The sequence below is a fragment of the Mixophyes fleayi genome, chromosome 5, assembly GCF_038048845.1.
Source record: "Mixophyes fleayi isolate aMixFle1 chromosome 5, aMixFle1.hap1, whole genome shotgun sequence".
Taxonomy (NCBI): domain Eukaryota; kingdom Metazoa; phylum Chordata; class Amphibia; order Anura; family Limnodynastidae; genus Mixophyes; species Mixophyes fleayi.
This window is the reverse complement of record NC_134406.1, coordinates 129,766,519-129,838,607: the sequence shown is the minus strand read 5'-3', so window position 1 is coordinate 129,838,607 and position 72,089 is coordinate 129,766,519. Positions and strand designations below refer to the sequence as shown.

General features: G+C 41.1%; 1 protein-coding gene across 4 annotated transcripts; it reads left to right on the top strand.

Annotated features, from left to right (window-relative positions):
- The first annotated feature begins 19,973 nt into the window (after positions 1-19,973).
- IRX4 (iroquois homeobox 4) lies at positions 19,974-51,726 on the top strand. 4 transcript variants are annotated; one of them, XM_075212828.1, is made up of 6 exons: positions 19,974-20,186; positions 23,700-23,765; positions 24,279-24,530; positions 25,155-25,261; positions 49,199-49,521; positions 50,074-51,726. In XM_075212828.1, the coding sequence occupies exons 2-6, from the start codon at positions 23,721-23,723 to the stop codon at positions 50,817-50,819; spliced, it is 1,473 nt and encodes a 490-aa protein (XP_075068929.1). In that variant the 5' UTR covers positions 19,974-20,186; positions 23,700-23,720; the 3' UTR covers positions 50,820-51,726. The 4 variants fall into 4 exon arrangements, with proteins under 4 accessions (XP_075068929.1, XP_075068928.1, XP_075068926.1 ...); XM_075212827.1 differs by having other exon boundaries at positions 23,616-23,765; XM_075212825.1 differs by lacking the exon at positions 19,974-20,186 and adding an exon at positions 22,355-22,411 and having other exon boundaries at positions 23,616-23,765; positions 50,077-51,726.
- The last annotated feature ends 20,363 nt before the right edge of the window (positions 51,727-72,089 follow it).

The window sequence follows — 72,089 nt, the reverse complement described above, 5'->3', positions numbered from 1 at the left end:
ATATATATGAGCTGTCTATTGGAAATCACACTCATGGTGTGTAACTCCCATTGAAACAGCCTGCGCTACCATTAGATGAAAATCGGCAGTATCCATAAGGACTGGTGTTACCCTTAATGTCAAGCCTATAGTTGTACATAGAGATATTGCCTACTATTTAGCATTGCAATATTAGTCTGGATTAAGAGACACAATCGCGGAGAGTCCCGCTGATCGGCTCCCTATTTCCGGGTCTGTGACGTCATGCGTCACATGCCCGACGTATGTTTCACCAATTAGGCTTAGTCATGGGGGAAAAAAAAAAAAATTCTGATTTGTTTATGTCATGTTTACATGATACTAAATTGTTGTTGCTTCATCTTTCGCAAACAGGCCACAAGGTTGCAAAGGACAAGTTACAGCCATGTCAGACTAAGGTTAAATACTTGGGACACTGTTTTTTTTTTTTTTCCATGACTAAGCCTAATTGGTGAAACGTACGTCGGGCACGTGACGCATATCCCTGCATAATCAAATGTGCCTGTTGGTGCACTGCACAATGCAACCTGTTACACTATATAGTTCTGTTGTTGCTAGTTTTTAGGGAAGTTATCTCTCACAATATTAGATAGTCCATTGGGGATTATAACACAGCCATAATTTTGGCAATACCGCTGCATGAAGGGATTTATCCGAGAGGAATCCCTGCAATATAACTTAGTGAGAACCTTTTGGAACTCTCAATATTGGTCACGCACATTGCAATATCAATGCATGCAGAGATATATTTGAGAGAAAACATACCGATACTACTTTGGTGGATCACAGCCCTATTAAGCTATCTAGCAACAATGGTTTAATAAATTAGATTGATTCTACCAATACAATAAAGGTTTAACACATTGTGGCATGTGTACCAGCTTGAGACACAGATTCAATTGTTTGGTTATTTACATCTAGAGTGGGATCGTATGTGAAGTAATCACCCTTATATATTGGTATTGCATTGTATGCTATGTCCCTCTGATGATGTATCAATCCAAAGGAACCGCCCGCTACCATTACTATCGAATTAAAATATTAACATAATATATTTGGTATTTCCTCTTACTTATACATTATGAGAGTTTTAAAAATAATGGAAGCATTTCACACATAAAGACACGCTCGGATCTCAATTTATGTGGAAATCATATCATCTTATGTTAGTCATAGAGATAATTGCCTAGGCTTTTTCTGGAGAGACACTTTATATCAGGTCTTGATGGTCTTATGAATTGTCAAAATAGAAATATATAATTAGAGGTCCAGACCTAAACTAGAAATACCAACTATAGTACAACACCAGTCTTTCATTTGAAAACATTAATCGGCCACCCCCCTTTTTTTGGGTCATCTTTTAATTCTCTTTACACATATTTTCAATTCTATTCACTTGTATATTTTAATTCACCGATCCAGGTGAGATTTAGCTATTTGTCTATGTCAATTTTTTTAAGTACATATCAATAAAGTTGATTTTATACTGACATATTTCTTTCGGACAGGAGTGCCTCACACACTACTTTGTTCAGTTGATATTTATTATCACCTGTATCTGTTATTCTCTAGATATTTGAATGTAACGCAGACCTTGTCCAAGGACAGTGCATTGCTACATGTTTTATAGGAACTACACCATCCTTGTCCGCTTTCCCATTTGGAACTGTTATTGTGCGGACAGGAAAAACACCAACCGAATCGCTACATTCAGGATTAATTGCTGAAATCACTGTTTTGGTACAATGAATGTTGCCCCTCTTATTGCTTTCTTCACTATTCTCACCAATTTCAGCCACTGCCCCTGCTAGTGGGACCGCTCCCCTTTCTTGTCTGTGCTGTACTTCTAGCATGTCAATAGCATGGGCAATGGCTGAAATAACAGTGGGTTCATCATCTTCCTCAGAAACATTACCTTTATACCGACTTAAAACAGGATATAAACTGTTTGTTTCATTTTTAACATTTTTGGAATCGACTGTACTTATACCCCCAACCGCATAAGGCGGCAGGGGCGCACTTGCGCTCACTTCTCCTCACTTCGCAATGCTTCCTTCCTGTGTGCACGCGCACTTCGCAATGCTTCCTTCCGGTGTGCCGCGCTGTCTTGCCACATGTTCCCTTCCTGTTGCCACAACTTTAGGCAGTTATCGTTTTCAATTCTCGTTTTTGTTGATTTAATCAAACATACTTTATCTTTAACATTATTTAACACCTCTGAATCGAAACTACCATCCTTGGGAAAGGGTCTCACACAATCCTTGGTCATCTTGACCCATTTGTCACATTATGCCGTTACGCACGCACCATATTTCTTAAACATAATATACCTCGCCGAACCAATTGGTCCTTCCATAGGCAGCACATCATTGACCATCTCACTGGTTTGCATTTGCTGAGCACCCATGTGGAAACAGACTTATCCCAACTCTTTGCAACACACGACTACCACTAGAGAGTTTTCGTGGATGAATTACACAAGTTGCGTCCACTCACTTCTTCTCGACTAAGTACAACTGAACAACAAAACGCGTTTGTTCGTGTACCCAACGAGGAAAACCTAACACAGAAACTGGGAGCACAAAAGTATCAACTTCGCAATACCCTGCCTTTCCAGCACACCTGCTGAGTACTTAACAACTGGAAGCACTAGCCAGCACTTGCCAGCATATTTCCTCCAGCTACTCTCCCAAGTCACAATCAGGGTCTCATGCTGTACTGTGCGGTCCGATAGCACCGCTTAGAGATACTAACTCTCAATAAATTTTGCGATTACTATTGGGCGTGCTACGAAAACCTCTTGATTTCACTGCCAGTGTACCTGCCGTGTATACCTTGTCATCAGCTATCCTACATGTCTCGTCAAACAGCAACCAATGCTCTCTTATTTCCACAATAAATCACCTTTTCACAAAATTCACATACACCTTTTATTTTCTGTGCAGAAAAATAATTTCCAAGCAATTGTAATAACTTTTACAGAGGCTTTAACAATTGCTCATACTATAACAGGACTATCTATCAAAACAACTGGTTAAACACGTGGCAACAATACCGGAAATACACATACGCAATGCAGGAAGTACACATACGCTATGCAAAACAAATCAAATTAAAGTGCACAGTGACAGTAAAAGAAACAGTTTTTTCTTCTTGTCCCTAGATTCAAATCAGTGATCCTTGGATTACACAAGAACGGACATTCGGTTTCACAACACAAAATGATAAACAGGCTTCGAACACAGTGTGTTCTTACCCGTATATGACGAGTCTCTTCACCCTTTGTTGAGGAACCGAAATCTGTAGGCTTTGCGAATCTTCCAGTAGCGTGATCTCTGCTGACAAGCCCCAAAATTGTTATGTACGTTTAGTTGCTATCCAATGACGATTGTCCACTTCACGTTGTGTGGTTCCAAAGCACAATGCAATTTAATAGCAAAAAGCAGCAGAGTAACAATTCAATAAAATAAGTACAGCCGATTACATACGCAGGCAACCTGCATCCAGCTTACAGCCAATTAGCCCTGAAGTCTGTGGTTGAGAAGAGAACTATTGGACCCAGAGCTCCTGCTTATATACAGTTTAGTGATAGTGAAAACAATACAGATGTGTTGGCATGTATCCATAGGTTCAGGCTTAAGGGCAGTCCAGTGTAATGCAGGTCATTGGCCAGTTCAAACGATGCCCTCCTAGGGTGGGGGTCAGCTCTACGAAAGATGCATACTAATCTTCCTGCTGAAAGCTGGTTCAAACTGGTCTATTTACATTACACACAAAATACCATTCTCATCATTTATTCCCTATAATCCATATCTTTCATATGCAAAGTGCGATCCTTAAGGCGATTGAACCGGACGTCTGAGGATAAATAAGGGATTAGAATGATACTAGACATGATATGTTTCCTGTATCCTGAACATCAGATCTCACTAAAGTGCATATAACATTATAATATTTAACTATAAACTCTGCTACATTTCATTGCAAATAACTATGTGTTGGAACTATAATTAATATGAACTAATTACAATTGTATGTGTTAGTGTAAATGTGTGTATAAGTGTTCATACGTGCTATGGTTAATTGCACTCCTCCACACCGTAGTGTGCTATTCGCATAATTTCAGACATAGACAATCAGATTGATAGATATTAATTTGAAATGACCATATCCAATTATTTGACTTCGACATATCTCAAGACATTTGAACCAGGTGACAGGACACAATAAGGACACAGAAAAATTTCATATTGTCTCAACAATAAAACTTACAGCAGTCATTTTTCATATGCAAATGAAGAGAAACATTACATGTTATTTGGATCTTTGTGTCATACTTCAATGCAGAAATCACAGCTAAGAAGCTCGGAATATGGTAAAACACACAATGTTTATTGCAGTAGGGTACAAACTGGATGGTATGGATATAGGACAAGGATTTCAGGGAGATGCAGAAAGCAAATACCAGGAACACGACTGATGCAGGTGAACATGTAGTATGAAGAAATCCCAGGGAACAGGTGAACCAGGAGCACAGCAGGGTATAGCCCATCATATACAACAACACCAATGACCAGCAAGGTATACTGGGAGTGGCAGGTATAAAAAGAGAGACAATCAGGCGTTGGTGATTAATTGGTGCAGCAAGGCAATCCCTAGTAGTAAGAAGAAACAGGCACAATAGCAGCACCTCTGGTGGATAAAAGACACTGCGGGAGAAACATTCAATGAACATAAATATAAAGTCCAATAAATCCCAGAAGCAGGAGCTGTTAGATGAAGCAGAATCCTGACGATGCTGCAGAGGAGGCAAAACAGATCCTGACAGTACTCCCCCCCCCCCTTACAGGGCAGATTTCAGGTGTCCGATTACCAAAAGTGGTTGAAACACTCTGAGTCATAGTCCACTGTAAGGGGCTCGGCATACAAGTCCTCGTCCAAGGGCGGAAAGGAGATGGAGATCATACCAGAGGGAAGTTGAGTTACTGCAGACCTTCCTCTCTTCTTTCTCCTTTTCTTCTTGCGAGAACTACTCGGAGCGGGAGCCTGAACCAATTTGGTGGAGCACAGTGGTATCTCTTGGCCGGATGTGATAGGAGTATTGGCGAAAGTCCAATAGGATGGGATGATCCATCTCAGTAAATGGGTTTATCCATTCCAAAGCTTTCCCCCTAAATTGCGATATTAGAAACAGTACCTGTCTCTTAGGGTCATTAGCGAGGCTAGATACGGAAGGAATATGTGAAGCATGAAACCTCAGAAAGGCAATAAGTTGGGAAAGGTGCCCCTCAAAGAACGGTGACGGCTCAGACTTGGCACCCCCAGCAAGAGACAGCTTGGACTTGGCACCCACGGCAAGAGGCGGCTCGGACTTGGCACCCTCACATAAGGCAGTTCGTACTTGGCACCAGCAGCACGAGGCAGCTCGGACTTGGCACACTTGAAGGATGACCCGGACTGGGCACACTTGGCAGGAGGCCCGGAATGGACAGCACTGTGAGAAGCCTCAGAGCGGACAGCACTGTGAGAAGCCTCAGAGCGGACAACACTAAGTGCCAACTCAGGCTGAACAGAATTAAGTGGCAACTCGGGCTGAACAGAATTAAGTGGCAACTTGGGCTAAACGGAATTAAGTGGAAACTTGGGCTGAACCGAATTAAGTGGCAACTCGGGCTAAACCAATTTAAGTGGCATCTCAGGCTGAACCGTATTAGGTGGCAACTCGGCTAAACCGTCAGCAATGTGTCTGGAGCAGACTGGAGGGACAGGTCCCTTTCTGAAGCAGGCACCTCGGAACCGGATGGCACCTCAGAACTGCATACCATACTGCATACTTATTGCACTAAGGTACAAACCGGATGGTGTAGATATAGGACAAGGATTACAGAGAGATGTGGAAAGACAATACCAGGAATACAGCTAAAGCAGGTGAACGGGTAGTATGAAAAAATGCCAGGGAACAGGTGAACCAGGAGCACAGCAGGGTACAGCACAGTACATACAACAACAACATAGACCAGCAAGGTATACTGGAAGTGGCAGGTATATATAGAGAGACAATCCGGTGCTGGTGATTAATTAGTGCAGCAAGGCAACACCTAGCACTAAGAAGAAACAGGCACAATAGCAGCACCTAGCAGCATATTTGAACACAAATATAAAGTCCAATATATCCCAGAGGCAGGGGCTGCAAGATTAAACATCCTGTCAATGCTGCAGAGGAAGTGAAGCAGATCCTGACACTTTGTTGGCCATTATGGTGAGAAGTTAAGCTACGAATCCCTAGCTGGAATAGGTGTTTTGAAAAGGAGGCCATACATGCCCATTTACCATCACACAGGCCTTTTGGAACTGACATCGCATTGGAAGGGGATTGTGGGCACCTTAAGCATGCTTAAAGTGTCCTGTAAAGCTAAAAGATTTGTTCACTTCTGGTAATTAAATTCATATTGAGAAGTGTTCCAGCGAATTTATGCTCTCCCAGCAGACAGAAAACTGATGTACTGTATATACACGAGTATAAGCCGAGTTTTTCAGCACATTTTTTGTGCTGAAAAAGCTCCCCTCGAATTATACTCGAGTCCCACTAACCTGTTCTCCGGTCTCTGGTCTCTCCCGCTCATCTGCGGGCGCCTACAGCCTCTGTGGGTGGTCCGATGACTGCGCGCTTCTTCAATGACTGCCCGCTTCGATCCGAAATAAATGAGAGCGTACAGGGATGAAAACACAGGAGTGGAGTTGTTAATCTCCTGGGAGTGACATTAGCATGTCACTGTCAGCCACCATTTTATTGTAGCCCTATGTGTATTCATTGCACATGGAAAAAAAACGTTAAATGAAAAGGAGCCTGTCAGTCACAGCTAAAAACCGGGACATTTCCATCTAGCTCCGCTGGTCAGAGACACATGTGAGTACCCTGACTTGTCCACGGCAATTATTTGCATCAGTTTGCTAAAGAATGTTATTTATATCTGTGTTCACCTTGTAGGCTTGATACCAAGTGCAAAGGATTTAGTGTAACCATTCGTGTACAATTTATTAGGATATGGGTATATATTATGTACTTATATAATTTTATTGATGTTTTACTACAATTAATTTTGATACATTTATTTACAACCTCACGTTTGTATTATTGGGAGCCCAGTGTTGCTGATATCCAGAGCTGTTTTTTGTGTTATTAACAGCTAAATTCTGGGTGTAGGAACCAGGAAGGAGGAACCCAAGAAGAGTGAGTGTAAGCTGTGTGGCTATATGGTACTAGCTGTTTATGTATTTATCTAATGCATAGAATCCACCCCCCAATATTTTTATTTTTGAAATTTACCAGTAGCTGCTGCATTTCCCACCCTAGGCTTATATTCGAGTCAATAAGTTTTCCCAGTTTTTTGTGGTAAAATTAGGTGCCTCCGCTTATATTCGGGTCGGCTTATACTCGAGTATATACGGCAACTATTTTACAAGTAACTATTACACAATATATTTGTGTGTGATTTTTGTTAATTGCTTTGCATCTTGCATCGTGGATTTATTTAATTATTAAATAACATGTGTCAGGATTTGGCCTGGTAATAATAACGCTACACAGCTGATGTCTTTTGGTTTTTGATAACTCTTTGTAGTAAATGATTAAGTTATGAAAAAATTAGTTGAGATAAAACAGGGAGAACCAATTACTACCACACAAGTCACACAGGCTTATATGAGAGCTTATATGAGAGCTGTATTGTGCTAAACTGGTGGTATCTTGAGGGATGTATTTTTAATTACTTTGAATTAGGGGTGTGTGATCCCTGTGAGAGTAAATACATACTAATTCACCAGAGACTGAGCTCAACGCTTAAAACATTATAAGATATACAGTGAAAATAGTTTCTCCCCCCACCCTACTTTTGTTTTACTTTATCTTTTTTTATTTGGCATCATACTACGGCAGATGACTGCTGCACATAAATACATGTAGCCCTCTTGTAGAGGGATCAGAGCCAAGAGGGAGATTTGTGCCAGGGAGGGCACAGTCTGGCCTCAGAGACTGGCCTTGCAATGGAACTTTTCAAGCTCACTGCAGATTCAAATAGTTCAACTATGGACACTGCTATGGACATCTAATAACAAATGGCTCTTAAATATTTGAGGCAAGCAGACATTACAACCAAAATAAGCAAAATGTGGCAGAATGCCAAGCAGCAGGCAGAAAAATAAGCTGCAGAATGAGAGTCAGAAAGTAGATACTAGATACAGCTTGCCAAACTCTAATACCAGTCAAAAGCCAGAAAGGCTGGTGTCAGCATACCCCATCTAGAGATTTACCCTGTTCTGGAGAAACATGGGGATTTGAATGCTTTTATTGGGGATTTGAAAATACCTGCAGATAGTATGGACTACCTCAAGATCAGTCGGCACATTACTTAACATCTGCACTGTGAGGTAAAGCCTTGGAGGATTTTCAGACCTTCCCCCCCTGAAATGGACAAAGATTAAGAGGTTACCAGACCAACACGGCTCACAGACAAAAGTTCAGGAATTAAAGCACATTGCCTATCACCAGCTTTTATGGTTTGAAAGAATTAAAGATCCAGGAACAGTTCCTCACTTTGTTCCCAGAAGATGTGAAAGAATGAGTAACATAACATAATCAAAGGCTTCCTGAGTAAGAGTGTCAGCTCTTGAACAAACCTCAGTGGTGGCATGATTGATTGAAAAGACAAAATGTAGTATGTGAGACAGATAGAGTTTTAATCCCTTTTGAACAGACTTGGTGGTTGTTTTTTAATTAACCCTTTCACACACACGCGCACACGCACACACACAGAGACATCATGTAGGCTGAGGTGAGTACTGGTTCATGGCACACAGTAAGACTAGTCTATGAAGTTTGAAAAATTAAACCATCCATTCAGGCTCCTTTTTGATACATCAAAATAGATCAACTTATTTTCCATTTGCTTAGGTTTTCCAGAAATTCTTGAAAGTACTGTGTTTACAAAATATTAAGCTTTTCCCTCTCATTCATTTAGGATAGGTGGAGCCACAGAGCTAGCAAGATTTCGTTTTGCTTCAGATATTATTAAAAGAATATTGAGGTGGAAAGCTATAATTTTTAGCATTTATGTTAGGCCTTATCTTGTCATTTAATATTTTCTTTTGCAGATCTGTCCATGCTGGCTGGCTGCATGGTTCATTAGACACACATATGCTTTGGGCCACAAGTAAAACACTATAACAGCCTTATGGGGAACAGCTAGGAATTAGTACGCAAGTTTTTAACATTTATTGGTGGGGAGTAAAAGGGTTGAAACTGGATTATATCAAACTATCTGGTCTAGCAAGGCTCATTTCCTACATCCTAAAATAGTTTTGATCCATGATGATGTTAAAGATTTAGGAAATCCTATCAACTGGATTAAGGCAGGCGCCAGACAATACGAGGAGAGTATTAAACATTATTGAGACTGCTAGTTCTGTATCCCTGTAGCTACTATTTCTAGCCTGCCGAAAAGGCATTTGATAGGATCCATTGAGAATATATGTCTGCGGTCTTAACCAAACTTGAGTTTGATGGATTTTTCTCCAAATCATCTTCACTTTGTTCTTTCAGCCTGGGTCTTCAGCAATGGGTTCCTTTCCTCTTCTTTTACGATCACTAATGGCACTAGACAGGGCTGTCCTCTTTCCCCATTAATCTTTGCACTGGCTGTGAAACTTCTAGCCACCAAGATCAGAATGAATTATGTCATTAGAGAGTCTTTGGTACCATTCACCACAAAATCTGTCTCTTTGCGGATGACGTCCTGTTATTTGTCACAAAACCTGATTCTTCATTACCTGCATTATTCAAAACCCCACAGGGTTATTCAGGGGTCTCTTACTTTAAACTCAATACCTCTAAATCAGGGGCTCTCTGAGTGACCCTTCCACAGGACTCTTTACAGTCCCTAAAGTCACTATATAAATTCCAATGGAGCCCCACAACTATGACATAACTATGCATATGTATCCCCCGAATCCTGCTTTGGTCATTGAGTGCAATTACCAACCACTCCTGAGACAGTTTGACAAACTCACTAAAACTTGGGTAAACTACGAAATCTCCTAGCTGGAGAGAGTGGCTGCTCTGAAAATTATGTTGCTTCCAAAGATTCTGTATGTGTTCTACTCTATCCCCTGCCTTGTTACTGAGTCTTTTCGAAACAAATTTCACTTTATCTGACGTAATAAACGCCATAGACTCTCTAGAGATCGAATGTTTCACTCTCAGTTGAAAAGTGGTCTAGCCATGCCTAAATTGGAAGCTTATGAACACGTGGCCTACTAGACCAACTAAGAGATTGGCTGGCCCCTTCCCCTCTCAAACCTTGGGCTACATTAAACACCATAATTCTTCCCCATTCTCGCTGATGTTATGACTCGCCGGGCTCTCTGTCAGAGTAACTAGATAGATAGATAGGGATAGGTAGATAGGTAGTTAGGTAAGTTAGATAGCCACTGGTTGTATAGATAGGTAGTTAGTTTAGTTCTTAGATAGATTAGATAGATTAGTTTAGGTAGATCAGATAGGCAGATAGATTAGATAGATATTAGATAGGGTCAGTTAGGTCTGTTCTCTGTCAGGATCTGCCCTCAATTCATGCTGTCATTTCTATATTATGCCTCACCTGGTCAGCCTGTGTCTCCTAGCTCATTCACCTGGCTTCCTCATTATCACCTGCCTATTGGTTCTGCTCTCCTTAAATAGCCAGCTAATCCTCTGCAGGATTGCTGGTAATACGTTTACCTTAGTGTTCTGCTCCCATGTGTTTTTCCTGTTACCTGCTCCTGTTTTTTCCTGCTTAGTGTATTCCCGTGTACCAGACTGGTTCCGTTCCTGACTACTCTTCATTGGATTTCCCTGTGTACCGACTCGGCTCTGCTTTGACTCTTCCCCTGTGTTGATATCCTGTTTACCAGACCTGATTCTGTTCCTGATGATTCTACCATCTTCTCACCAGTTCCAGTCAGCTATCTCCTGAACCCCGGTAAAGTCGTGCCCTGAAGCATGGCTCTTGTGTAGCTGCAGCTCCTCTGCTCATCCTAACCTAATAAGGAGACGCAGCCCCTGCAGCATCTATGTGCTCAGATTTCCACAATCTTACTTTGGCTCCAGACTCAACCTTACCACAGGTACTATTGACTGTTTACATATATCACCGTGTGCCTATAATTGTAGTTACCCCTGGCAACCATCAAGGAACAGTTTCCCTCCAATCTCCGAACTCTCACCGGTACTGAGGGTTGTAGTTATCACTGGCAACTGCCTAAGAACTGTTACCCCATAAATCTCTGGACTCTCACCGGTACTGTGGGTTGCAGTTACCCCTGGCAACCGCCTAAGAACTATTTCTCTAAAATCTCCAGACTCTCACTGGTACTGTGGGTGTCACATATGGCGCCTAGTATCAATCAAACATATGTTCAGTCCGAAGCCTTAAGAAATATTCAGTTTGAATCGAAACGCGTTGGTGGAGGTTTAGGAGCGGGTGTCCCTCACCATATAACTTTATTCCTAAGAGTTGCAGGCGATTCTATGGATGATTGATATATTGCATATATTCTATCTTATGCGGTTAATGCACTATTAGCATTTTCTTATATTTCCCTGCCTATTCACACACCTGACGGATTTCCACCAAGAGATACCGGTGATATTCCAGTACATGATCATTAGAGGATCAAACGGAAAATATCTGCATTAGAGAAACCAGTGCAAAGTCCACAGGGTTGTGGATCGGCGAGGAGTCAGAGGGGGTGACCGTCCGCCGTGTGTCTTTCCTGCCTGATGATTGGAGTGATCGGAGCTACAGGAATAGAAGCCACCGCGAGTATCCTATATTGAGCTGATGATTAAACTCACAGAACGATCACCGAGAAGTGTTACATGCTGTTGTACTACCTACGTCTGGTAAGTGCATTTCCCTAAGGGGTTTCTCATGTAAATTCGGATGAAACTAGATGAACACGGTATATAAAATCTACCGATGTGGAGATACTACATATAGAAGTTTTGTATAATACTGGACTATGTGAAAGCTTATATATGCTATGTACATCCAATACGAAAGGACTGAACATATGTTTGATTGATACTAGGCGCCATATGTGACGGGTTTGTGGTTGTTGTATATATTGGATTTGTATACTCCTTTGTGGATAGGAGTATCCGTACACAGGCAGCCCTGTATCAAAGTCTGCGCTACATTTCTACCTTTTTTATTGTTTATGAGTGATATATCAGTCTTGACACCATCCACTTGGTGTCTCACCGGACTCCCTCCTGCACTTCCTACTCTATGGCCTCGGTAGCTCTATTCCTGGGTTCTCCCCAGCCAGTGCATATCTCACGACCCTCTGTTTGTCTGCAGCCAAGTCTGTCCCCACCACTCTGGGCAACAGTGAACACCAGACTTTCGGAGCAGGTTTTGCTGTACTGGCTGGAGGGGTTTCTAACAGCTAGCAGACCTCCTTTGGTTAGATAAGCCTAACAGGCCAATTCCTGTAACTATCCTCTGGAGTATAATGTACTCACTTACTGTTTGGGATAAGATAATGCATTTATTTCCAGATTCCCTTCTCCCCTCCTTCAATCTCTCTACCATTGTCCTATCACAACTGATCCCAGATCTCCATCTTGATTTTTGGCATAGACAGAAGTGCTGGATGAATACAGGATCTTCTGGAGGGCAGATCCCTTCCTCCCTTTTCCCACCTACAAGTTAGGTATGACATACCTGCCCAAGAATTTTATAAATACCTCAAGATCAGACACTGGATACAATCTTACCCATCACATCCCCCAACACTGAAGCCTCCCTCCCCCCCATGTACAATTGTCGCTCTCCTCTTCCTCACATCTCAATATGGTACCAAACCCTTCTGTCCCCAGTTGACACTCGGGATCTTCCGGTCCAAGTTACCTGGGAATTTGACTTAGGGATTGCTATCTCAGCAGAGGAGTGGGAGAAAATCTTTCAGAACATCTATAAAATGTCCAAGTGTATTAACCACTCAGAGAGGATGATTAAGATGGTACACATGATATATTTTACTCAGATAAGCTTCACAGAATCTGGCCCTCAGCATCCAAACACTGTTGGAGAGAATGTGATGATATTGGTACCCTAATCAGGCGCGGGCTGGCAAATCTCAGCCCGGGGGGCGCACAGGCGGCCACATCACATGACACGCGATGCGGCCGCGTGTGCACTGACGCAGCCGCATCACAAAACACGTAATATTAATCTAATAGAAATCTTGCATCCACGGACGGGGGGGCGGCCGGCCCAAACAAGGGTCAGACTGATCGGCCCGGGGGACCGATGCCCCCCTGCCCCCTGGCCCAGCCCGGCCCTGACCCTAATGCATATTTTTTGGACATGTCCCAAAATCAGATCACTATGTGTCGAGGTCCTCCATCTGATATCCCAGGTTACTAAATCTAATGTCTTCCCTTGCCCTGTTTTAGCATTATTACAGCTATACCCGCCTCATCTCCAATGCCATAACAACTATGTTACTGGACATATACTGTTTGCGACAAGGGCAGCTATAGCCCAGTACTAGAAGTCTCCTCTAACTCCATCCCTTTCAAAAATCTTTGCCAAAACACAGCGAAGTTATGAGATGTAAACCATTGTTGCAGATATTCCACTGCCATGTCCTCCCCATTGATAAAGTGGTTCCCATGGTATGAATATTATTTGGAACATCGGCCTCCACAAGACCCTTACGGCCTGATTCAGAGTCGGACGCAAGTCCTTCTGTTCTGCATAAAAAAAGCAGTTTTGGTCAAAGATCCGTCTCAGTTTGCAGTCCGACTGAGACGGATCTCCCCGTTGCACCACTCTGTGCATAGAGAGGTGGAACGGGGGAGGTAGTGGGCGAGTCTAGCAATGTAAACGTGTGTTCATGCGCTTTACGTGCTATTTTGAGTTGAAAGCAACCGCAGATAGGTCTCTTCTTTTGTGGGTGCTTTCAGCTAGTGCAAAAGACCTTAATGCATTAAAAAACAAAGTTAAAATAAAATTAATTTAAAAAAAAAAAAAAGCTGTGCACCCCCTCCCAAACAACATAACCAACCCTTGTGCTGTTTTGGGGGGGAGGGGGGTGAAACATTTTTATTTTATTTTTTACATTTTTTTATTTAATTATCTGCTTTACAGGGCGCTGTACATTAAAAATTGGCACACCGGCCCATAAGGCAGATAAAGAGGCGTGTTTTTACACAGTATTTACTTTGTTTTTAGTACATCAAGGTCTCTTGCACCAGCCTAAAAAACCCACAAAAGATATGTCTCCTAGAGACCTATCTGCGGTTGCTTTCAACTCAAAATAGCATGTAAAGTGCGTGAACACACCTTTACATTGCTAGACTCATCCACCACTTCCTCCCCCGTTCCACCACTCTAAGTGCAGAGAGGTGCAACGGGGAGATCCATCTCAGTCGAAGTGCAAACTGAGACGGATCTTTGGCCAAAAGTGCTTTTTGTGCTCAACAGAAAGACTTGGAACGGACTGTGAATGAGGCCCTAAGTGTCATGTGTAGCCCTTTTGAAAGTTAGAGCAAAGCACATGTGGTCCATGCAGTGTATTAGATTGCCCTTCACTGGTTTAGATGGTGCTAGAATTAAAAAAAAGTAGTGCAGTTTCAAGGTTTTTAAGTTCTTTAGGAAGTTTCTCTTACAGACATGGAGATCTAGAGTAAGCGGACCTTGGTACTTCTAGAACCAACTTTTCTGAAGTAGGGTTAGACATTTCTGATACCAATTTGCAGAGAGAAGAAAGTTTTGCAGAAATGGCCTCATATTATTAATGTTTTAAAAAGCTTGACGTGTGTACAAGGGCCAGAGTGATCATGGGATAGGGCATAGTTAATGCTGTTTAATGGTTTGAGAATTTTGAGATGTTATGCTGGATTATGGTGAAGCTTAACAAAATGTGACAAAATATATAGGGCTGCAGCATTTTCCCCATGAAATCTGCGTGGTGTCATTTGAATGGTAGCAGTTTAATCAAGTTATTGTAGAAAATAGAGGAAAAGAAAAGAATATAGGAGTTAAGAACAAGAAAGATTGAAGGAAGAGAAATTTTGAAATGCTGTCAAAAGCAGTAAAATGAGGCTAGGAAAAAGTCTGAAAGGAAAATAAATTAAAAAGAGGTAACAAGCGGATATTGAAAAAAATCATAGATTGTAAGTTGTAGACAGGCCCTTCTTGCCTCTCTGTCTCTCTGTATTACCTAGTATTGTTTTATTACTGTGTCTGTTCCCAATTGCAAAGCTCTGCAGAATTTACTGGTGCTATATAAATAAATGATTATGATAAAAAGAAAGGAAATGGATAGATGGAAAGCAGTAGAGAAATGTGAGGAAATCAGTGAAGGACAACAGAAAAACAGGAAGAATACAAAGTGATATTGTGAGGAGCTGATAGTGAGGACTTTAGAAAGACCAAACAGAGGGGTGAAGAGTAAAAGAAATGACTTAAAAAACAGAGAAAGGGAATTAAATTATGAGAATAGTCGAAGAAGGATGAAGATGTCCAAGACCAAGAAGATAGGGTGTACATGGAAAAACAAAATAGCAATTTAAATTACCCATTTCGCCCTGATAACTATGCCCAGTATACTCAACAACAGAAGTGGCGCAGTGGAAGTTGTTCATAGTTTTAGAAAAATAATGTATGGATCCCTGCCTAGTTGTCCATATGTATACACAAAGGATCCTGATAGTCACCTTCAGGATACAGAACAAGACATGTGATGCTACACAAAAATTCTTATATAGAGAAGAAGCTTCTCTAAATATAGATATTACAATCATTAACCAAATCATTCCCATATTATCACATTGATGCATATTGATATGACATATTTGAATGGGTATGTCGTGTTTGTATAAGATAGCAAATAAATATATTTTCAGTGTCCTGAATAACCTGATGTGTGCTTTACTTTGGCTTTTTATTTTCACTCTCCTAAAGAACACAGGTCAATCCCAACATGTTACTTATTGAATGGTCAGTAACTGTTGCTTTAATTGAGTTCTGTTGATGTTTATTAAGTCTCGTGTACAGGTCATGTGCTCTTTTATTCAGGGTGAAAGAAGCACTTTGGCTGTAAGGAATGGCATGACCCTTTTTCTTTTTATAGTAAATAAAATATATGTCTTCCTCAGCATTTTCTACTAAAGCTATTGTAATCCAAAAATTACCTCATTGCAATTTTTACTGCAGACTCGCTATGATTAAAATGTTTTTACCGTCTGACACCGTGCAAAATAAGTGATTATCATGTATTGTTCTGAGGCTAATAAGAAATGAAAGTCTAAATATATATATGTACCCAGGTCATTAAATTAGGTCGAGGGGGGGTGTAGGTATCAATCAAAACACGGAGTTCTGCTTTGCTGTTTGAAGTTTTACTTTTTGGGCTCCTTTAGATAGAAAACCCTTAGGGTTTCATTTTACTCATTAAGCACATGCGCCTTTTATCTGGTTCTTTCAATTAATTGAATCTGCAAAAAAAATGTAACACAAATCTGTTTTATTTTTAAAAAAACGAAACTAATTTATATAGCATAGTGCTGAGTAATTTACTGTAACAATAATTAAAAGCGCCATGTCCTGGTCAATGCAAGCAGTACTCTCAGCCTCTAGCTATTGTTTAAATAAAATCATACATTGTACTTCAGACTTGTGACACTTGTAAAGCACGGTAAGATCTTTTATTTTATTATATGTACTGTGGTATATCTTACGAAGACAAGCAGAATGAATGCAAAGTGTCTCTTAATAGGTTAATTAACTGTAGTTTGCATGCTGGGATATCAGAAATGAAGTAAAGCTGTCATTAATTTATGTTTGGGAAATGTTCTCTCCTTAGAACGAGAATGTCTTAGTTGTGCTCAAGATAATAAAGCCATAACCACGTGAATGTGGTTTAAAAGATGTGTATCTTGTATCGCTGCAGATTTCTTATGACTTTACTCTGACTGGTTTTGGGGAAGAGAAGATTATCAGTTCTAGAAGGATGAGTAGAATCACTGGGTGTAAAATGAGGCTGTATTTTGATGTAAATCACAATGAGGTATTGTAATGCAGCCGACTCCAATAGCAGCATGATTTTCCGCTAGGAAAATAGTCATTTTTATCTCAGTAAATTCCGGTGCGTAATTTCACTTATATTTCACTGTTTATGCAATTAAAAGTACTTAATGCATACTAAGGTATTGGTTTATATCATAGTGTCGGGTGTAAAAAATGGTTTGTGTTTTTCCTTTGTGGTGCATTTCAGATGCTGTATGCCTACAGTTTGACACTAAATATTTTTTTTTAGATCTAAATACAGATTTTGAATATTTTCTTCCATCTTTCATAATTATAATCAGGCTTTAAGAATGTTGTTGAGACTGGAGTTTTCTTCCTTCGGAGTATTAATTTAAGGCTAGAGACATATTATGTATTTTGTTCACATGTTCATAGAATTACTAGCAACATTATGTATTGAATTCAGTAGTCTAAACGCTCAGTGCCTCTGTTAAGACAAGCTAACAGTTTAATAAATGTTGCCATGTGTCTGAACCGAAAGGTAGAAGTTTAACTTTCCCAATGCTGGGTACATTTGCAAAGTAGCAAGTACAAGTGGGTACACAGTAGAGAAGGTCATGTTTTCTTCAGGATCAGTTTGGGTAGAAGACAATGACAGAAAAACCTGTGTATTAGATATGGGTCATTAGAGGGTGACCTTGAACAAGTCACTGTAAATCCTTTTTCTTCAGGCACTGCATGGGTAGCTTTGCAATATTAGCTTTTGTAGCACATTATTATTAGACACGCTCACCCTTAAAGTGTTTCATATTTCATATTGCATTGCGAGCATCTCAGCAACATAGTGCAGTAACGTGACACTGAGAAGCAAAATATAGGGTATGCCTTCCAATATATAGTGCAACTTGGGCAACACCTCTAATCGATTTGCTGTTTCCACACCGCTGTGTACTCTTGATAAATAACATCCAACTTGACCTTTTACATACAACTGATACCAGATATACAGCCAAACAGAATAAGTGATCTCTGCGGGTCTTTCAACAGCTGATTGATCTTTGCACTTAGTTACAAAATGAACAACAACCAATCTGCTAGTGTTAAAGACTTACAACTTCCTTGCTACTTATTGTATATTCAAAAGACACATAAATCAGTACAATGCATGTTGAGAAATACACCAAGTAGTGATCTTTATGAACACAATAAAATGAAATATCTAAAGGCTGGAGAACTGGGAGTTGTCAATTGTAGACTTTAGCCTCACGTTATAAGGAGAACACATGGGATAGCCACAGAAACCCTATGCAATGTTAATGGGGATTTTGATGAAGTTTACCTTGAGGCTGGTACGTGTCCTGGACAACACAACAAATTGAAGTGCATGGGCAGAATGAACATTTTAAGAATGTCTTTGACGAATTTATTTTGTCAGGTGCGCATTTGTGCGATCACTGCAGGAACCTGTACATTGAAGAAATAAAAATATACAGTGCTCCAAGTATAACATGCCAGCAGTAGCTTTCATTTATTTTACCCCTTGTCAGCCTGTCATCATTTGTGTTTGTGATGGTGATAGATGATGTGGGCTCAGCCATAAAGACTGAGCCTTTGTAGCTACATCAGAATTTCTGTTCGTAGATTACATAATGGTTCTCAACACGGTTTCAAAAGTGATGGGGTTCACCCTAGGCTCTGTAATATAAACTCTGGAGGAAAGTGTAATTGTATAACCACTTCGTCTCTACAGTATTGTGGCTTGCATTCCTTTATATCGCATTGTAGCATTTGCTTTTTTGTGTTGGCTTGTCGAGAGCTGTGTCATGTGAATATTTCCCTGTTTCAAGACGCTTATTGTCTGTTTCCTGTAAGTATTAAACACACACCTTGATCTGTGTCACATATTAACTATGAGAGTCCTGAAAGTGGACTGGCAGAGCAATTCAGTGCCCAAAGCAAATAATATTGCTTATAAATGGATCCTTTTGTTATCAAGTCTTTGTCTAACAAAGACACAGCCTGTCAGGACATATACAACAAGTATGTGATTGCACAGAAAAGATGAATAGGTAATCTGATTAATATAGCAAATCATAATTGGTTTGTTTGGGGGTAACACAATGGATTTGCTCAAAGCACAGTTTGGCCTACTAAACAAAAGTTCTATCCAATTTTATCCCTACAGAGAAATGTGTTCCAGCTTTATATACAGTGCATATAAAAGTTACAGGAGTAAAGTGGAATTATCAGGACTGGTACTGACAACTAAACGGTCAGAATCAAAACAGGCACACATTGATAAAGTGAACCTTAATGAGATCATAATACTACACAAAATGATACAGATTTGTAGTGACTTATGTTTAATACTGTTAGTGACGTAGCACGTACAGTATCTTATCCATATGCTACTACTGTAAACAAATTACACCTCTGAACTTGATATAGTATCACCTCCTACGAAAGTAAAATTTGCATTGTTATATTTTATTGAAGACACATCATATATATTTTCTTCCCAAATTATGGTTAATGAACTTAGTTCAAAGAAAGTTTTGATTTTTTGTTTTTAAAGGTAAATGACGATGCATACACAATATGGTATATTATAAATATGCACATGGTGACATAGATAGATAGATAGATAGATAGATAGATAGATAGATAGATAGATAGATAGATAGATAGATAGATTTATAGATAGATAGATAGATAGATAGATGTTCGATCTAGGTTAGTATATTAAGCTCATTTACTGATTTTCTCAAAGAAAGTAAAAGTTTTATAGCTGGATATTTGCGTAGGAACTCCTATGTGCTGGTGCTGAAAAGCGTTAATCAGTGAGAAGACTGTGCTCAGTGGAGCTGTTCAGTTTAACGTCACTCCAGTACAGAGGGTTAGTGAAGTGATTGCGGTGCCTGGGGACTGAGAGCACTACTCCACTCTAGTCAGGTATGATACACACAGAAATGTCTACATTACTCGCATGCAGCTCCTTTCCAAGTGAGACGGTGCAAGCGAGAGGAAATATCTAGTCTTTTGGAAACCCGGCACAGAGGAGGCTTTAGATGCAATCTGCAACACAGCGAGGTAAAGTAACGCGTATTTGCTACTTTAAAATAGTAACAGCGATAATAGCTGTGAAGATTAAAATCTGCAATCTATTGTAATCAGAGATACTGACCTCTGGTTCACTCGTATATAACGTGCAGTGTTATTGTAACCATAATGTTGCTCATTTTACAATGAGGAATCGTCACTTACACTTATGGCAATTGCAAATATTACTTTCAGTGACTGTGATGGAGATACAGGTTACACTTCACTCTGATATGGAATACAATGGCATGCCTATATCTGAAACTACTGGTTTTGGATGAAAACAGCTAAAAGCTGATAGATTTTTTAAGTGGATATTATTGAGTGGATGGTCTTTTATCCGCTAGGTAAGTTCATTAAAACTTTATAAGACTCTTTATCAGGTTCAAGCAATTATTATATTACAATAGGTTGTGAAACAATGAAATAAACATTCAGTATATGGTATATTGATATAGCGTGTTCTGTGGGATAATGTCCAAGCTTTTAACTATTTTGTACAAATAAATATATAGTCTGAAAAATGCAGATTGTCAGCACCCTAAAGCAATTTTACTAGTTTATGCGAAGTAAACAAAGCAATATCAGCGATTTCTTCTTGCATGTACTAGTGGGTACAAGTGTCTGATCAGTTTGATCTTGGAATGAACAGTAAAGTTTGCATATTTGTCGGTATGTGTGAGTTTTTTTCATTACATGACATTTAAGTTTAGGGTGCGTTGTGTTGTGCATTCCAGTTAAAAATAGCCAGATTTTTAATTTTTTTTCAGTTGAAAATGACCTGTCCACAGTGCAAGTTCCACTCACATGTGGTTATGGATATTCATAGTACCTTAAAATATATAATTAAAATGCGTGCATAGACGAAATGTTATAATGCATGTTTACAAAACTGAAATTCATTTAAGATGACTATCATAAAAAAAAAATGTTTTGAGTGATTCTGGGTGACTAGTTTGCAAAGGCCCCAGCCAGCGTCTTGTGCCATTCACATTTGACATGGTCTAATGTGCCATATGTTTGAAAAATCCAAGGCTAAACGTTAACTTGCTCGAGTTCATGTCCTGATCATTCCCTGGAAACATTGTGTGAAACATTTATAAAAAGTTTCCCTCTTACCATAACTTGCAATGCAATGATTAAAGAACCGCCCATATCGATGAAGTTATTTTATCATTTTATATCTGAAGTGTCAACTCAACATTGATCATGAAATTCTAACGTGAATATGTTATACATTTCACTCTTCGTATTTATTTCATTGATTCTAGCTTCTCAATTAATTTGTATTTGACAGTATTTGTTATGTAGATCAGATAGTTTGTAGCCCGGCAATACACTTATTAAAATGCCATGCTTGTCAGCTTTGTTGATTACATATGCTATTATCAGTAGTCAATTGTATTAGGGGGACTCAGAATAGGACCTCTTATCTCATCGTCACTTTAAATGTTAATGATCCTGCTGCTTTGGTTGCATCAAGTGTAATACAGGCATAAATTATGCTAAATATTTTCTGAGTCACTCCTGCCATTAATATATATATATATATATAGTAAACATAATGTGTGTAAAATGTTATTGTACTAGAAATATTGCAATCTATTTAGGTAATGGTAGACATACATTTTAGTTAATGATATGTATGACAGTGTACAATGAAAAGTCTATTCTTATGTGCAGACCTTTCTACATAACTAATTCAATTAAACTTGATAACGTCCGTTTGTGAACTGCATTACTGATATAATTGATATCCTATCATGTTGCTAAATAGTTAAATGTAATCCGGGAACAAGTACTTTCGTCTGTAAATTAAAGCAATTAAGAAGTATATATTATATAAGGTGTACAGTGGTCTCCAGATAGTCATCAATCACCCTCAATCGAGCTGTCAAGAGTGGGCAGATTCGTTTCTGGGAGGCAGTCTTCCAGCTGGGGAAAAGAAGAGAACAACGTCATTAATTAGAGTGTGACCCTGGGGCTATCCACATGTCTGAACCCAGGAAGCTATCTGAGCAAGTCAGCACACTATGGCTAAGAAATGTACCTCCGCTGTACTGGTCCATCCTGTCAGGGCATACATGTCTTCCACTAATTATTCTCACTTTTTTATTTAAGACATTTTTTTTGTCACGGGTAACTCTTTTTCCGGCAGACTACACTGCAACGCATAGCACACTTCAGTTCCTTGGCTTATTCGCTTATCTAACATGGTTAGTGCCATGATACTTGTAAATTGCAATCGGAGTAGGTGTTAGTTATCACAACTAGCCGGCAAAGTATTTAAAGTAGTATTATATTAGTTTTGTCCCCCAAATGTTTAACGGAATATTAGAAATTCACGTAGTAACATTTGAAAGTGGGAAGTTTTACTAATTTTACGCAGAAAAGTATATATTGACCTTGAGATTAGATCCAAATAATACATGTATACATAACTTCTTGCAATTATAATTTAAACAAATCTGATATATATATATATATATATATATATATATATATATATATATATATATATATATATATATATATTCAATGCGTTATAAATGCACTACATTCCAATAAATGAATGTCAAAATGTAACGTTTATAGATCCAGGTTCTTCACACCTACAAGTATAGTTTCCCTTACTTTTTCAGTATTCAAAGACACTAATCAAAGAGATAAAAATGATTAATGACCTAGAATTTGGAATTCGTTTTCATTATGTGGATTTATAATTGAAACTCTCAAAAAAATAAATAAAACAGTAGCTCGATTGCCAGTTAACTCTCAGTTTGTTGAATAAGGAAAATTTCAAGTGGTGTACTTTCTATTTTTGGAGTTCAGCAAAAAGTCTCATTTATGCCCCACCATTGTTCACATTTGTAATTGAGACTAATTATTAGTGTGAATTGGAAAGAAACAGATGCTCATTAATTAATTTCTAATTAAAAGTGCTTACCACCCTTCAGTGAGTAAGAGAAAAAAATCATTAATGTGTATCTCAGTGATTGTTTAAATCAAATCATTCATTTTCTCAACTTGCCCAAGTGCTGTAGGAACACCTATAATTAGCTTGTAAGATCACTTGAACAATCCATAAAAGCAATCGTTGTATATCAGTATTTTGCACCCTTGGATGCACAGCGTCCAAATATATGAGAAAAAAACAGTTGTGGGAATTAAAGGGTTTTATGACGTCACTGCAAGCACTGTCTAAGGCTTCTTGGATCTCGTCTGAAGAATTTTCTATGTATTGCTTTTGTGCTTTATTTTCAGTAATATATATTTGGGTACAACATACCTGACGTTTCTTTTGTGCTACAATATTTTATTTTATTTTAAGATGTCAAGCATATTATTTAATGTATTGTGCGGTCTGGAGACTTAAAGGGTTAAACAAATTAAAGATAGTATTCTTCTTCCTCCTATAAGCATCTGGGAACCTGTGGTCACCAATCAATTGTTACAGAAGAGAACACAGCTAAGCCAGAGAATACACCTCTCTTGTCTTTCCAGGGATTCTGGAGTTTATGTATCATGTCATATCCTCAGTTTGGGTATCCATACTCTTCCACACCACAGGTAAGAGCCATTGCTACACTAGGAAAGCTAAAATCTTACACACTATTTTTACTATATCACTATGGTAGTGAGGTAGACTTGCTATCTATGGTAATAGAGATGAGATAGGAAAAAAGAGTGATCATGTAGCACAATTCTGTCCTGCCTTTTCAATGAAGTACTTTATGTCCTAGAGGGGTGTGCATTAATTTTGTAAGACAGAAATATAATTCTTTATCAGGACTTTAAGCTAAAATATTGTGTTATACTCAACTATTCTATTCAAAGAAATGACAATTCTATGCACATCTTTGAGAAATAAATGTGGATGTGTGTGAAATGGAATTTTTTTAGTTTACTATTTCATTTTACTATAATTGCCATAATCCATATTTGTGAAACAAAATACAGCACCTCCTTTAGATTTCCAGAATTGAATTGCTGCAGATAAAACAGAGCTAGAGAGATGTCAGTACACTTGGTTCGTGGGCTGGAGCGTTTCTGCTGTTTTGATGGTATGTCTTTCCTTTCTAGTTGTTGATGAGCACCAATTCATTGTCTACCTGCTGTGAATCCAGTGGAAGGAGTCTTTCAGATACAGCTGCTGCAGCCACTGCTCAGACTCCAGTCTATTGTCCTGTGTATGAGAGCAGGTTACTGGCCACCGCTAGGCATGAGCTCAACTCTGCAGCTGCTTTAGGAGTTTACGGAAACCCCTATACGGGCTCCCAAGGCTATGGAAACTATGTTACATATGGGACAGATGCCTCTGCCTTTTATTCACTGGTAAGCTCAATCAAACTTTTTTTGAGAGATAGAGGGGGGAGAAAGTGTGTGTGAGAGAGAGAGAGAGAGAGAGAGAGAGAGAGAATGTACATATACAGGTATGCATGCAGTTATTGCAGAGCAAATCTAACAATAAGAACACCCCTGCAGGATGTTTGCTCTTACATTTATCTGCTAGTATTACAGCTATACTGCAGATTAGCATAGAGTATTTATCTTCTCTATTCTCAAAAGATAAACAGAAAGTGACAGCATGAGATGGATGTTGTCAGTTCTTTTATCTTTTTTGTAGTGCAGAATTTGTATTAAATGTGTATGAATTGTTTCTCTTATCTATATACATATTAACAATAGAATGAGTTTTGGAAGAGGATATATAATGCAACTATTTAATATATATCCACAGGAGCAGTAAACAATATACAATTGTGTCATGAGAATGAACTAATTTGTCTTGTATTTAGCAGTATGTGTTATATTAATACTATTAAACACTGTCTGTGTTTGTCTGATAACAGTAGGATTGAAAGGAAATGTAGATGTCTGATTGCTACTGCAAGTTAAATAAACAGAGTAATGTATGTGTATACTGTCATATAAAGTATAGTTGATCTAATGTTACAGAACACATTGGATTCAAAAGATGGCACTGGATCTGCGCATGCGGGTATTGCCCAGACTGCTGCTTACTATCCTTATGATCACACCCTCAGCCAGTACCAGTATGACAGGTAAACAATTCACTTACATAATTCTGTTACTTACTGCATTATATCATGTGATTTAATACAACCATCACACTCTCACTGATAATACCATTATCTGTCAGGGAATCCCCAAGTTTAATTCTAATTCTAAAATGCTGATTTACTAAAAGATAAAGTTTTCCCAAGCTTGGAAGATATGGTCTCACACTAAACCAACAGGTAAGGATTAATTGTGTGTGTGTGTGTGTGTCTATATATATATATATATATATATATATATATATATATATATACTTTCAAACATCCTAACCCAATTTGGAAGGTAACTGTATGCAGAACACCGAAGCTGTGTGTGAGTACGCTTGCTTATGCCTCTTATCACTCCCTTACTGTAGATCGCATGGTTCAAATAAAAACTAAAGAGAGTAATGTAACACAATAATATCTGTACTGTATGGACCTCATTTAGAGTCGGACACAAAGTCCGTTTTAGGCGCATCCAACAAAAAAAACTATCACGCATGTGCAGAAAGCACCAAATCCGCCTTCATCTTGGATGCAATTAACACTTGCGACAGCTTGCGACTCACTACGAGAGAATGAGAGGAACGCGGAATTGTGAAGGCGTGACCATGTAAATACATCCTAGTCGCAGTGAGGCGCAGACGCAACACACGTCACAACAGGGCTAAAGCTGTGCGGCAAGAATTAGGTGGCGTAAGCGTTAGCTAGCTGCAGGAACTCAATAAGAGTGGGACGCAACAGGGGTTGCTTGCCACTCGTAATACCCTACCAAGCTGCTGCACACTCCCACTGCTACACTTCTTAAACGGACTTTGCGTCCAACTCTAAATGAGGTCCTGTATGTTTAAACAACCAGCCCATTACTTTCACTGTTTCCATTTTACCACAATGCGATAAAATTTAGAAATTGAAAATGTCATAAAATGTATCAATATGTATGTAATACACAATATATGACAACTTATATGAATTACATAATTAAATCAGGTTTAAATGAATTAAACACAATATATAGCCTTGTACAAATAGTATTTTTGATCACATTATTTTTACAAGTGAGTATTAAAAACATAGGTATAATTTTGTTTCTGACAACAACCTTATCAACCTGCAAATTTATAAGTGTGGCATGATTACTGCCAATACAAAATAAAATCCCACACACCCACTCGGCTCAAGAGAATTGTGCCACCAAGTGACCAAAGTGTCTTGTTTTGTGAGGGGGCACGTCTTTTTTTTTTTAAATTTAAATATTTTTTACTTCTTATTTTAATACAGCAAGGTTTGTTGTTCCAGTAGAAAGCACCTGCAAAAGATATGTCTCCTACAAACCTATCTGCGGCTGCTTTCAACTCAGCATAGCATGTAGAGTGCGTGAACATGCCTTTACATTGTTAGGCTTGCCCACTACCTTCCCCGTTCCAACTATCTAAGCGCAGAGATGTGTAAGAGGGAGATCTGTCTCAGTCTGAGTGCAAACTGAGACGGATCCTTGGCTAAAAGTGCAAATTGCACTGTTCAGTTGGATTTGCATCCAACTCTACATCAGGCCCTAAATGTTCTTTGTATTTGCCATATTAATCCATACATCATGTAAAATCAAATATAACAGGTGCAAAGGTATTATATCATAGCCTCTCAATATTTTTTTTAAATTACTCCCATAGTTAAAGTTAAATGAAGTAATCAAACCCAACCTCAGGCGACTACTTAATGAATTTTCTGAGTATGACTACATAAGCAACCTTATAACTTAGGTGTCTGCACAGTGGGCTCATTTATTTGGTCCTCTTTTGCAGCTGTCATCCACCTCACATCCCAGTATTTCTTTTTTACACAACAAATCTCTACTGCAACTGCAAGAGTAAGCACATGGGGACACTGTGTTCTTCCTCCTGCAGTCACTTTGGCCATGATGCTGAGTTAGGAGCAATGCAAAAAAAGGAGCAAATTTGCATCTTGTCAAAACCATTTTGCTTTGGAGGGGAGGTAAATTTAAAATGTGAGGAGAGATTCATAGCTGGGGTAGAGCATTTACTAGATCAGCCTTAAATATCAGTGTAAAAATAAAGCTATCAAGTATTTGCATTTCATGGTTTGTCCAGGAACAAATTTACTCATTTACTCAGCCTCTGAGTATGACTATGTGTGGATTGCAATAATTGACATCAAGGCCAAAGTAAATTCATGGGAGGTAGCTCATTATCAAGCATATGTGTATGGGGAGCAAATTAGTTTAGACTAAATAACCCTCACCTTGATATTACATGTGGTGATTTTGTCTGACTATGTGGCCATACTGACCACTATTATTGCCTGAGACAGATATAAATCCTTCTGGATTTCAAAAAGGCCTGAATGAAAATACAGCCAGTGACCACTATTTTCAACCATATATGTTATGTGATCATCAGCCCATTGCACCAGTGGGACCTTATGGGATCTGGTCATATGTGTGTGAGCTGGAGATGCAGCCATTCAATGATCAGAGCAAACGTCTTTATCTCAATGTGTGAAGAGGAAAGTATAATGCTTAGGTTGGGCAATTTGGTCATAGTTAAGGCCAAATGAGCATGTATACCATTTAAAATCTATTAGATAAATACATAAATAGGATTTATTGGATTATTATCAATATGGTTGAAAATTGTTGTCGGCTGATGTGTTTGATGTGTGTACAGTTAATGGCTGAACACACTGATTGAATCCCATTCTTCCAGATCACTGAACAGCTAGATTTGCAGCTGCCTCACTATGTTTGTGGCCAAACTAGACACAGCTCTGGTTGTGCAATGATCAAGCTCAATGGCTGTACTGGCACAATATGTATCTAGATAGCAATATAAACCTCAGAGCTGCCTCAAAAATAATGACAATTAAATTTATGAAAATAAATAAAAAGATACACCATGCACATTTTCAAACACCAACTTCATCTCTCCTTTGTTATAGAGTGACTAATGTGGTAGCAGTATTCCTAAAGTTGGCTTCCAGTAATTTATACGCTTGAATTAAATAGCGTAGATCTCAAGAAACATTTTAATTTGAATACGGTTATATGTATGTTTTGGCTATACATTACCAAATGTTAACAGACAGAACAGACTGCAGGATATGCACATGCATTTGTGCGATATCAAGTCCTGTTTGAATGTATGCAAAAAAAAGATTTTCTAAAATTAACTATAATCATTAATTAAAATGCATGTTAAAAAAAAATAATTGAATGAAATTCATAAATCAGGATGTTCTTAATGCGTACTGTACATAAAATGTTATAGTTTCTCTTACTTGCAAACACATGCTCTGCCATTCATACATGTCAGTCATCACTATCATTCTGTGCTTACATCTGCCCTGTAGCTGGTGCAAGTGATACGGCTAAACATCACGTATCTTAGAGACGCCCAGAGCTTGAGTCAGAAAAGTGTGCATTTTATCGAACTTGGCACGCCCTTACTGAACATTTCCTAAGTGTGTCCTATTTGATTGCTTCTGTCTAAATTTCTCCAGCCTATTTAGCTATCTATTTTACTAGCAATCAGTTAACAATAAATCAGTCTCCTTGTAACTAGTTACACAACCTCCCCCCACAAATGAGCCCTATATTTTCTGCTTAAAGTATTTAGCCTATTTTATAGTTTCATGGTCATAAAATATCTGCAGGCCACATTATGATGAGTAAATATGGGACAAAACTTTATTGTAACAACCAAGAATGTGATTTATCAAAGACATAAGTTTATGCCTATTTGTCTTTGCTTCCATACTGTTAAAAGAGATCTGGAAAACAATATTAGCCTTTCTCCCCAGACCTCATTGAATAGTATGTGGATGAACTTGGATCCACTAAGCTTTCAAAAATTATGTACTTTAATAAATAATTCTTCTCATTCTTCCATTCATTTAGTAAAAGTGCACAATTATACCACAATAAGCTGCTAAATGTTGTTTCCTTTTTTTTTATTGTTTATTTTTGCTTGTGAAAGGAATAGGAGCATTTGTTTAAGCATGTGAAGATTTCAGTGTTATATGCTGTGCAGCATTTGGAGGTTATCATTTCCACATTTCCAAATATTTCCAAATATATAAAGCATTTTCTCAGCTAATGAGCTGCAAACTCACATCCTGAGCTACATCAGGGATAGACATTGTAAATATTGTATGCAGTGAACTGAGGTCTTAAAGTCTGCTTTAAAGATGTTACAACAAAAGAATTGCAAGAAATGGCCTTTAACATTTAACACCTAATAGGGATAACTAAGGTGTTACATATGACATGCTTTGGCCCAATTCATTTGTATTTTGACAAATTAAACTAACCCCATCCTGTTCTTCAGCCTGAAAAGTGAAGGATTTGTGTCCATCCTGGCCAAACATGTAGGTTTCTAAATTACATAGACTCTTGTCATTTGGTGCCGAGGCTATATGACTGGATCTCATAAGGGCATGTTAGTTTGGTTGGCAAATGATTTGCAGGTGCATAGAGGTGGCATGCTAAATGGATCTACAGGCTTGCCAGAAAATAAGTATCCAATTTTTTATGTGATTTTTCTCAAGTATCACACTGATTTTGAAGACATACTCATGAGGATATCAGGCCAAACTGTTATTATCACCAGATATATAACTGCATCACTGCATGTAAAAAGTTCTATAGACATTTGTTTTAACAAGATAGAGCTTCTGCAAAATGCAGTAATTTTTCAAATATTCCACATATTCACAAATTCTGCGTATTTGTTCTATAAGATGAATATGTTACCATTAATTAAAGAGCAGGCTCAAATGCATCAATATTAAAACATTCATTTATACTAAAGCTTGATCATTTATTAAATTAATGTGTCCAGCATTCTCCCTGGCCCAACCATTTTTGAAAGCAGACATGCTTAATGCTATGAAGAGGGTAGAGTTTCTCTGTCTAGGATCACTCTGGAATGTAGGAGGAAAGGAGGAACAGTCTTAAAATCAGTGATAATCCTATGGTGAAGCAGACTGAAGTGGGTATCTCAGACACAATTATTTAGTGGGAAGCAGTTTATAGAATTAGAGTAAATATGTATAACAATGATTATTATTATTATTATTATTATTATTATTATTATTATTATTATTATTATTATCATCATTATCGTAGATTTGTAAGGCGCCACAGTGCTCCCCAGTGCTGTACAGTAGGGAATACAGTACATACATAAAACAGGGACATACAAAGCAGACAAAACAAATTCAGACATGAAAACAAAGGGTATAAAGCTGCTCATTAGACCTTACATTTTAAGTGGAAGAGGGCACAGCTGAAACAAGAGGAGTAAGTGTGTCTCAGAGTGGAGATTGGGATAGTTGTGAGGGTGCATTAGTGTGAATTGTGTTATTGAGGATAAGGTCATCTATAAAAAAGAGATGGGTTTTCAAAGCGCACCTAAAGATTTGAAAGCTGTAGGAAAGTCTGATTGAGCGTGGTAGGGAATTCCATAAGTGGGGAGCAGCACGGGAGAAGTCTTGTAGGCGGGAGTGAGAGGTGCAGGTTAGAGGTAGATCTAAGATGTATACAGGGGTAGTGTTGTTGAGGGCTTTGTAGGTAAAGGTGAGTAATTTGAATTTGATTCTGGAGGACACAGGGAGCCAGTGTAGGGATTTGCAAAATGGTGCAGCAGATGTGGAGCATAAGAGAGGAAGATCAGTCTTGCAGCAGCATTTAGGATGGATTGAAGTGTGGATATATGGGTGTTAGGAATGCCAGATAGCAGGAGGTTGCAATAGTCAGGAAGGGAGATGATGAGAGAATGGACAAGAGTTTTGGTAGCATGCAGAGTAAGATAATGACTATTCTGTTGCATTTACTTTGTACAATAGTCTAAAAATGTAGATTTAAATATGTTTGCAACATAAGATTGGCTACTCACTTGTTCTATTTTTCTATGCCAAACATTGCCTGCCATCCTATTTATCATGCTAGTGTTTACGTATTATTACCTTTAAAGGTCAAATTCTAGACTCTAAACCTAAAATTGTTGAAAGTTCTCTCTAATTCATATATAAAAATACGAATGAGAACATTGATCAAGCATTCATTTTGTCAAAGCAAGTCTTATGGCAGGCAGAGAAGGAATAATATGCCTTTGGACCAAAATGTGTCCAGTTTTCAGAATACCTTATGTAATGTTGTGATATTAAATGTCATCTTATCCATACTGATAAATAGGTCCCAAACACACATTCTGTCCCACCCACTACCTTTCCCTGCAAGTAGTTTAAAAAGATAGTTCCTTCTACCCAGAGGCAGAACTAGCGAGCTGTGGGCCCCGGTACAGGAAAGCGGGAGGAACGAACTGGGGTTCCCAACCCACTTCATCTGCCATGCAGCAGGCCCCATTATCTCCATGGGCTCTGTTGCACTACACCTGCTACACCAATGGTAGTTCCGCCACTGCTTCTACCAGCTAATCAAGCCAGCTCTACATGGATCATTTGCAAACTGCAAAAAATGTGGACCCACACTGCTTTTTTCACCCCGCAAGTGTGCCTTGTTTTCTGACCAGCACATCTTTGGAGAGATGTGCCAACATTTGGAGGTTTGTGAAATGTACATGGTAGAAGCAGTAAAATTGTTACATCAAAGTCCAGCATATATTAATTTTATCTTTTTCTCCTAAAATACTAAGGAGTATAACCTAATTTATGCCTTAAATTGAACATGAGAGTCTGGGGACATTATAACTATCCTTATTACATGTGTTGCTATTGTATGTTTGAAAGATCTAATTACTTTAACATAGAAATGTACTTTTCAAGGTGCAGTATAATCCCAAGGTGGAAGAATCAGACCATTCTACATTAAAAAAAATGCTCTGTCCCCACATTTCAAACGGGGAGCTTACCCTTTATTAGGCATTCTCCACCACCTCTTTTAAATATTCCATTCCTGCATAACAAAATATTTATTTCACTTCAGTACCTTGCGTATTTTGCAAGGTACAACATTATCTGTTGAACTCCTCCTATAACCACATGCAAATTTTTACACCCCATGCAAATATATTCATTTTGGAGCGTATATGATTGTGAAATTCTGTATAATGGGGCACCACAGATTTCTGTTTTTGGATGGTTGAAAATAAGTAACCTGAACAATTTACAGTGGAAAGCAGCAGGAAATAATGCTATGTTTGTCTCTATATCTATCTATCTATCTATCTATCTATCTATCTATCTATCTATCTATCTATCTATCTATCTATCTCTTTATCATGATAATTGTTTTATCTGTATATCTGTCAGAAAAAAGAATATGGCTCTCTTTCAGCTGCATCTCAAATACTATTATTTACCAACACGTTTAAGGATCTGATGTAGAGTTGGACGCAATTTACACTTAACTCGTAGGTGTAAATTGCATCCTGTAATTTACACAGGATTCCAAATCACACAGATCTTTAGATCTATGTGACTCAGAATACTATGCGAATTGCACATAGACACCTCTTTATCTATTATGGGCCAGAACATGTCTTTACATTGCTAAGCTCGCCCACCACTACCTTCCCTGTTCCACCTCTCGAAGCGCAAAAAGGTGCAAGGGGTAGATCTGCCTCAGTGTGGGTGCAAACTGATATCCATCCTTGGCTAAAAGTGCTTTTTGCGCTGATCATTTGGATTTGCGTCCAACTCTACATGATGCCCTAAATCTGCTGTGTTTATCTCATATTATGCAATATTATACTGAAAAATAGTATACTGAATGTTAAATATAGCTACAATTTTACACTCTTTTGCACCAAATTCTATTTGTTGCAAAAGAGTGTTCTAATTTCCAAAGTTTCACAGGGTATTGACCACCTCTAAATGATGCATTAAGAAAGAAGATCTCCCCGAGATCCGAACCCACCCGAACTTCGCCTATCTGAGTACCGAGCCGAGCATGCTCAGTACTCTCCCGCCCGTTCGGAATCTAAATCTAACCTAAATCTAAATCGAGGTAAAATGTCATCAATGCGTAGTCGGATCTCAGAGCTCGGTTCTCACGAGATTTGAAAAGCATAAATACCCGCCTACACAGCAATCCATCGGCATTTGACAGAGGGAGAAAGCAGGGTTAGGTCACAGGCTGTATTAGAACAGGGACAGAGCAATAATTGTACACCTTATTCTTTGTATTATTATAACCAATTCTATTAGCAATTGTTAGAGAAGGAAGAGAGGAGAATAAAGGAAGCTTTTTTTCAATATTTTGCACTACATGTGCTTTGGGGTGTCCCATATTCCCCAGTGTGAAACAATATTTTTTCTGGCTGTCAAAAGTGATATTTATCAGCAGTATCTATACAATTTTTTTGCACTACAAGTGCTTTGGGGTGTCCCATATTCCCCAGTGTGAAACACAATTTTTTCTGGCTGTCAAAAGTCATATTTAGCAGCAGTATTTATACAATATTTTGCACTACAAGTGCATTGGGGTGTCCCATATTCCCAAGTGTGATACAAGAATTTTTCTGGCTGTCAAAAGTCATATTTAGCAGCAGTATTTATACAATATTTTGCACTACAAGTGCTTTGGGGTGTCCCATATTCCCCAGTGTGAAACAAAAATTTTTCTGGCTGCCAAATGTCATATTTAGCAGCTGTATCTATCTATACAATATTTTGCGCTACACGTGGTTTGGGCTCATTAAAATGGATTCAAAGCAGTCCACATATGAGCAGAATCAGCAATCAGGTGCTGGCACCAGTCCTGATGGTAGTGTTCCCAGTATGTCATCTGGTAAAGCCTATGTATGCCCACTACAAGTGTTTTGGGGTGTCCCATAATCACCTGCATGAAAAAATAATTTCTCTGTTGCTGGAAGTATTATCTAGCAGCACTATATATTTCAGATTTTGCACTACAAGTGTTTGGGGGTGTCAGATATTCCCCTGTTTTCCAACAACAATTTTTCTGCTGCTGCAAGTATTAGCTAGCAGCCCTATATATTTCAGATTTTGCACTACAAGTATTTGGGGGTGTCAGATATTCCCCTTTTTTCAAAAAACAATTTTTCTGGTGTTGAAATAATTATACACAATCACTATATCCTTCTGAATTTGCACTACAAGTGCTTTGGGTCTCATTTAAATTGATTCACCTGAGTCCACATATGAGCAGGATCAGCAAGCAGCTGCTGGCACCAGTCCTGATGGTAGTCTTCCCTGTACGTCATCTGGTAAGGCCTATACAAAAGTACATAGTCTTTTTAAATCAGGGAAAAAAACACACACCAAATATTTTTTTACCGTGTTGAAGCGAAAAAGAAGTGTAACTGAGGAAAAGTTAACTGCAGATAAAAAAAAAAATTGCCAACATGCCATTCTACACATGCAGTGGCAAAGAAAGAACGAGGCCTTCGCCTTTCTCTATTAGTGGCAGATCAAAAAATGTTACTGAGCCTTCTTCTTGTACAGTCACTCGTGACCAAGTAATTTGGAGTCTAAAAGTGGTGCACAACTACTGTTACGCATCAAAGCCAAGCTGCAAGAAAACAGTAAGGCATTAGAGGATAATGTATGCTCTGAATCAGAAATGACACCAATCCCTGTGGAGAGTCCATCCAACAGTGGTATGTCTAATCGTGAGCATTCTGTTTTTGTACCCATAAAGGAGGGCTCTTTCAGCAGTTCTGCTGATGTGTGCCTGAACAGCCCAAGTGTAGCCGGTTATACACAAATTGAGGATGCCACTTTGGAATTAGAAGAGGATGAAGGGGAGACTTGTGTAGGCGGCTGGCACCGCCGCGACTCGCTCCCCTCTGTCTCCGAGTGTCCCGCCCGTCGTCATGACAAGCAGGATATCACTTCCGGTCTACTCCGGCCGTTGCCAAGGCAACGGTCCGGACGCTAGTGAGCTGCAGCGCCGCGTCCCGGCATTCAGGGGAGCCGGGCGCGCGCTAGTCAAACTTTAAGCCAGGTGGCTAAGTACAGGACCTGCCCCCAGTCTCCCCTCATTGGCCAGTTTGCATTTATAAGGCAGGGAGGGGCAATCTTCCCCTGCCAGTTATAGTCCCTGCTTCTTGCATGCTTCCTTGTGTGCTGCTGTTGCTATATATATAATAACTCTCTGTTGCCGACCTCTGCCTGGATTCTGACTTTGATTGCCTGTGACCTCGACCCCCTGCTTGTATTAGACGCTGCTGATTTTCTTGTGACCCTGAACCCTTTTGCCTGGACTAGGATACTCCTGTACTGCCTGTGACCTTTTGACCTTTGGCCTGGACCTGGACGCTACTGTTACCGGCTACCTAATATCCCTTGCTGGGATCTTCACTCCACCTCTGTGTGAACACCTGCGCTACATTCTCAGGTATCTGCTCCTACTACTAGAGTAAAAGACTAGGGGGCATCAGAGTACCTGTGAGCGCATCTAGCTCTACGGGAAAAGCGGTTCCTATAGGCGAAGACCTCTGAAGCAGTTCTAGGAGTTGATGCCTGGGGGCGTGAGCCGTAACATTATAACCGGCCCTAAAAATATACACTAGGAGTGAGTGAACTGTCTATTCGGTCCTATAGAACCTAGTCCGGCTCAAGTGTTGGCAGGACAAATCCAGACCTTGTTCCAAATTGTTCAAGAGTTGTCTCAGCGGCAAGCCGTCCAAGAACAGGAGTCAAGAGCCTTGCAAGCCGCTCAGCCTTCTGTGGTGGAACCCAAGATGAACCTACCAGATCGCTTTTCGGGAGAGCGCAGAGTCTTCCGCAACTTCCGTGAAAGCTGCAAGCTTTATTTCAAATTGAGGCCACTTTCGTCTGGATCACCTCAGCAAAGAGTGGGAATAATTATCTCCCTTCTACAAGGAGTTCCTCAATCCTGGGCATTCAGCCTGGATTCTAACAGTCCTCAGCTGCAATCTGTGGATGCATTCTTTAAAGCTCTTGTCTTGATCTATGACGACCCGGATCGAGTGGCTTCTGCAGAAGCACAGCTGAGATCCTTAACGCAAGGACAACGTTCCGCTGAAGATTATTGCTCCAACTTCAGGCGTTGGTCCTCAGATTGTGAATGGAATGACCCAGCTCTTCGTAATCATTTCCGGTTGGGTCTCTCCGAACAAATTAATGACTCGCTTGTCCAGTATCCTACTGCTGGATCTCTTGAGGAACTCATGCAATTAGCTATTCGAATCGACAGAAGATACAGAGAAAGGAAAGCTGAGAAGTAAAATCCTTTGTCCTATTCTCCTGTGCCTTCTCAAACCTCTTCCATCGATCAAGTTGAACCAATGCAACTGGGAGTATATCGGTTGTCTTCAGAAGAACGCAACCGCAGACGCAATCTGGGCCTCTGCTTATACTGTGGAGAGAAGGGCCATTTGCTCCGTACCTGCCCCATCAAACCGGGAAAAGACCAGGCCAAATGAACATGGAGAGAGTACACTTAGGCCTAAAAGTAATCTCTCTGAAGGATTCCTTACTAATACCTGCTCAACTCATGTACGGTTGACAAGTAATCTCTGTTTCTGCATTTTTGGATAATCGAGCCACTGGAAACTTTTTAGACTTGACATTAACCCGGTCCCTGGGTTTCTCAGCTGTTCCTCTGGAAACTGCTATCGCTGTGCATAGGCTAGATGGGAATCACCTGAACAGAGGTGAGATCCATCATCGCTCACCTCCTCTACAGCTGAAGATGGGTGCTCTTCACTCCGAGACTATCTCTCTGTACCTAATTCATTGTCCTTTGGTACCTCCTTATCCTGGGTTATCTTTGGCTGGCCCTCCATAATCCCAGTATCGATTGGACCAAAGGTGAGATAACCAAGTGGAGCTCTCTGTGCTCCTCCTCTTGTTTATCCTTGCCACTCAGGGTTACTCATACGTGCCCAGCTATCCTTTTCTTATCGGGAATTTCATGACGTTTTTTCCAAGAAGGAAGCAGATATTCTCCCTCCTCACCGGGAGTACGATTGTGCTATTGATCTTGTCCCAGGTTCCAAATTACCCAAAGGAAGATTATACGCCCTGTCTATTCTGGAGGCGCTAGCCATGGAATCATATGTAGAGGAGAATCTAAAGAAAGGCTTTATTAGGCCTTCCAAGTCACCTGCAGGAGCAGGCTTCTTCTTTGTGGCCAAGAAGGATGGCAGCCTGAGGCCCTATATTGATTACTGAGGGTTGAATAAGATACCTATAAAAAATACATACCCCTTGCCACTTATTTCGGTCATCTTTGACCAGCTTAAGGGAGCCAGGATATACTCAAACATTGATCTTCGAGGAGCATACAACCTGATTCGTATCCGTAAAGGTGACGAATGGAAAACGTCCTTCAATACCCAAACAGGCCACTACGAATACCTTATCACGCCTTTCGGCCTCAGTAATGCTCCAGCCGTCTTTCAAGACCTAATTAATGATGTCCTTCGTGAATTCCTAGGCTCCTTTGTAGTCGTCTACTTAGATGACATCCTGATCTACTCCCACTCACTTAAACAACATCGTGAACATGTACAACAAGTTCTTCAGAAACTCTGTCATCACCACCTCTACACTAAGTTAGAAAAATGCGAGTTTGAAGTTTCCACAGACCCCGAGAAAGTACAAGCCATTCTCGACTTGGTGCGACCCTCGAATCTCAAAGCAATGCAAAGGTTAATGGGGTTCGCTAACTATTATAGAAAATTTATCAGTTCCTTTTCTACTCTCGTTGCTCCTATCACAGCCTTGAATCGCAAGGGAGCTGACACGAAAATCTGGCCTCCAATCGCTATCTCTTCCTTCGAAGCCTTGAAACGGGCCTTTGTTTCAGCACCTGTTCTGAAACATCCAAATCCAGACCTTTCATTCATCATCGAAGTGGATGCCTCTAATGTAGGTGTGGGAGCAGTACTATTATCACGCGCCGGGTGTTCAGGCAGCGCACCTGACACCCTGCAAAACTCACCTCTCATCGGCGCTCCGCTCCCCGCTGGGCGCCGCCATCTTGGATGACTCCAATTCTCATGCTCCCTGCTGATTGGTCCTTCTCACTGGCGGCAAGTTTAAATGGCACCTCATCTCTATCTTCAGTGCTTGTTCTTTGTGTTACCTCCTGGTGATTAAAGTGGCTTCCTGTTACTTTCCAGTTATCTACCTCCTTCCTGGACTGCAGAGCTGACGCTCATCTTTGGACATCTTCACTACGTTTGTCTACAGAGCTGACGCTCATCCTCCTGAACTTTTACCACATAGTGGTCTGCAGAGCTGACGCTCACTCTTCGGAACTCTCCGCCACATAATGGCCTGCAGAGCTGACGCTCACTCTACGGAACTCTCCGCCACATAGTGGCCTGCAGAGCTGACGCTCATCTTCGGACATCTTCACTACATTTGTCTTCAGAGCTGACGCTCATCCTCCTGAACTTTTACCACATAGTGGTCTGCAGAGCTGAAGCTCACTCTACGGAACTCTCCGCCACATAGTGGCCTGCAGAGCTGACGCTCACTCTACGGAACTCTCCGCCACATAGTGGCCTGCAGAGCTGACGCTCATCTTCGGACATCTTTACTACATTTGTCTTCAGAGCTGACGCTCATTCTCCAGAACTTTTACCACATAGTGGTCTGCAGAGCTGACGCTCATCTTTGGACATCTCCCTTACAGTTGTCTTCAGAGCTGACGCTCATTCTCCTGAACTTTACACCACACAGTGGTTTACAGAGTTACACCGATCTGCATTATCTTCATTACCATTACTTAGTGTATCGATCATCCTTCCTACGGTACTACTGCCTGTAGTCTTCCCAGGGACTTCCATACAGTACTCTAGTAGGGACCGCGACCTGCGAGGTGACGCCGCTAAGCCCATACCGCTTTGCGGTGGTTCCTGGTGAACACCGCCTCCTCGTTAGACTCCGCGCCCTGTTGGAGTAGTGCCAAACTGTTCGAATCTCCTGGTTTCGCTACATCTACCGAGTCTCCTCGTAAGAACCGTGACAGTGAGAACAGGCCAAAAAAACATTGTCATTAACATGTCGGAATCTAACGTGGAACCAACTCCTTCTAAATTCGATGGAGATCCTGCAACCTGCCGGGGTTTCTTGAACCAGTGTTCTATACAATTTGAACTCCAACCACAGAATTTCCCAACCCAGCGCTCTAAGGTGGCATACCTAATATCCTTATTTTCTGGTCAAACCTTAGCCTGGGCCTCACCTCTCTGGGAACTTGATGACCCAATCCTGGCCAACAGTGCTGCCTTCATTGCCGCTTTTCGCAGAATTTTTGACGAACCAGGAAGGGTGACCTCAGCAGCGTCTAGCATTCTCCGTCTGCGCCAAGGTTCCCACTCCGTGGCTCAGTATGTTATTCGGTTTCAAACGTTGTCATCAGAATTACGCTGGAACAAATGAAGCCTTGGTAGCAACGTTCTGGCAGGGTCTGTCTGACAAGATCAAGGACGCTTTAGCTTCTTAAGAACTCCCCACTACGTTAGATGCCATGATCTCTCTATGCAATCGCGTGGATCTACATTTCCGCCAACGATCTTCAGAGAAGGACTCCTCCCGGCGCAGCACCCCCATACTCGCGCCTCGCTTCACCCACCCGGTGATAATGGAGGAACCCATGCAAATTGGGCGCTCTCGATTAACTCCAGAAGAACGTGACAGAAGACTAAGGAATAAGTTGTGCCTTTACTGTGCGGATCCGGATCATCTATTGAATGTCTGTCCCAAGAGGTCGGGAAATGCCAGACCCTAACCTGCTCTGGAGAGGTCAGATTAGGGCTTTCTAAAACCTCTCCCTCATTTGGAATTTCTAATGTCTGCTCCTTTCCTATTACCCTTCACGGTCCGCGTGGTCCCGTTCACACTTCTGCTATGTTGGACTCTGGAGCAGCCGGAAATTTTATCTCTTTTTCTTTAATTTTGCAGGTTTCTATACCAACTGTACCGCTGGAAATTCCTGTCTCTATTATGGCCATCGACGGCTCCCGTGTAGCCAATGGTACAGCGAAAACCAGGACTGAACCCATCATTCTCCAAGTAGGAGCCTTACATCGTGAAGTGATTACCTTCCACGTGCTACCAGCTACCACTACCCCCGTCATCCTAGGTCTACCATGGCTCCAGCAGCACTCTCCTAAACTTGACTGGTCTACCTCGCAGATTCTGTCCTGGAGTCCTACTTGTCTCCTGAAATGTTTGACGCGAGTCCAACCCCTTGGCTCCATTTCCACTTCCTCCAATACCAAGGTCACCGTTCTGCCCAAACAGTATCACTCCTTTTTAGATGTATTTGACAAAGTCTGCTCGGAGCTTCTGCCACCCAATCGCTCATGGGACTGTCCTATCGAACTGCAGCCGGGTAAAATACCTCCTCGGGGCCGAGTGTACCCCCTCTCCATACCCGAGACCTCTTCCATGTCTGAATATGTTAAAGAGAACCTATCCCGAGGCTTTATCAGACCCTCCTAATCACCTGCGGGAGCGGGGTTTTTCTTTGTTAAAAAAAAAGATGGATCGTTAAAACCTTGCATCGATTACCGTGGTTTAAACGCAATTACAGTCAAAAACCGATACCCCATTCCGCTTATCACCGAACTGTTTGATCGTATCAAAGGAGCGAGGATCTTCACCAAACTCGATCTACGGGCGCATATAATCTCATCAGGATCAGAGCAGGAGACGAATAGAAGACGGCTTTTAATACCCGCGATGGGCATTACGAATATCTGGTAATGCCCTTTGGTCTGTGCAACGCCCCCGCCGTCTTTCAGAGTTTTATCAATGAGATATTTAGAGATTTACTATACCTCTGTTTCGTGGTATATCTAGATGATATCTTGGTGTTCTCTCCTGACATCACCTCACACCGTAGGCATGTGAAGGAGGTTCTTTCCAGATTACGACACCATCGGCTCTTTTGCAAACTGGAGAAGTGTGTCTTCGAGCTTCCTCAGATGCCATTCCTGGGATACATTGTATCTGGATCCGGGCTACAAGTGGACCCAGACAAAGTCAAAGCAATTTTAGAATGGCCTCTTCCTCTTGGGCTGAAACCTATTCAGCGATTCCTCGGATTCGCCAACTACTATAGGCGCTTCATCCAGGGCTACTCTACCATCGTGGCACCTATTGTGGCTCTAACTCGAAAGGGTTCCAACCCTAAATCGTGGTCTTCAGCTCCTCTCGAGGCCTTTGACTTCTTGAAACAAGCTTTTTTCTCTGCACCTATTCTCCAACAACCGGACGTCTCCTCTCCGTTCTTTCTAGAGATTGACGCCTCCAATGTGGGCATCGGGGCTGTTCTCTCACAGAAATCTCCTCTGGCCCAATTCTATCCGTGTGCCTTTTTTTCTAGAAAATTTCTCCCGGCTGGGAAAAATTACACCATAGGAGATAAAGAGTTATTGGCAATCAAAGCGGCACTAGCTGAATGGCGATATCTTCTCGAGGGAGCCCTGCATCCAGTGACTATTTTCACGGACCACAAAAACTTACTCTACCTCCAAACCGCTCAGTGCTTGAATCCCAGACAAGCACGCTGGTCATTATTCTTTTCTCGCTTTGAACTTCGCATTACTTTTAAACCTGGCATTAAGAATAAAATAGCTGATGCCCTTTCTCGTGCATTTTCCACTCATGAAGGGACAGAGGAGGATTCTGTTCATCCCATTTTAGACCCTAAATGCCTAGTCTTAGCAACTCAGCTCAAATCCGCTAAAACACCACCTGGGAAAAGTTTTGTCTCTCCTAGTCTTCGCCACAAGCTGCTGAAACATTATCACTCCACCGTCTTCGCTGGACATACCGGTTCCCGCAAAACCATTGAATTAATCTCCAGGAACTATTGGTGGCCCAGTTTTCATACGGACGTTAAGGATTTTGTCTCCTCCTGTAACGTTTGTTCTCAGAACAAATCCACACATCAGTCTCCTGCGGGCTTATTACTTCCATTACCCATACCTCGTGAACCATGGACCCATATAAGCATGGATTTTATTACAGATCTCCCACCTAGTAAAAATTGTACTGTTATATGGGTGGTAGTGGATCGATTTTCTAAAATGGCCCATTTCCCGGCACTTCCGGGTCTTCCATCCTCTCCAGTCCTGGCGGTCCACTTTGTTAAGGAGATATTTCGCCTACATGGTTGTCCGCTCAACATAGTTTCCGATCGAGGTGTCCAATTCGTTTCAAAGTTTTGGAGAGCCCTCTGCAAATTATTGGGTATCAAACTGAGTTTATCATCTGGATATCATCCTCAATCCAATGGACAGACCGAAAGGGTGAACCAGGATCTGGAGACTTACCTCAGGATGTTCTCTTCTGTCAACCAGGACAACTGGGTTGATCTTCTACCATGGGCGGAGTTTGCCCACAATAATGCCTTCCACGAGTCCTCTTCTAAATCTTCTTTCTTAGTGGTTCTATGGACATCATCCGTCCCTTCCTGAATTTGTGTCCCTCCCACCCACCCAGGTGCCTGCAGCCAATTCTCTATATAACAAATTCCTCACCATTTGGAGACAAGTAAGGTTTTGCCTTAAGAAAACTTCTACACGCTACAAACTGGCTGCGGATAAAAAACGACGATTTCTTCCCATCTTCAAGGTTGGTGATAGAGTGTGGCTCTGCACCAAGAATATATGCCTCAGAGTCCCCTGCATGAAATTGGCTCCGCGATTTATTGGCCCATACAGCATCTCTGAAGTTATTAACCCAGTCTGCTTTAAATTACGATTACCAGCATCTCTTCGTATTGTTAACTCTTTCCATGTGTCTTTATTAAAACCTCTGAAGATTAATCGATTTACTTCGGTAGGTCCTTCCACCACTCCTGGAGTCCATCAAGAGGAGGAGTTCGAACTCAAACAAATCTTGGACTCGAAAAATTGTAAAGGCGGCTTGAAATACCTCGTTGATTGGAAGGGCTTCGGCCCCGAAGAGCGTTCTTGGATTCGTGCCTCCGACATCCACGCTCCCTACCTGCTGGATAAATTCCACAAGAAGTTTCTTCTGAAACCTTGCAGTAGACGTGCAGTGCCCGTCTTTAAAGGGGGGGGTACTATCACGCGCCGGGTGTTCAGGCAGCGCACCTGACACCCGGCAAAACTCACCTCTCATCGGCGCTCCGCTCCCCGCTGGGCGCCGCCATCTTGACGCTCATCCTCCTGAACTTTTACCCCATAGTGGTCTGCAGAGCTGACGCTCACTCTTCGGAACTCTCCGCCACATAGTGGCCTGCAGAGCTGACGCTCACTCTACGGAACCCTCCGCCACATAGTGGCCTGCAGAGCTGACGCTCATCTTCGGACATCTTCACTACATTTGTCTTCAGAGCTGACGCTCATCCTCCTGAACTTTTACCACATAGTGGTCTGCAGAGCTGAAGCTCACTCTACGGAAATCTCCGCCACATAGTGGCCTGCAGAGCTGACGCTAACTCTACGGAACTCTCCGCCACATAGTGGCCTGCAGAGCTGACGCTCATCTTCGGACATCTTTGCTACATTTGTCTTCAGAGCTGACGCTCATTCTCCTGAACTTTTACCACATAGTGGTCTGCAGAGCTGACGCTCATCTTTGGACATCTCCCCTACAGTTGTCTTCAGAGCTGACGCTCATTCTCCTGAACTTTACACCACACAGTGGGTTACAGAGTTACACCGATCTGCATTATCTTCATTACCATTACTTAGTGTATCGATCATCCTTCCTACGGTACTACTGCCTGTAGTCTTCTCAGGGACTTCCGTACAGTACTCTAGTAGGGACCGCGACCTGCGAGGTGACGCCGCTAAGCCCATACCGCTTTGCGGCGGTTCCTGGTGAACACCGTCTCCTTGTTAGACTCCGCGCCCTGTTGGTGTAGTGCCAAACTGTTCGAATCTCCTGGTTTCGCTACATCTACCGAGTCTCCTCGTAAGAACCGTGACAACTATCCCAAAAAGAGTTGGAAGACCATCGCCTTCACCCCTGTGCCTACCTATCTCGAAGATTTTCTTCTGCCGAGGGACATTATAATGTTGGCAATCGGGAGTTGTTGGCCGTCAAGTGACCACTGGAAGAAAGGCTCCACTGGCTTGAAGGTGCAAAACATGTAATCACAGTATACATAGAATTGGCTAAAAGGTTAAATTCTAGGCAAGCGCAGTGGTCCCTCTTCTTCTCCCATTTTCGCTTCATCATCACCTACCGGCCTGGCTCAAAGAACTTCAGAGCTGATGCCTTGTCTCGCAGTTGTATCTCTTCTCAAACGCCAATCTCTGAACCCTGTTCCATTGTTCCCGCTTCTTCTATTTTGATTGCCTTCACGCAGGCACTAGGTAAAACCCTTCAACAATTCCAACCACAGGCACCTTGTGAAACTCCAGCGGACAAACTCTTCGTGCCTGTGGATCTCAGGAAGTCGGTCCTCTCAGAGTGTCATGACAACAAGACTTCTGGACATCCCAGTGTTGCAAAGACCATCAAAATAATTTCCTGTGTTGTCTGGTGGCCTTCATTATCGGTGGATGTTAGAGAATATATATCATCCTGTGATCTGTGTTCCAAGAATAAGATTTCTCGAAATTCCCCTTCTGGGTTACTACTGCCATTACCAGCTCCGGTCAGACCTTGTACCCACTTGTCCATGGACTTCATTGTCAATTTACCTCCATCTTCCGGGTGCAACACCATCTGGTTAACTGTGGATCGATTGAGTAAAATGGCTCATTTTATCCCTTTGACCAAATTACCCTCAGCACGCTCTCTTGCCACTTTGTTTATTAAACATGTATTTTGTCATCATGGTTTGCCGGAGGATATAGTATCAGATCAGGGGTCACAGTTTATTGCAGCTTTCTGAAAGGCTTTTTGCTCTCTCTTAGGGATTAGTCTCAGCCTATCATCGGCCTACCATCCGCAGTCTAACAGGCAAACCGAAAGGGTGAACCAATCCCTGGAGCAATATCTACGGCTATATATATCCAAAAATCACGATGACTGGGCTGACCTTCTTCCATGGGCCGAATTTGCGTTCAACAACGCATGCCACACTTCTTCCCGGTACTTCCCCTTTTATTGCAACCTTGGGTACCATCCCAGAGTCAACTCTTTGTCCTCTCTATCCACCAATAGGCCACCTGAAACCCGGGCCACGGCCACCGGGCTTAGGAAGATTTGGAAATCAGTTCATCAATCTTTACTCCGAGCATCTTTTAGGTCAAAAGTTTTTGCCGATCTACATCGCTCTGCCTGTTCCTTTTAAGTAGGAGATTCAGTGTGTCTCTCTACATGGAACATAAGACTCCGTTAACCCTGCAAGAAATTAGGACCCAAGTTTATTGGTTCATTTACCATCCTAAAACAAATCAACCAAGTAGCTTTCAGACTGAAGCTCCCTGAATCTCTAAATTTTCCCAGTAAGTTCCACTGCTCGTTGCTGAAACCTGCCCAGTACTCCAAGAGATTCAAACCTCGACAGTCCTCTAGGCCTCAACAAGTTTCGGTGGATGAACATCAAGAAGTTGTAGTCGAGAACATCCTCGATTCAAAGAAAGTTTAGGGTCAGTTTCACTACCTCGTCCATTGGAAGGGCTATGGTCCCGAGGAACGTTCCTGGGTGCCACAAAGAAATTTACATTCTGACAAATTACTTGCCAAGTTCTTTAAAAAATTTCCTGGAAAAAGTGGGTGTCGGGGGTTCCTTGACCCTCCTCAAGGGGGGGGGGTACTGTCACGAGCCGCGGCGGCTCTGGGCACCGCTGCGACTCGCTCCCCTCTGTCTCCCAGCATCCTGGCCATCATCATGATGACAGGGACATCACTTCCGGTCTACCCCGGCCGTTGCCAAGGCAACGGTCGGGACGCTAATGAGCTGGAGCGCCGCGTCCCGAAATTCAGGGGAGCCGGGTGCGCGCGCTAGTCAAACTTTAAGCCAGGTGGCAAAGTACAGGACCTGCCCTCAGTCTCCCCTCATTGGCCAGTTTGCATATATAAGGCAGGGAGGGGCAATCCTCCCCTGCCGGTTATAGTCCCTGCTTCTTGCATACTTTCTGCTGTACTGCTGTTGCTATATATATATAATTACTCTCTGCTGCTGACCTCTGCCTGGGTTCTCACTTTGATTGATTGCCTGTGACCTCAACCCCCTGCTTGTATTAGACGCTGCTGATTTTCTTGTGACCCTAAACCCTTTTGCCTGGACTTGGATATTACTGTACTGCCTGTGACCTTTTGACCTTTGGCCTGGACCTGTTTGCTGCTGTTGCCAGCTACCTAATATCCCTTGCTAGAGTACAAGACCTGGGGGCATCAGAGTACTTGTGAGCGTATCTAGCTCTACGGGAAAAGCGGTTCCTATAGGCGAAGACCTCTGAAGCGGTTCAAGGAGTAGATACCTGGGGGCGTGAGCCGTAACAGCGACGAGGGCGCTAATAAGGATGTTGATGAGGATGAGGTTGTGTAAGTCCTGCACCAGTGGCAGCAGTTCTGGCACATGACAAGAAAAAGGCCATTGTCATGCCTGCGCATAAAACAAAAAAAATCCACTTCTTATGTGTGGAATTATTTCTACCCAAATCCAAACAACAGTTGTTTAGCCATTTGTAGGGTTTGTCAAGCCACAGTCAGTCGAGGGAGCGACCTTAACCATCTTGGAACCTCGTCTATGTTACGCCATTTTACGAGAGTTCATGGCAAAGTGTTGGAAAAAACTGAAGGTTCTTCCAAAAAAATTACAAGCACTCCATCATCAGCTAGGACCCTTCGGTTACCTACATCCCGACGGCTACAAAATACACCCACAACACCATTCTCATCAATATCCTCAGTAGCACTCGGAGTTAGCCCAGCATCCCACTTAGTAAGGCTGGATGACTCCTGCACTATAATTGATTCCTCTGAAGAAAGCGTTAGTCCCACTGCTGCTGCTGTTGCTGCTGCTGGGGGTGAATCGTCAGTCCAGAGGAAGGCCAAGAAAAAGAGCAGTCCTACATTTCAGCAATTAACTGTGAAACAATCATTTGCTAGGGGAAGCAAATATGACAGCAGTCACCCATTTGCCAAGCAAATCACAGACGCCATGGCTACCATGTTAGTGTTAGATCTGCGTCCAATATCCACAATAAACGCAGCTGGTTTTTCAAAGTTAATTGAGGTTTTGTGTCCACGTTACAGAATTCCATTGCGACACCATTTTTCCCATAAAGCTGTAATTGATATGGAAATGTCAGACAGTCCCTTCCCTTACTGGGAAGAAAGCAGGCCATTTGGAAACCCTTGTACAAACTTGCTTTGCAATACCTAATCTGCCCACCCTTCAGTGTGTACTCTGAACGAGTATTCAGTACAGCCGGGAACCTAGTCCGTGATCACAGTAGAAGGTTACTTCCAAAAAATGTGGAGAAAATTATGTTTATAAAAATGAACTACATCTTCCACGAGGAAGGCCTTTATCATCAAAGAGATCCAAGCACTGACAGTTCTCTAATGGCGGATTCTAGCGGCGATGAATCGATAGTCTGTGATGATGACGTACACACCGATGAGGGTGAGGATGAAGCTGAAGATGATGATGATAACATGTTTTTAAAACTTTCCATTTAAGTGTAGGGTGTAATCTACCCCCAAATAGCAAAGGGATTTGGGGCATTTCTATATCACGTACCGTCTTGAAAGGCTGCTGTTTTGGCAATATCTCAATAAGGGTAGGTTGTTATACACAGACTGACCCCAAACTGGCTTTTGTCCATTTCAATTAATATTGTACAGTCTATAATGGCTGAATTTTTTAGTATTTTCTACAAGTGGAGGGGGGCCTATAGAGACAGAAACCAAACTGCCTTTGTCCATTTCAATTTATATTGTACAGTCTATAACGGCTGAATTTTTTACTATTTTCTACAAGTGGAGGGGGGCCTAGAGAGACAGAAACCAAACTGCCTTTGTCCATTTCTTTAGATATTTAACTATAAGTGTAGGGTGTAATATACACCCAAAGACGATGGCTGCATTGCCAATATGCATAGATGGAGAGGAAGACAATCTGGTTTGTGTGTAGAATTAATGACGACCTACCAGGAATTAAACTGTTTTTTTCAAAATTATATAGCTTTACAATTACATTACTTATCCAAGAACCAGGTGGAGCACTAAATTCGGTTATTTTATGCCAAAAAACATTGATTTTTAAACAAAATTGCAAAACAAAACCAAACAAAACCAAAACCAAAACACGCAAGGGCGGTTTGGCAAAACCAAAACCAAAACACAACGGTAATCCAGATCCAAAACCAAAACAAAAACAAAAACACGGGGTCAGTGAGCATCTCTAATTAAGAAGCTCTAATGGCTGGGGAAAATCATAATACAGAACTAATGTACGTCATTTGTACACTTCTCACCTTCCATCTAATACTTTTGTATTATTGGAATCATAAAGCAGCAATCTTATAAGTTCAGTGTTCAGTGCTATGCAATGCTTTGCATCCGCATCCCCTGAAGGGATTTAAAACAGTTTTACCTTGCTGCGTCTATTATCCCTAAAGCAGCATAAAACCACTTAAGCCTTTTTTTCAAGACCACATGGGTGCCGGTGACCTTTCAGTATGGTGTGCATTAAATATTCAACTGCAATCCACTGTCTGTATACGTTTTTACAATTTCATCAACCAAAGCCTGAGACATGGCTAATAAAGGAGCATGAAGGAAAATATTTATATTAACAGTTATACCCTGAGGTCATTCAAATTTATCCTCTTAAAACAGGCTTCAGACATCCTAGAAAATGTGACGTACAATCTTTGAGGTATTAACCTTATGGTAACACAAAATTCAATAGTCTCTATATGTGACCTTTTTAATGGATTTCTTGCAATAGCTCACATTATATTAAAATTACATATGTTATATTATCATTGTGTTTTCCAGTACATATCTAGTTTAGACACAAATGCAAGAAGGGTGTATGTAAAATATGAGCAATGTTAATGTGTTATACAGGTATGGCACTATTGATGGTGGTACTCGCAGGAAGAATGCCACACGTGAAACCACCAGTACATTAAAGGCCTGGCTGCAGGAGCACAGGAAGAACCCGTACCCCACAAAGGGTGAAAAGATCATGCTGGCTATCATCACCAAGATGACCCTCACCCAGGTCTCTACGTGGTTTGCCAATGCCAGGAGAAGGCTCAAGAAAGAAAACAAGATGACATGGCCACCAAGAAACAAGTCTTCAGATGAGAAGAAACCCTATGATGATGAGGAAGATGAGGAAGATGAATCTTCCAAAGACAATATAAAGAACGAGAAAAAGATAGAAGGTTTGAACTTTTTTTACATTTAAAATGAAACATCACATTGGTTCTTTGTATAGTTCAAATCAACATAACTAAGAATGTTGTTTTTTTTGCCTGATTTTGTATAACCAGCCCCCTAACAATTATATAAGCATCATATTATGTCACCCATAGAGCATATGATGTAGACTCAAGTCTCCCCAATCGTATTTGCAGTTTTGAGCAGCTTTCCATATGGTGCAGGCTAGGTAATTAATGTATATTTATTCACATACCTGTAGGGCAGTCTAGAGAAGCCAACATGATTACTCCTATAACTGTAGACTTTAGGCTCTCACAAGCAAGACACCCTCTACCTTCTATCTCATGTCTGCACCTTCTCCATCATGATAATAGTATTTGTTGTTTCTATGTAAAAAAAATTTTTTTTTTGTATGATTTGTTATGCCGACTGTCAGGCGCTGTCGAGTTTTTGGCGACCCACAAATAAATTATGATGATGGTGTTGATGATTTGCTCTATTTAGTATATTGTAGTATTATAGTAGCCTTAATTGTAGCTGTTCATTTCTCTTAGCAGAAGAAAGCACTGGAAGAGAAGACAAAGAACTAGAACTCAGTGACCTTGATGATTTTGACACAATTGAGTCTGAAAGCTCTGAATGTGAGGTGAAGCAGCCATTTCACCATCAGTCCCAAGAAGGGCACCAAATGAGGACCAGAGATTGTGCCAATGACCATTGCAAAGATGTTATCTTGAAGATGCCTTTAACAGCTTCTTCTGTAGATCAAGAACTTGACAGGGCTAAGAATTGCCTTAAAAGTGTTGTTGATGAATGTGAGCAAGACTTAATGAAGTCTAGACAGAGAGGCTGTGAATCCAAACTATGCTTTCAGCAGCAAAGTCAGCAACTTTTGGATTCCAAACCAAGAATATGGTCTTTGGCTCACACAGCCACCTCTTTAAATCAAAATGAGTATCCATCATGCATGCTAAAACACCATGGAGTGTCCTCTCCTTCTTCATCCTCCTCTTCCTCTTCTGCTATTTCAACCCCTGTTTGTGTTATTGACAGACGCCAGGATTCGCCTGTAACCAGCCTCAGAAATTGGGTTGATGGAGTTTTTCACGACCCATTGTTCAGACACAGTACTTTGAACCAGGCTCTCACCAACACTTCCGTTTCTTGGGCCACCACCAAAGAAACCATTCTTGAAGCTGGTTCTTTAGGACGTTCTGTTGGGAATCCTAGTAATATGAATAAAGGACACGACACAACCATCGCATTCCCCAAAGCTGGAAGCAAAATGTTTTGCTCATAACATACTAAACATTTTAAGAAGTAGTTTCTGAATCTATGAGACTTTCTAGCAGAAAATATTACGATCAAATCGGATTGTTATTGACGTAAACCGGTTAAATGGACTGTTATTTAAAATTACGTTCAACCATTAATTTTTGTTTAAATATTTTCTTAAACAGTTTCGGTGTTGTGATAAATATATCAGTATCTAAAACTATGAACTATGCCATGTGTTGGAGTAATTGCAGTTTACAACTCAAAAGTTTACAAAAAGCAACAAGAAATTGATTTTCGGGGGGCCATACCATTTGATCAGCATGCTAGATTAGTAAATTAATCATCGAGTTTTCTTCTGGTTTTCATCGTTAGTAATTCAAAAATCGACACTCCTTTCAAGTTTACACAAATGCACTTGTTGGACGTACAAAAACGCATTTTTATTTGTTCACCCCAATAAATTGTCTGTTTCAGAGATACAAAGGACACAGATTTGTCTGATTGCACTCTCAACATTAGCGCAATATGCGATATGCAATATCTATCTATCTATTACGTTCTACCAACGCATATCAACTAGATGTATCTCTAGTGTACAAATATGGAGTGTGATTGAATGTGTGGGACCCTTTTATCTTGCACGAGTCCTCTCACAGTCCTTTCTCTATAGATGTGCCTGACAATGACTTCACATCCCCAAAAGTGATGCTTTTACCACCGTTTTGAGTCTAATGCTTCCCTTTGCTTATATGGGGTTTCCATGATCTTACATTAATATTTCAACACTTCAGGATAGATGATTTACCGTTTCTGACATTAAAATAAGAGTGCAGCCAAGAGAGAGGGAAAGACTGTGGTGTTCCTTTCCTTATTTTTTACGAGTGATTGAAGATAATCACCAAGTTTCATATTAATATTCCAGGAACATATCCAGCTTTTTAAGTATGCTAAACTATAGTGCAACAATACAAAAAGTAAGCATCGCACATATATAGATTGCACAGTATACATGTATATATATATATATATATATATATATATATATATATATATATATATATATATAGGTGGTCTTACACTTTACGATAAACACAAGCAACTTAAGTTGCACATACATTTATTTGCAAGTGACAGTACTTACATAAACACACTGATTTGGGAAGACTTGCTTCCCTGTATCTGTGACTGGCAATTAAAGAATCTAGCTGTTAGCAGTAGATCAGATTCTTTCCACTTGTGTTCAGGTAGCTGTAATTGGATTGTATGCAGTCATATAAGCTGTCATTGTATTGACTTTCGCTCTCCTGGATGATATTATCGAGATCACTGAACCTCTCCGCTGATCTAGCTGTCAAAAGGCTGAGGGAGAAGCCCCCGGCCCTGGAAAACGTGAATCAGCCAAGATAATTTGAAGTGAAATTTTCATTTTGACAGTAAACCCCTCAATTTCTAAAGGATCTGTACCTTGTGATCTCAGTGGCAGGAGGAGGCTTTACAGAAAACCACGTCTTCAACTGAAAAGGGCAGAAGAACTCGAATTTCTTGTAATAGATAAAAGGGCAAAAAGAGAGTCAAGGGTACTTGACAGTAATAGCAAAAAGTGTACTCTCCTGGGAGAAGAGGGCTTGCTGGAGGCTGCTTGGGTAAGCGCGAATCTTAATGCTAACCTGGACACTTCCTGTCCATTATCCTAAACAATTTGCAGTCTTTGTTATGCAAATGACACACGGAACATTATTATGTGATGCTTCACCCACTATCGCATGCACAATGTAAAAGAATCCAACCACAGCTTGATTTTCACTCACGGTCAGCTAGGCCTGGTGCCTTTGGATTATATAAAAATATAATTCATTCCCTTATCTTTGCTTTTTTTAAGTATTTAAGTGCCGCTATGTAGAATCTGGGTAAGTGGAAACATTTACTTGTTTTAATTTATACACCTCCTTATCCATCTATCTAGAAATACACTTTGGTTGGTTTTCTGGTTGGTTAGCCCTCCTGCCTCCTGTCCTTACAATATGCAGATATAAAAGGTCATATAAATCTATCTATCTATCTATCTATCTATCTATCTATCTATCTATCTATCTATCTCACGATCTGCACATTTTACCATATTATACATCGTCATTTAAATTTAAACTCAGAGAAAATCAAGTGGTTTTTTTTAAATAAGTTCATTAACAAACAATTATGTAAGGAAATAAAAATGATGTGTTATCTATAAAAGATAACAATGCCACATTTCAATTTCGTCAGTAGAGGTGATAAGATACCGAGTTCGGAAGTGTAATTTACTTACAGTAGTAGCATATGGATAAGATACTGTACTGCTACACCAATGAAAACAAGTCACTGCAAATCTATCTATCTATCTATCTATCTATCTATCTATCTATCTATCTATCTATCTATCTATCTTGTAGCTGTATGATCTTGCTTTTCTGCCTAGTTAACCATTCTGCCTCCTGTCCTCCCAACATGTAGATATAAAAGATCAAAGGCACCTATTTATCTCTTATCTGTTCTCTACAATACATACACAATAATAATAATACACAATATTTACAGACACACCGCTGCGCTATTTACACTCGACAGAACACTAACACAACATCTGAGTTTCAATTGTTTCACTCCTTTTAAATGTTTCCATTTTTCCTCAATCCTTCTTGGTAATGAGTTTGTACAGTAATGTTATCACATCGATATCCTCTATTATGACTGCAAAATGAAGACGCCTCTCGTATAAAGAACAATAAAAAACGGTGATAAGAAATGTAGATACACAGATTACTTTTTAAATCCCATGAGATAGTGGAGGAAAAAGTACATTATTTAATAACCACAGTAAATAAGCTGTAGCCTTTCTAGAATCTTATTTGACAGGCGAGTTCAGTTGTACATGTGAATAAAGTTCGTATTATGTTTTTCACCCACCCTCGCAACCCTGCAGAGCTGCTAGCTATGTGTGGCAATATGATAATATGATTTAGATAAATCTCTCATATTAAACAATTAAACCAATGGGATTTTATTGATTTCTAAATACAGCGCTGGGTCTATGTACTGTTTCCTAAGACACATCAGCTTACCCCTTATAAATTAATAGACTGCTATTTTATTTGCCTTCAAATAAACAGAACATCTATCTATTTTGAATGGATTATTTACTAGACTTTAATCAGTGTAAATTGTGTTGATATTAGTGCTGAAACTGATCTAAGAGACTCTATGATAACATGTGATACAGCTATAAAGCTGGCGTGCAAATGGGAGCTCATAACACAAGATTTTCAGAGTTGAATAAAGAATAAGAAAGAAGACGGAGGTGGCAAAAAGCAGAGTTTGAAACCGAGAGACTCTTAATCATTCAGCCATGGCAAATTCAAACACACAGAGGAAAAGATGCTAAATTAACAGCGCCTTTTACATAGAGCCCAAATAAAACTGTAATCAGCGACGCGTTACTTTTCATTAAGCGACTCTGACAGCAGCATATTCAGCCTCGACAAGGGAACAGCAGCGAAGAAATAAACTGCTCTCAGAGCCCGAGTCATAAGATAATTCCTTAAGCTCCATTAACAACTCTTAGCCGCAGGAAATGGCTCCCCTGAAAACATCTCCAAATCTAAAAGCTTTATCGACCTCTCAAACCTCTGCTGATGGTTCCATTTTTTGTAACTTAAGGGATAGGCGTCCAGCAAGGTAATAGGCTTTGACACTATACCTTCTCCACCGGAGAGCTATAAGAAACCAGACCCTTTAAATTATATTTAAAAGGCAGCCAATTAAGATTTTTTTTCTTTCCACTACGAGTCCCAGGAGGACATGCATGTCATTAATGTCACATAGGTTGCTACTCCTTGCATCAGAAAGCAACACTGACCAGAGCAATATATGTTAACAATTTTAACAGTATATCTTATATATGAAATATAGTAAATATCTTAAATATAGTAAGATTAACATGCCGAGTGCTGTTTTGCTAAAAATGTATATGGACACTGCACACTATACTACCTATTGGAATTATGCAGTAGAATTCCACACACATGACGTACTGCAGCATTACATGACACTAAATTAGCGTTTCAAGGCTCATATCAACCAGCATGAGACAAATACATTGTATATCGGTTCAGCTATTTTATTCCAGACTCATTAGCAACCAAAGGCTTAGGTAGTATGTAATTGCTGGTACGCTTTGCAAAAGTTTATGGAGTATCAATAATGTTCATTCTGCTCCATGTATTATATGGAATCGTTAATTATTATTATTGCACAATGGCAGGGCTAATGAACAGATATTCTGTGTGACAACTGTTTCATGTCTGAATATATCTTGATTTCATTGGTATCATTTTCTTCTTGAAAAATATTCATTAGCTATGTTTGTTAGTTGCATTAAAGCAAGTTAAGCAGACTGTTAAGTATAAGTTCCGCCTTTAAATTGTCTTAACAATTGTGTATCAAATTGTATAAATATTTCTCTAGATTGTGTAACATTCAGGACATATTGTACCTGTACTTAAGTGTTTTGGCCGCTTAAAAAAATGCAACATAGCGACCCCTTCCATACGGTCTTATGACCTGAAGAGTTTGGAAGTATGTGTGCTCGATAAAGCTTCCAGGCACATACAATAACAGATTCAGTTGCAAATCCTTTTAGTTCCAGCCTTTTTTACATTGAGGGGCTATATTTATACATAACTCAGATACTTTATTATGGATATACCTATATGCTTGTACAACATATTATACGGCATTTGTTAATGTAGCCTTTGGATCTCTTTTGTGTTATAATTCCTCACTACCCCAAAAGACATGCCATTAGATTTAACCAATTAGGCATGTTGTAATGTGCTAAGTATTTAACATAGAGATTTATGTGTGGACTTTAATATGAACTGTGATACAATGCAAGTGCAAACTTTTGATACAAATAAGTTGCTTTATTGTCAGAGTATCTGTGATTGGATTTTAAACTACTTTTCACCTATTTCCTTGTAGCACCAGCTACCAGGAGGCTGATTTAATTACATGAGTGCCACTACTTCTATCTTTTTTAAAAGTAAAGTTAGGTCACAGACACCTTTAAATGAAATGTGCTAAGATTGTAGGTGGTATTTTGTCTTGTGCTTAACTACTCTAAAGTGACTTGGGGGAAAGACAGTAGGACCAACTGGTCAAAATGGAGAAGGTGATTAAGAAAAAGAAGGTGATGGACAAGAAGGTCAGGATTTGGTAGGATAGGTGAACATGAATAGGTAAGTTTTGAATGAACATTTGAAGGTTTGTAGGTTAGGGGAGAGTTGGGTGAGGCAGGGTAGTGAGTTTCAAAGGTGGTAGGCTGCACAGGAGAAATTTTGGATGTGAGAGTGGATGGAGATAATGAGAGGTGAAAAGAGACAGCGGTCAGACAGAGTAGCCATTTGGGGGTGTACCTCGAGACAAGGTAAGAGATGCATGGGGGAAAAATGTTGGGGAGGGCTTTGTAAGTGAACTGAATTCTGAAATGGATAGGGAGCCAATGAAGAGATTTATGCAGAAGAACAGTGGAAGATGAGTAATGGGAGAGGAAGATTAGCCTAACTGCAGCATTCTGGATGGCTTGAAGGTGGGGTCAGGAAGGTCAGTGCAAAGGAGGTTGCAGTAGTCAAGACTAGAAATAATTAGCGGATAAACCAGGATTTTAGTTGCTTTCTAAGAGAGGAAGGGGCATATTTTAGTAATGTTACGGAGGAGAAAGCGGCAGGACTTGGTGAAAGACTTGATAAGAGGAGTAAAGCTGAGGGCAAAATCAAAGGTGATTCCAAGGCAGCAAGCTTGAGTGATAGGAGTGAGAGATGATAAGCTTGGATTCAGTGATGTTGAGTTTGAGGAAGTGCTGTGAAATCCAGTAAGTGACAGCAGAGAGATAGCTAGATACTTGGAATAGGAAGGATGGAGAGAGGTCAGGGGAAAAAAGATAGATTTGCATGCCATCAGTGTAGAAGTGGTAGGCCAAACAATTGCATAAGTTCAATATGAGAGATGGTACTCCAGAGAAAAGAGCAGAGGACCATGGACAGAGTCTTCAGGTGCTTCAATAGAGAGGTAGGGGGAAGGGTGGAAGAGTCAAAAGCAGAAAATAAAGAATCTAGAGAGTTAGGAGGTAAACCAAGAGAAGGCCATGAAGACCTATGAAGTGAAGGGTGTTGAGGAGAAGAGAATGGTTAACAGTGTCAAAAGCAGCAAAGAGGTCAAGAAGTAGGGGAAGGGAGAAGTGATATTTAGGCTAAGCTGTGAGTAAGTCACTTGTCATTTTAGTGAGGGCAGTTTCAGTTTAGTGAAGGGGATGGAAACAGGAGAGGGACAAGCAGAGAGTTTGCATAGAGAAAGTGGGTCAGAGAATTGGGGAGAAGAGAGCATGCTTAAAGGTGGAAGGGAAGATACAAATGAAGAGAGAGATGTTAAAGAGAAGAGCTAGGTGACGAGTTGGGCGACAGGGAGTAGAGAAGCTTGGTGGGAACAATGGGGCAGGTTGTTGAAGAAGAGCAAGAGAGAAGAGCGAGGATTTCAGACACAGTTATAGGAGGGTAGAAGTAGATGTTACAAGAGAGAGTGACAGGATGAGCAGATGGAGGTGAATCTGGTGAAAACAGATTTCATTTGAGATAGAGTCAATTTTGCCATTAAAGTTGGTGGCAAAGTCAAGATGATAAATGATAGGGGGAGGAGATGAGGGAGGATACAGAAGAGAGTTAACAGTACCAAAGAGGTTTCAGGGTTGTTGGACAGAGGAGAGAAAGGGCAGAATAATAAGCAGCAAGGATGAATTTAAGATTGAATGTAGTCAGCATCAGAGAGGGATTACCTACCTAAGCGTTCAGAAGGGTAGGAGCACTTTTGGAGCTAGTGAGTAAGAGGGGAGTGCCAGGGTAAAGAGAGACAGCAGATTTAGGCCAGAAAAGGGAATAAATGGGAGCCAGGAGGTGTTCAAGGCAGGTCGCGAAGAGGATGAGGTAAATGCTATTGAGGGGAGGCACCTGTGGGAGATTGCAGAGGGAATGCAGTATCAGAGGGAGAGATCTATGTTCTGTATGGGCTAGGAGAGTAAAGGAGTGGGAGAAGAAGAGGTCATGAAAAAGAATGAGCTTATTGCAGACAGATCTTGCAATCCAGAGTGCGCAAGATAAAGGAAGGTGCATAAAAGGAAGGATTGAAATAAGGTTGGCAGGATTGGATTTCCGTGGGGCATGATGATATGTGGTACAGGGGAGAGTGAAAGCAGATGGAGTGGATAGACTTTGGAATTTGGCATGGTGTAATGATGTGGTGAGCCATGTAGGGGAATGGGAGGAAAGGATGAATAAAGAGTAATCAGATGCAAGAGATGCAGTACTTAAGACCTTGCAGAATCATGAAGTAGGAGAGTGGGCCACAATCCAATCCAAATCCAGTTCAAACTCCAGTTTCAACTGTTCAAGTTTTTTTTTATAATGCAATTTATGGTAGGCATTGCTTGATTGCTGAACAGTCACATATGTGGCCAATTTGACTGCCGGGACCCATTCATCTCCTAGCCCCTTAGGAGCCACACCACCTGCCCTGTAGTTCCACTTTCTTTCAATATACACTAAATGGACAAAAGTATTTGGCCACACCTGTTAATTATTGAATTGAGCTGTTTCAATCAGAAATGCTGCCAGAGGTTTATAAAATCATGCTCCAAGCCATGTAGTCTCCATTTGCAAACATTTGTTATATAGAATAAGTCGTTCTGAAGAGCTCAGTGACTTCAAGCATAGTACTGTGATAGGATGCTACCTTTGAAATAAGATGGTTCATGAAATTTCATCCCTGCTGGATAGTCCAGGGTCAGCTGTAAGTGATATTATTTGAAAGTGGAAGCATTTAGGAGCAACATCAACTCAGCCACGAAGTGGAAGACCATGTAAAATCACAGAGCGGGGGCAACAACTGCTAAGGCACATGGTGTGTAAAAGTCGTCAACGCTCTGCTGATTCCATAGCTGAAGAGCTCCGAACTTCCACAGCATTAATGTAGGCACAAAAACTGTGCAGCGGGAGCTTAATGGAATGAGTTTCCGTCGCCAAGCAGCTGCATGCAAGCCTCACATCACCAAGACCAATGCCATACGTTGGATGAAGTGGAAACGTGTTCTGTGGAATGACGAATCATGCTTTACTGTTTGGCAGTCAGATGGGGGAGTTTGGGTTTGGTGGATGCCAGGAAAATGTTGCCTGCCTGATTGCATTATGCCAACTGTAATGTTTGGTGGAGGAGGGAGAATTGTATGGGGATGTTTTTCAGGGTTTGGGCTAAGCCCCTTATCTCCAGTGAAGGGCAATCTTAATGCTTCAGCATACCAAGTCATTTAGGACAATGCTATGCTTCAAACATTGTGGCAACAGTTTGGGGAATGCCCTTTTCTATTCCAACATAACTGTGCCCAGTGCACAAAGCATGGACTACAAAGATATGGTTTGATGAGTTTGGTGTGGAAGATCTTGACTGGCCCACACAGAGCCCTGACCTCAACCCCATCGAACACCTTTGGGATGAACTGAAACGGAGAGCCAGGCCTTCTCGTCCAACGTCAGTGCCTGACCTCATAAATACTCTACAGAATGAATGGGCACAAATTCCCACAGAAACACTCCAACATCTTGTGGAAAGCCTTCCAAGAAGAGTGGAAGCTATTATCGCTGCAAAAGGGGGGCCAACTCCATATTATTATTAATGTTACCATTTATTTATATATCGCCACTAATTCCGCATCGCTGTACAGAGAACTCACAACAGTCCCTGCCCCATTGGGGCTTACAGTCTAAATTCCCTAACACACACACAGACAGAGAGAACGACAGACACACACAGACAGACAGACAGACAGACACACGCAGACACAGACACAGACAGACAGACAGACTAGGGTCAATTTGTTAGCAGCCAAATAACCTACTAGTATGGTTTTTGGAGTATATGTATTTGAATACAATGTCATTACAGTCCCTGTTGGTGTAATGGTCAAGCGTCTGAATACTTTTGTCCATATATTGTATGTAGTCTCGAATTTGTTGTTGAGAATTAGTAAAGTGAGAAATGAACTACCAACCCATGAATAAACTACCCAGTCACTTATACAATGAAAAATTGTAGTAAAAAAGAGAGGTAACATTAAGTAGGGAAAACGTCCAAATAAGATCTGTTCTTCCGGACCTGATTCAATTATGGTAACTATCCAACTATGGTAGTGAGAACAATACCAGCATTATAGTAATTTGCACGCTTGGAATGAAAAGAACTAGCAGATGTTACATAAATATGGTATTTACTGGGAAGCATTGTTTCAATCCTGTCAATTTCAACATGAAATCAAATAGCAATCAGTGATAGGTTTTATTAAAAACTGTTCTACAAGTACCTGTGTAAAAAAGATGTTGTCTCCAGCTACCAACCAGTTTCTATAATTTTTCTTGCACAGTTTAAATAATGAAAATGAACAACTAATAGATTTTTTGGCCATTTCTTTCACACAGTACAGTACTTGGGGAATAGCTTTGATAAATGTCCTACAACAAATCTTAATGATACTTACAATCCTACCTAAAATAAAAGCAACTTCTTATGGCTTGTGATGAACACCCCATCTCCCCAACTGCATTATCTAAAATGAAAGTGCAACTGTATGAAGCCTGTGCTGTTTGCTTATGCAAACTAATGATTAAAATGTTTTAAAGGTAAAAATACATATTATAGTAATATTAAGCACTTCTGGGTCACCACTGGACCACCAAGGTAAGTACCTTGGTGGTCCAGTGGTAACCCAGGGGTCTTGGTTGTATGAGGCTGTGGCTTTTCTTCCCAAGTGTAGACAGGTCTGAGACCCCTTACAGCAAGCCCCAGACAGGGCTTACAGGAGTGAGAAAAAAAAGGGTCTGGTTCTCCATATGGGATCAGACGGCAGCAGCACCAGAATAATTCTATTGAATCCTGACTGTATGCTGCCATCTGGGGTCCGTGAGCTCAAAAATATCTGGCTGTGATAGCTGAAGAATCTGGCTATCAGTACCTGGAACCAAATTTGTCTTAAAGGTGGCACTAGAGCATGACAGATTAAATCTCCCAGCCCAGACTTAAGCTAGGTACACACTACAGAAATTTCAACCAATTTTTTATGCAGAGCGATTTTACATGCGATCGATGGTCCGATCGCTCGGTCCATGGACTGCATACACACTAGCCTTGTTTAGGATGATAAAGGGAAGAGTGAACATCCCTTTAGCGACTTTTTACAGCCATGTTGTCGTGAGCAATGATTTTAATTTCGTACACACTAAAGCGACATTAGCGGGAAGTTTAACGAGATACCAAATATATTAGCATAAAGGGGCAGAGCTTTCGCTATAGTTAACACCCAAAGCTGCATAAAAAGAAAAGGCAACTCTGTCTCTTCATTTATTCATATAAAATAGAAGTATAGTATCATACATAAAATTTAGAAAAATATTTAACTGCTAAAGTGCAATGCAATGTTTATTCCCTAATAATAAAATCCCTTCGTATGTAATGGAATGCTCCATTCTCGGCGTGCATCATCGCTGATTGGTCCACAGCAAAAACGAACGCTCTGAGTGTATAAAATGACAGAGGAACCTGTTTGGCGCCAAGGAGCGTGAGAAGATGGCGAGTGAGCAAGTGTTAATGGGTGTTAAGGTTGAGGAGAAAGTGTCATTTGGGGTTGCGGGTGAGGAGAAGGTGTCAGTGGGGGTTGCGGGTGAGGAGAAGGTGTCAGTGGGGGTTGTGGGTGAGGAGAAGGTGTCAGTGGGGGTTGCAGCTATGGAGACGGAGACAGAGTCAGAGATGGTGGTGGAAGGGCCAAAAATGTCAAAAAAGTTAAGGTGGGGGATGGAGATGCTCAAGAAGAGCAAAGAGCAAATCCAATGAGCCCAAGAGAGGTGGAGATGAGGGTCAAAATACTGGACCAGGACGACAACGACATTAAAAAAGGTCAGTAGCACATATAGTGTACCTGCTTGAAGGACTTTATTTCATTGTAGTGTCACATAAAGCAATGTAAACGCCTAATTTGTAACCTAATTTTTTTTATGTCAGAACGAAGAATTAACCGTGAGAAGGCCTGTTTAGATACCACTGATACCACTATTGTTACACCTGTTAGCAAACAAGAAAAAATTGAAAAAGGAAAATATACAAAAGAAGTTTGACACAAAGGTATTTCAGTGAACATGTGTAGATAGCTAAATGTTTTGGGCGCATACCTGTACCGTTATAATAACCAAAATGGCGTTTTCCAGAATGTATGGAGGTTAAGCCCGCTATTATTGCGATTTCGCCACAGAGACCAAAATATAAACTGATCTCGAGCAGTGTGCAAGGTGAGAAAATGAGAGTATTAATGTCATTGAATATAAATTACAGATATAGAAGTTAAACATTTTTTTATTTCCTTGTTTCGTAGATAAAGAAATCAAAGGGAATAGAAACCCAAGCGACATCAAGACCTGTTCTGCCACAAACCAGTAGAACCTTTAAAAATACTAAATACTAAAAATAATACTCTGCAGTACTCTGCGCTCTGATTGGTATGGGTGAGCTCACGTCTCTTGCGGATCTTTCAGACAGCTGTGTGTGTAAAAATGTTTGTACCTTTTTTTCCTGCAATAAAAATGTTGCATGAACACTGTGTGGTTTATTCTGGGTATTTCACAATTATAAGTTAATAAAGGTTAATATAACTTTAATAGTTTATAAAAATTAAAGTTTATATAGGGTAAATATGAATACATTGCCAACATAGACGCAAAGGGTAATAACACACGTGCTTTATATTAGTGTAATGGTCTGCAGCCAGACAGGTGCAATATACATTTATACAAAACATGTACTGGGACAGACATCAAAAATTTACATACACACGCCCCCCAGGTCGAGGAAGTATCAGAGGATTGTCGTGGATCGGACGGAAGTTTATACACACTACACAATGGAAACGAGATTGAAACGAAAATATTAAAATGGTACGACCAACCGAATGAGGCAACAATCGTCCATGTGGGCAGAATTTCGACCATCGTGTCACTACACACACTGACCCGACTTTTGAACGAGTGGTCGTATGTCGACTGATTAAGCCGATTATTGGACGAAAACCGAGTAGTGTGTACCCAGCTTTAGTTGAGTTAGGATGGAGAAGGAACTGAGGCTCATCCTGGCAGTTTAACTATGGGCAGGGTGGAGAACCAGATTAGAGGAGGAGCAGAAGGTTAGGGAGGGAACAGGCAGGGAACAATCCAGACGTTAGGAAGGAGCTAATTATCCCCATACTTACAATAGTTGAATTGTTGGTTTGGCTAAGTGGCACCAGTAGGCGTGGTCAGTATTGGCAGGTTACTTATGGTAAATGTAACCGGAAAAAAATCTTTAAATCCATGTCTGGGTGTCAAAGCAATCCCATCCTTTCATACTACTTGAACCTGACAAGCACCCAATGTCAGCAGTCAGAATCAAAATAAAGATAGGTCTAGAAGTACATTATATAAAAGTAAAAGGCATTGGAGTAAGCTTAACATGAGATAAAAAGGAAGAGGCAGGGCCCAAGTTATCTCCCACCAGTTACATATAGCACTTTATAAGGAACAGCTTACCCATGACATAGGCTTCTGAGTTTCTGAGTTTGCAATTTTATTCATGTATTTGCTAACAACAATATATGTTTATACTAGACTATTACTGACATTACATGTGTAATGCTTACATTGAAACAAAGGTTAGCACCTTACCATGTATGCATGGCAGTACCATTATTGGATCACTAATTACACTATTTCTATAGTATATAGTATGAGTCACAAGAAAGTTTGTTCTGTAAGGTCACACCTGGTATTAAGTTTGACACTACAATGTAACAATCTATTAGATCATTTGTGACAGGGTATGTATATTTGATTCTACAAGAGGTAACTCTGTCTGCTATTTGCTATATTTGAGCTCTACCATCATCAGGCCCGCCAAGAGAAATTTTGGGCCCCGGTACAGCAAATTCATGGGGCTTCCCTATAATCGACTAGAAGGGTAACCCATGTGCCGCCGCGCAGCGACGGCGCAAAGCCAAAGGAGTGTGGCCATACCATTGGAGGTGTGGCTGTGTGTCATTGGGGGCAGCTTTAGTCACACATGCCCCTCTATGCCCAACAGCTTTAGTCACACATGCCCCTCTATGCCCAACAGCTTTAGTCACACATGCCCCTCTCTGCCCAGCAGCTTTAGTCACACATGCTCCCTCTCTGCCCAGAAGCTTTAGTCACACATGCCCCTCTATGCCCAGCAGCCTTAGTCACACATGCCACTCTCTGCCCATAAGCTTTAGCCACACATGCCCCTCTATGCCCAGCAGGCTTAGTCACACATGCCCCTCTATGCCCAGCAGCTTTAATCACACATGCCCTTTCTACCCAGCAGCTTTAGTCACACATGCCCCTCTATGCCCAGCAGCTTTACTCACACATGCCCTCTATACCCAAAGGCTTTAATCACACATGCCCCCCTCTGCCCATCAGCTTTAATAACACATGTCCCTGCATAGACTGTAAGATAAGTCCCTCCTATAGATTGTAAGCTTGCGAGCTGGGTTCTATTACCTCTCTCTCTGTATGCATTACCTAGTATTGTCTTATTAATGTTTGTTCCCAATTGTAAAGCGCTACAGAATTTGCTGGCGCTATATAAATAAATGTTGATGATGATGATGATGATGATAGACTGTTACAGTGCATAGTATGCGACTCCTGACACCCACACTCCCTCACCTCCCAGAAAACCTAACAAAAAAACACAGAAAAAAAATAAAATTAGTAAAAAAAAACAAAAAACCTAGCTAGTCTGCAGTGCGGGCCCCGGCCCCCTGGCATACATGGGACCCGGTAATCAGTACCAGCCCCCCTCAGCGCCCCTGACCACCATTAGTCCAACTTAAGTGTCTGGGAACATTACCCTGTGCCTTCCTTCATCACCCTGTGCCTCTCAATCACTATGTGCCCTCCTTCATCACCCTGTTTTCCCTGCTGTCTCCCTCCATTTCTACTTACCTTTCTATGAACTTCTTTCTTCTGCCTTCTCTTCTTCCTCTTTTCTTTCTTCTGGCTCCTCTCTGCATCGCTCCTCACTGACAGTGTAATGACGTGATGATGTCACGGCCGACACTGACAGTGAGAATGGACCAGAGAGGAGCAGCGATCTACTGCCCATGGACAAGCGGGAAAGGCAATTGGAGCGGAGCACCTCTCCAGCATGGCACTCCCTCACCTTGCTTTCCTCACTACCCACCAGCCTTGGATGCTCCTGAAGTGGAGTGGAGAAGTGCCGGTATGTCATACTGGCATATACATATATATATATATATATATATATACACACACAGAGAGAGAGAGAGAGAGAGAGAGAGAGGGGGGGATGATCAATGTCTTTGTTGTTTATATAATGTAAGTCCCAAAACTCTTGCACACCACACCATTTTTATTTCTTTACATTAATTAATTCTAACTTGTGCCAGGTGAGTCCCAGGTGTCCCATGGCTGCTAATGCTTTGGAAAGACTTGCCTTTAAAAGCTGTGTGCAGGTAAGCTTTAACCTAGAAAAAAAAGTATAACATTTGATCATGTTAGAACTGGCCAGAATGAGAAGACTTAGGGCTAGATTTACTAAAATGCGCAGGGCCTGATCAACCACTAGGGTGACCAGGCTGCAGCGGGTATTTATTTATTTTTTTCTTTCTTTTTCTTTTTTTTTCTTCATTCATTTTTTTTTTCGGGGTGGGGGAGGGGGGGTCGCCGCGGGGGGGTGGAGGGCTCGACGATCAAAAGCATTGGTGGTCAGTGGTTAGCAACACACAGCCAATCACCAGGCTGCCTGTCGCAGCAAACAGGAAGCAGGACGTCTTCACTTCCTATCTGCTGATCTGAGGAGAGGAGCGACGCTGGCACAACTACAGGTAAGTGAAGGGGGGAACTGCCCTGCATATCTATAGGGGGGGGGAACTGCCCTGCATATCTATAGGGAGGGGGGGAACTGCCCTGCATATCTATAGGGAGGGGGGGACACTGCCCTGCATATCTATAGGGAGGGGGGGGAACTGCCCTGCATATCTATAGGGAGGGGGGAACTACCCTGCATATCTATAGGGAGGGGGGGTACTGCCCTGCATATCTATAGGGAGGGGGGGAACTGCCCTGCATATCTATAGGGAGGGGGGGAACTGCCCTGCATATCTATAGGAAGGGGGGGGGGAACTGCCCCGCATATCTATAGGAAGGGGGGGGAACTGCCCTGCATATCTATAGGAAGGGGGGGGAACTGCCCTGCATATCTATAGGAAGGGGGGGAACTACCCTGCATATCTATAGGGAGGGGGGGGACTACCCTGCATATCTATAGGGAGGGAGAGGGGGGACTGTCATGCATATGTATAGGGAGGGAGAGGGGGACTGTCATAGAAATCTATAGGGTGGGAGGGGGGGGCTGCCATGAAAAGCTATAGGGAGGGAGAGAGGTTGATATGTATGAAGGAGGGCAGAGGAGGGGGCTGATATATGTGACTGGGGGAGTTTTGATGTGACGGGGGGGATAGCTACAGAGTGGAGGTAAGGAAAATAGCTGCAAGGGGGATGGATGCAGGGTGGGAGGTAAAGAAAATGGCTGCAACAGGGGTTAAGGAAAATGGCTGTGGGGGGGGGGGTTGTGGTTAAGGAAAATGGCTGCAGGGGGTATTTAAAAAATAGAGCAGCTTTGGGGGGCAGAATCTCATGATTGTGTGGTGGTCACATGGGTGGTCTCAGCAATCACTAGAATACTAAATATTAGTGAGATGGGGCTGGTAGAGGTTTGTATTTGATTGACAACAAATATTCAGATATTGCTTATATATACCTGTCCAATGGGGTACTTTTAGCTGGCCATAATGGAGTGTTTTGTTTTAACTAAAGGGCCTAATCATTCAGCGTTTGCATTATAATACATTTTTGCATTTTCAAAACAGGACGCCAACTTTCCAGAAGCCAGCGAGAGGATAACAAAGTTGCAAGAGAGAAGAGCAAGAACAGGTAAGAGACAATGGCACAATCTGTCTAAATTTAAATGCTGGAGAATACACCTGAACATTCATATTCAGGAGTGTTCCTATACACCTATAAATTCGGAGGAGGGGGGGGGGGGGGTCGGCGCTGTGGCCGTATTAGCCTAGGGCGGCCAGAACCCTTAATCAGGCCCTGAAAATGCGGGTTTGAAAAAGTGGAGATGTTGCCTATAGCAAGCAATCAGATTCTAGCTGTCATTTATTTAGTGCACTCTACAAAATGACAGCTAGAATCTGATTGGTTGCTATAGGCAATATCTCCACTTTTTCAAACCCGCAGATTAGTAAATATACCCCTTAGGAGTGAGTTGGTCAGCTTAACATATATTGCAATTAGAGATGCTCACTGACCCGCGTGAACTGGTTTTGATTTTGGTTTTGGATCTGGATTAGCTTCGTGTTTTGGTTTTGGCAAAACTGCCCTTGTGTATTTTGGTTTTGGTTTTGGTTTTGGTTTTGGACCTGTATTTTTTTGAAAAATTGCTAAAATATGCTAAAATCACATACTTTTTTTGTTCCTACATTATTATTAACCTCAATAACACTAATTTCAAGTCATTTGCAGTCAATTTTGATCACCTCACAGGTCACAATATTATTTTCATACACTTTTGGACAAATACTGCAGCTGGATGCTAAGCGACAGAGCAACACAAGGCAGTTCCTAGCACATCTAGGAAACATTGGCATACAGCAGTGGCAGAATAGAAAAGTGGTGCAAGATGGAATTGTCCTTGGATCATGAAGCCAGTTATGATTCATTTGATCGCTCCACCCATTTCTTGGATAACTGAGGTAATTCTACAGCTAATACATGGCAACGGGATGCGTGCTTTAATCTAACCCACACCAATCTAGGGTGTAAGACAATGCACTAAAAAGAGCCATTGTAATTCCCAGCAAAAAGCGAGTTCATCAGTGAGCTTCGAATCAGCCCCAATTACCACAAAATTTATAATCTAGTTAGTTACCTTTGATGTAAAGTGCAGATTACAAACACTTGATGAAACAACAGCAAAGTAGAAGGTAATACATTTAAACGTCTATTTAGACATCTTGTCACAATGATCTTATTGTAAACTAATATGCTGTACAATCACTATCTCACCCTCATTATTAAATAATAGGCCCTCCTCATAGTGCCTGTTTATAAATATAAACCGGGATTAATTCAACAAATGGACCAGAGTGTTTCTATCCAATTCATTCCCTGAGTATTAGAGGCTCTCGGTGCTCATGATTTGTTACATTGTATTACTGATCTAAAGCCCTAGCACCGGTATTTGCTAATAGAGTATTTTCATGACTACTTAGGCAGATTTGTTCTTAATCTATTAGTTGAACTCCCCTTAGACTAATACTGGAGCAATGACCCTCCGGATATCCCTTAATAGGGAGTTGCTCAAAGATTAATTTCAAATGCAGCATGAATAATTGGTTTGGTAAACACAGGGAGGCGAACGCCGACACTCGTTTTGCTAACTCGCTTTAAATAGGCAAGCCGAGGAGTACAAGTGACATCCCTTTTATTGAATAGATCCGCCCATAATCTCTGCGTCATAGCAGCACGGACCAATCAGATCCCACAAAAAGCGGAGATATTTTGTGATGAGCAGAAACAGTGACAAATTGAATGACAATCCCACCTCTCCTATTCTGTGATCCATTCTGTGATTCATTCTGTGATCTGTGGGTTGCCAATGAATGAATAAAGATAGTAATGTCCAAGAAGACTCAATAATGTGAGCTATATCATTGAACTAGCATTCCTATATATAAATATCTATTCATATAGAAATCTATACATATCCAGGACTATGATGATGATCAGCTTAATCACTGTTATGTGATTAATTGTAAGGGAAGTAGTTCTAGCGTCGATATATATATATATATATATATATATATATATATATATCTATCCGCGCTAGAACTATATCAGTCAAAGTGCAAACTTAACTGTGACAGGATGGATCACCTATCCCAACCTGTCTGTTGTTGCTGGGAGGCGGCTGGGCTTACTGTGCCTCCTTTTCTTTATCCCAAATATGCCTTATAACTGCAGTAGAAGGGGCCTAAGCTGCTAACACCACTGAGCTCCTTACCGCCATCCAGAACCGGGTTCCTTCTTGGTAACTGTCACTACTAGTTTACCCCCTTGCTGGTACACCTGGGCTAGTTCCCCTGACCTCTTCCTATAGATCAGGGTTGCTGTGGATGGATCATCCCTGGCCTATCACACTGGCCAGAGCTGATGGACAGCAGGCAGAGCAGTGGTACTGGATGCTGGGTCCAAACCTCAGAAACAGCTGGGAATGGATTAGATTTTGGGTCTCATCTGTAGTCACAGGAATAGTGAAGTTTTCAACAACTTGTCAGCATGGAAGAAGTTGTCAAGCAGGTCTTTGAAGCAAGTAATGTTTATTTGCTCAAGTGTCCTGATAAGGATAGTTCACACTGGTTTAAGGTAACAGTGATGAAGAGGTCAACACCTTTATACATAGAAGCTAGTGGCAGGGGGGAGTATACTTACCCCTTGTCCATTAGCTGCCAGGGAGAGGGGAGCTCAGCCCACTCTCCTCCCCTGGTGCCTGTCTGTCTGGGGAGAGATATTTATCTTTTAAATCTCCCACCCAAAGTTACTTCCAGGGACTCTGCTCCGGGGTCTGGCTCTCCCTCCTGGCCAAAAATAGAACCAGAGAGGGAGTGGCCAGGTCCCGGGGCAGCAACCCCTGTCTGTCGCTAGCTGAAACTCTTTGACCTCCAGCTAGGGACTTAGCTTCCTGAGACCCCCAGGAGACGCTGCACCTCCCGGAGCTGTTTGATTGCAGGAGGCCCCTGTGGAACTCCCTCCGGCAGCCACTGAAGCTGGCTGCCGAGGGGTGAAGGATCCAGGGCTGAACCTTCAGCCCCTTCTGGACCACCAGGGACTGGGTAAGTACCTTTTCTTTATTATACACATATACATTTACAACTTATACTTAAAATACACATTTTTACATTTAATACACCTCGTTACACTCCTGGCGCTTAGCGCTGGCAGTTAACCCATTCAGCGCTGAGTGCTGGTTCCTTACCGGTGCTGCAGCGCCTACACATACATATTTTCATTAATTTTTATGCTAATAACACTTTTACACATTTTAGCCTTCCCCTGCTGCAGTGCTGGGTGCTACCCACCCCATCCTGTAGTGCACATTTAGAACACATTTTTATTTAAATTTTTATTAATAACATTTCACACAGTGCCTAGAGCCGGTGATTTAACCCCTCCGGCGCCATGTATTAACCCTCCTGGCGCTAGAGTCCATTTCAAGATGGACCCGGCCACATTAACATTGTTTGTACTTTGTCTAATATAACGCAATTAAAGCTATGAAATATTTTATACAACAATACTTGCACTCTGCTTTAGGTAAGGAATTACAAAGTTAATATTTTTTGGTATAACATTGTTTGCATTATCTTTTCTAGTAGGTGTCCAAAGTAATATATGCTATGCTAAAAAAATATATAGTGCTATGGATTGTTTCAGGGAGGGGGCCCCAAACTAGTATCTTTGCCTAGGGCCCCATGAAGTCTAAATTCCGGCTCTGGGCACGTTATGCTTGCAGTGGCTGGCCCCTTCCCCAGGACCAGCCACTTTACAACTTATGGCTGCGAATCGTCTTCTCTGCTGTATGTTCACAGCTCTCTTTCCCCTGCAGTGTGTGTCCCTGCCCCTTTCTTCAACATTGCTAGCATGGGTGTGTCTCATGTGTGGTGCAGGCAGCACTGGCGGATCCAGAGATCGCCCCTCCCTAGGAGCAATCTTCATACCATAAAATTGCTGCTGAGAGGTCCAATCTTTGGGAAGGAAGGGGAGGGGCCAACCAGGGCCAACTAATCAGTGTGAAAGAAGGTCATGGCTAAGTAAAATCGCCCCCCCCCCCACGTAGAAAAAGTCTAGGTCTGCACCTGGCAGGCAGTAGGAGACAAAAACAGCACAAGAAGTAGAAGTTAAGTGTGGGGAGTGTGGGATGTGTGAGTAAAATGTGTGTGTGTGTGTGTGTGTGTGTGTGTGTATATGTGTGTGAGGGAGGGGCTTTTTCATATAAGTGTGTCACAATGAGGAGAGGGGGGCTTACAAATAGTTCCAGTGTAAATATAGCCTGCAGCATTTGGAATTGTTGTGATCTCCATAAAACAAGTAATAACTATAACAAAAACTCTCTTTCAACTAAGATCCTGTATTGAAAATGGAGCCTGGCTTGCAAGGTCTTTTAATGTAAGTTTGCAGGGAAAAGGGATTTTAGTGTACGTGCAGGGGTGACTCTTAATTTAATGCGGGTGGGGTGTGAGATATTAATTTGATAGTAGGGGCAAATATTTTAATGGTAGTGGGAGCATTTAATTCATTCGTGGGGGATATTTATTTGATGGAGACTAATTAATTAGTGGAGTTGGTGGGGGCTTATTAATTTAGGGTGAGATGATGGGCCTATTAATATAATGATGTTATGGTGTCACACATCGGTCTCTGGGTATCTCCACCTGAGGCTCAGCACACCTGTTGTCTGACAGCTGTCAGATGCGGCGGCCGGCGGGATCCCCACTGATGCATGCATCCACTCTCTGTCAGCAGCACCGCGGCTGCCGGACCATCTAAAATGGCCGAAATGGAGCTGCTGCGCATGTGCAGCAGCTCCCCCTTCACATGAAGGGGAGAAGGTGAGTCCCCATAGAACAAAAGGAGAATCATATATAAATAAATATACCATTCACTATGAAGGGTCTTCTTAAATAAGTATATACATATGATTATTTATTTTATGTATATACATATTTATATTATTGAACCATAACTGATAAAATAAATAATCATATGTATATACATGTTTAAGAAGACCCTTCATAGCTTGATTATTACTTGACTGTTTGATTAAATATGTAGCCACCTGCAGTAGTAAGAGTGTGTGTATATATATATATATATATATATATATATATTCAGGCTACATTTGACATATTTAATCAAGCAATAGAGTATTAATCCTGCTATGAAGGGTCTTCTTCAATATGTATATACATATGATTATTTATTTTATCAGTTATCTTTCAATAAATATACATTGAACATTAATATTAGAC

Bases quoted from the DNA above. Each gene is read 5' to 3' on its own strand.
- IRX4 (XM_075212824.1), top strand. The intron at 24,531-25,154 runs GTAAGCTCAATC...CTAATGTTACAG, and splicing joins CCTCTGCCTTTTATTCACTG to AACACATTGGATTCAAAAGA. The intron at 25,262-49,198 runs GTAAACAATTCA...TGTGTTATACAG, and splicing joins AGCCAGTACCAGTATGACAG to GTATGGCACTATTGATGGTG.